A 72089-nucleotide genomic window follows, 5' to 3' on the forward strand; every position below is an offset into this window, starting at 1 on the left:
TAGGTGTACAGTGCGGGTCGTCTACGGGCCATTGAGATAGCCAAAAAAACATACCAAACCAATGATAAAGATTGATTATTAATTAATAGTTGGCAAGCAAAAATTAACTTTACCATCTAACTACTAATTAACTTGCAAAATTTGAGTAATATACATAAATGCTAGTAGTTTTAAGCTATTTATAATCATCCGAATTTAGAGTTACAAACGAATCGAATTGAGACAAATAATGTTAAAATTTTAAGGTTCGAATTCGGCTTGATATTAGTATATTCGAGTTCGAGCTCGATTCGAAGCTTGATTTTCAAATATTTTGCCTCGAGTTCGATTCGAAATATTCGAACCTATTCGTAACTATTGTTCGGATATTATGGTTCAAAAATCTCAAAATATTCGAAAAAGTTAGAAATGTATATATATTTATTATATAATTATATTATATTATATTAATTAAATATTAAAGCTTGCGAACTGTCGAATAAAATAATTTTAGCTCAAACTCGGCTCGAAAAAAAGTTCGAAATGTTCGAATTCGACTCGATTTCGATAAGTTCGAATACGAATCAAATATTTATCGAACCAATCGACTAGAAAAGCTCACGAACATATTTGGTTCGCTTCAACCCCTTTATCCGATGGAATAAAATTGAGGAAAGTGGTGTATGTGTAATGATTTGTTCGAAACATGCACTCGAGCTAGTAGATTTCTCGCTCGAGCGCGCCTTCATAATGCGCCCTCCGGAACTCCGATTTGCGCTCGAGCAAGATCAATTCTCGCTCGAGCGCGCCATGAAAAGCAAGATTCTGGAAATGTATCTCATGCTTGAGCGAGTAAATCTCGCTCGAGCGCCTGGAATTTTCTGCTCCGTGCAACGATTTTGAAAAATTCATATCTCGAGTTCTAGTCGTCGGATCGAACTGAAATTTGGAAAACAGCTTCAAAACATCTTGAACTTCATTTTGAATGGTGAAGATCGGATTTGAATCTCCTTAATACTAAAAATGAATTTTTGACCTAGGCTGCTCCGTAATTCATTCTTGCAGCTCTTTTCTTGCTCCAAATTCTTCATTTCTTCAATATTTCCTTCAAATAAAACCCGGAGAGTGAAATGCACATGCATGCAATAAAAAACATAAAAATACACATAGAACAATACGAATGCATGCAACATAGACATAAAAATAACATGAAATAATGCACACAAAATTCACTTATCAGAGGTGCAGTAAGCTGGGTTTCAAAACTGCAAACAGTTGTGGCATTTTTTACAACGGAGGCAGAATACATGACAGCTACTCAAGTTTGCAAGGAGGCAATATGAATTAAAAGGTTATTGCAGGAGCTTGGGCTCAAACAAGAGAAAATTCTTTTGTTTTGTAATTCAGAAGACGCGGTTTGCACGCGGTTTGCTCATCTATAAATAGATAGATTCTGAATCAGTTTCAAGCATCCCATCTTCTGAGTTCCCTTCCAATTTAATTACATTCAATACATTTGAGTGTATTTCTATATATATTTGTGAGATAGGTTTTATCATGTATTAAAAGAGTGACTGTCTCTTTGAAAACACATAGAGAGGTTGTAATTCTTCAAATATTATAGTGAAATCTTTTCATCTTGCCCATGGTTTTTACCCAAATAATTTTTGGGGTTTTTTCACGTAATCTTGGTGTCTATTTTATTCTTCAATTTTCATAGTTTTCTATCTCATGATGATGCACCTGAGATTAACACTAATTAGTGATAATTCTCTTGAAAATAATGTGATTTGTAGTTGCCAATATGCAAACTTGTTCATGAGCGCTAGAGGATCGAAGTTACAAGGTAATTATTCAAACTAAATTTTTTACGCCAAAATTAATTAACATACCAACTATTGTACACGGAAAAACTAATTTATGTTCGTATAATGTGTACCCAACAAGTACCAATGTAAATTAAAAAAACTTTCCACACAGAGAGTTTGTACATGCTTTCTTTGAAAATTTATACATTTGAAGGAAAGGGGAAAAAATCAATTCAACTTTAAAAGAAATCACCAAGTACCAATAACAATGTTGTTGTAATTTCTTTACCAGAAAATGGAAGACGTGTGAGAAAAGAAAAATCAATATCTTCAGCTATGTTAAAAAACTCAGACTAATGGCCTTTTCTCCTCATCTTCATGGCCTTTGTTTTCGAGTGGCTTCTGCATGACTCTGGCATCAGACGGTGCTGCTCGACTGGGAAGTTTACTGTCTGGAAGGAGCTTCAGGACGATTCCCATGGCGATCAAGAGCAATCCAGAGCCATGTTGTTCAGTAAGCGGTTTCGTAAAAATTACAAATGACAACAGCAAAGTTACTGCCTTTCTTGCTGTTGTTACCTGTATCGAAATGCACCAGCTGTTAGAAAATGTATCTGGTTTCCTGAGGTCGTGTAATCGAAGAATTTTCGAGGGTAGGAGCTAAGTTACCATAGCTGTAGTGGCAGCACCGAAAATGGCAATGAGGGACAACACAGAGACTTGACCAACAAAAGTCGCCATTGATTCGAAGACTAGCACGCCGTAAACGTAAGGATGCTGCAACACAAAAGCAAAGATGCAATGCAAGCAAAATAATGAATTGAATTGCTCCAAATTAACACTTTCTTTTCTACTAGATAATTGTTACTGGACGGCAAGCTATAGCTCTGTGAACAATGAAAGTGCATGTCGAAATCTTTTACAACATACAGAAGCTCAAGTACTTCAATTCGATTGTTAGAATATCTCGACAGCTACACAAGACATTGGTGCCATACAATGTAGAGGAAGTTATCAAAAGTGGGATGAGGAATATTTTGCCTGAGGAAAAAGGATGACTAACATTTACCTCGTAACAAGAGTTCCATGCCTTGAACAACTCCCCTGTCAATATCATTGGCGGCAACAGGAAAGGCAAACCGACCACCGTCGAACAAAATAGCATTTCCATCTACTTAACAAACTTCTTAAAGTTAGCCAGTAAGGCAATCATTGGTTCATGCTCATGCATCTAACAAAAAGAAAGGAGATAGACTATAAACACCTGAGTAGTTTCGGGATTCACGGTGAAAATTGCTTCTTGAAGGTTACCAAGAAACGCATCCATGACTAGAGCACCCGTGATCATCACAACACCGACGACACTAAAGTTTGGAGAAGTGTTGGCATCTGCTAAGGTGAAAAGAATTAAGCCAACAACAAGAAGTGTTGCGGAAATATATTCATGAACAGGGTATTTTCGTCTCAAGCCGGGGATAAATGTACCCATCACCATCACTGGCAGCACCTGTTCTCCGACAAACAAAATAAACACGAGAATTCAATAAATTCACAATACATGCGAATTTGAGTTAAAAGAAAGCAGCAAACGTGAAATATTAAACGATAACCAACTCTCCATTACACCGATATACAAATCGGAGTGGAAAGAAATGCTGAACATTAGATATTTGACAAATTGGTGTGAAAAGAATCGACTGAACGTGACCTATTTAACGATCACCAACGCTCCATGATATCAATAAACAGGTGGGAACTCGAAGAAACCACCAAACACAATACATTCAACAAACACTAACTTTCAATTACACTAATTATATACAGATTGAAACTTGAAAGGAATGGCCAAATGAGAAACATGTAAAAGAACAACCAGTTCTGTATGACACCAATATACAAATTCGAACTTGAAAGAAATGGTCAAAGAAAGAGTGTTCGACGACCTCAGCCTCTCCACAGCACCAACATATATCTTCTCCTTCATAGTTAATATACTTTGCAATGCGTTTGGAAGCAGAAGTTTTTATGAAAAAGCACTTTCATTCATTTGGTTATGCCTTTTTTAACAATTAAGAACTTCAAAAAAGCTAAATGCTTTTAGGCTTCTGCTTCAATTTTTCTTTTAAAAAAAACTACCACAAAATCCATATATTAGTTAATTCTTCTTAATTATTCACTATCTTGTATACCTTTGTAGACTTAAACATGATTTGTGCGGGATAATTAAGATAAGCCAAAGAACCCTTCGTTAGTCCATGAGAGCCCATAAGAACAGCCGATAACTTGACATATGTTTTCCATGGATTCACCATTTGCTTGGTGGTGAATCCCTGCAAATATATCAGCACCAGATATACCAAACCTTGCACGAAGGTAAAATACCATCCGTAGCTGCAAAACATCGCAATTTCATAATAAAAAATTCATCCCCTAACACGGTTCTCGATCAAATATGTGCAAATTGAATGAGTTGAAGCAAGTACGAATCTATTTACCTGAATTGTAAGCGATTGTACACATACTCCTGCAGTAAAAAAAACAGTAAAAACTTCATTTATTCTACCTTCGCAATACATAAATACTGGGCTATAAAAAAGAAAAGGGTTAGCCACCTCCTAGACCTAGAGTAGAAACTGAAATTTTCATGTGCACCCCATTAAAGATATCAGCTTTTGATCACGCCCTCAATATTTAAGTACTCCCATGAAAGCCAAGAAAAATGTTGATTGATTTTTGCTTTTTCTTTTTGGTGAAGTCGGTAAAATCAATAACCAACCTTGGTAAAATGACACTTCCATTACGAGTTACAAAATTAAATTCTGAACGAACTTCTTTACAAAAACTCCCAAAACTCATTTTCTTAGTACTTATATACACAAGACAAAAACTGAATTAACCCAGACCCAATCAGACTACTCAAAATTAATCAGTTTTTTGAAAAGGAGAAAAGGGCTTTAAAATTTTTGCCCGATAAATTTTAAAATTTTCTTTTGATTCAAAACAAGAGAAAAATACCTCGCAAACGCCATTGACAAGATAACCAAAGAAGAAACCAGAGGAACAGATCAAGAACTGCTGCCAAGTGGGTCTATCTGTTAAAGATATCCCAAAGAGAGACCTTGCTTGATCTTCCTTCTTCATATCTGTCTTTTCTCCCTATAAATCAATCAAAAACATGAAAATTGCACTAAAAATCCCAAATCATCTTTGGTTTTTCTAATACCAGTGGGCTCTCTTTTAACTCTAGAGGAAGCAATAAAGGTTGGATTTTTTTTAGCAAAAAGGCCTTCTTCTGAATGGAAATGAACAAGAAAGGCATCAGAATTGAGCAAACTTCACTGCCACTCTTTTCCTTTTTTGTCAATTACATGTAAATTTGTTGGAAATTTGGTATTGTCTGCAGCAAGTCGAAGGATTTGAGCAAGAGAAACTAATGAGACATCAAAATAAATTTTTTTTTTTATTTTTTTGAAGCGAATGAGACATCAAATTTGATTGTAATGTTAACATCCCATTATTAGAATAGAGTATTAAAGTCAACAGATTCTTGAAATAATCCTAAATAATTTAGCCAGTCGGTCCAAAATGAGAAACAATTAATTTATGGTTGGTTTTTGTACCTTTAACGAACACGGTTTGCAATTGTAATACGGATATTGAACAAAAGATTCTTTGTTGATTCACCTTTTATATATTGCTTAATCAATTATTAATTCAAGATTTCAAAAAAAAAAATCAATTTATTAATTCAATGCGAGCTTATTCTTTATTATTATTGTTTCTTATTTCAAATTTATTATTTTTATAAGAATAAATAAGTGGATGTTTGTTTACAAAACTACAAAAAAATAAAAATGGTTTTTAGGGCTAATTGCATTCACATCCCCTGTGAAAAGTTTAAAAGGCATAAAACACCCTGTGTAAAATTAATAGCATGTTAGACCCTATGTTTTAAAAAAATTAGCATAAAAACCCTATGAGAGGATATAAATGTGTCTGAGTTTGTGTAACATAAGGGTGAAATGTGCTACATTTTTAAAAACTGAGGGATGCATTAGCTTATTAATATTTTTTATGGGGTTTTATGTCTTTTAGACTTTTCACAAGGAGTGTGGATGTAATTAGCCCATGGTTTTTACGATAATAGAAAGAAGCATTTCTTTTGAAGACCGTGCTAAAAAAAAATAAAAGTAATTATTAAACTTATTTTGTATGTATGCTATTTATTTCAATGTAAATAATAAAAATCTATGTATTTATTGATTAAAAATAAAAAAAAATATTAGATTTGTAAAATTCAACAGAAACAGGTGTTCTTATTACCGATCATATAATTATATATATCAAAGATAATATTTGATGAGTATGAGCACATTTCAATATATTTAAATAAAGTAAGTGGACTCAATTTGTAATATTTACATTTTAAAATGATCAAACCCTAATTTTTAGGCACTTGGAGGGCCAATTGATAATTCTTAAACCCTGGAAGGGTTGATTTGCATTTTTAGACCCTAAAAGGGCTAATTCGCAATTAAGCACATTTTTTGCCTATAAATATCCGTGGATTTCTTCATTTCAAGGTAATTGACTCATTCCAAAAGCTCTCAACTTTTGTTATCGCGGAGCAGGTCGCTGACTTAAGCGTCGAAGGGTTATCGCCGGGTGATCACCCGGCGCCTCTAACGTTTGTTCGTGAAGCAGGTGACAACTCAGAGGAAATCAAATATAGGAGATCATCGGACTTCTTCAGGTGATATAGCGAAGCAGAAAATCGCTTGAGTTCATACCTCATAATTTTGAGAATCATTCGATTTACACTTATTAAGGGAGACAATTATTTGTCCGCATCAATATTAAAAATGAAAAAAAAATAGATTTGTAAAATTCAACAGAAACAGGCTGTTCTTATTACCAATCATATAATTATACATATCAAAGATAATATAAATATTGGATTAATGATATGTCGTGAGAGTTTGTGTGTTGCCTGCAAATCTGAACTCAATTTAAGTGAGCACACAATGGTCAACGACTCAACGGCAACCATCCACTCGATTGTTTAAATTATTAAAAATAAAACTTATATATTTGACATTAAACGAAAAGAAAAACTTATATAAATTAAGACGAATAAAGTAGATAATAATAATTGAGAAATGTTTGGGAATGAGTCGGTTGGAGTTTATCTTATTTTAATAGCTTCTTAATGATGAACCCCTTATTTTAATTATATAATATATTTAGCTTTCACATCTTTCTCATATTAAATAAATTATCATTTTTATTACCAAATGTTTGATAACTTGTATATAAATAAATTATGATGTTTTATTTATGACTTTCTTCATTTTATTTACAAATCACTATTAAAAAACTTCATAAAAATTATATACATTAAATTCAATTTTTTTCCTATTTTACCGTTTTTTTAATAGGGATAAATAAAAAAAAGGCAACTTCATGAAAATAATAATAATAGCTACAACAAATTGGTCGGGCTACAAAAACTTGGTCAATCTGCTTTAAATACGACTAGAAATAGTATGGTGACTGATTTCCTAGTTGCTCTAAAATATATATCTCTACACACAAATACAAATACTAATAATATCATACAAAAATAGTCTTTCCTATATATTCATATATTTCACAGCAAAAAAATATATATGTGTGATATGTCCCACATCGAAAAACAAAATCAAATGGAGTAGCTCCATAACTCCACTTCAGCATCGCTTTCCATGTCATCCCAACTATAGCAGCTCCTATCCAAGTTCTCCGGCGACATCAAAACCCCCTCACACATGCCTCCTACAGCATCATTCGTCTCAAATATATCCATATTGCTCCCATAACTATTTCTTGATTCCGCCGCATCGATCACCGCGTGCTCGACGATCGGAGTCGAGCCCTCGTCCCCCGGCCTCGGCCTGAACGCCTCCGCCGCATCCATCGCGGCCTTCCGGATGTCTTTCGCGTCCTTGGACGAGGGAACACGCAGGAGCGAAACCGAGTCCGCGAAATTGAGACAGGCAGCGTGGCCCCTCAGCGCCAATGCGGCCACGTCGTGAGCTCGCGCCGCCATCTCCGCGGTGGGATACGTCCCCAGCCAGATCCTCTTCTGCTTGCTCGGCTCCCGCAGCTCGCAAGCCCATTTCGAGTTCCGTTGCCTCACCCCGCGGTACACGGGGTGTCGCGTCTCCTTGAACTTCTTCCTCCCCGCGCGCTTCTTGGGCCGGCTCGACGCCAATATGACTTCCTCGTCGGAGTGCACCGTCCCTCGCTTCAAGTTCATAGAGATGCTTCGTGATATTATAAGAGGAGTGCTCGATGTATTGTAATGTTGACTGGGGTCAGAAGTTGAACTTGATATATCCATAGGATGGTTTTGACTTTTTGTATGTAGAGTCGGTGTAAAGTTTAAATTTGTTGTATATATATATTATTTATAGATATTGTGAAGTAATTTTTTTTTTTTTGAGAAATTGGAGTCTGTCAAATGGCAAATTGAGTTTCAAAAGAACATAAATATTTTGATTTATATTATTATTGGCACACGTGGCTACGATACGCACACGAACACGGAATGGAATACGTACCATATTTTGGACGCAACTGGGCTCAGTTCACATTCTGTGGATCGACTCTTAATTAGCAAGTTAAATACTGCTTTGCTAAGCGAGGGGCCCAAATCAACCTTCAACTTCAACCCACCCCCCTTTCATATTATTATTATTTTTTTCTTTTTATCTTCTTTATTTATTATGTCGTCCATCATACATATATTTGACGCACATTAAAAATTTATGCGACTCATGAGTTTATTTCATGAGATGAATATTGACCCGACTTGATCAATCACTAAAAAATATTATTTTTTATTTTATTATAAATAGAAACAAATAAAATCGATTAATCTCACAAAAAACCTATTTTGTATATGACAATATACGTCGTGATTAAGGGTGACAAGTTGATATGAACATATGATATGAATATTGGTGGATCACGATCTTTGTGTATAATATTTCTACTAACGATATATATATAGTCCATCAATAACCAAAATTTTAATTTCGAAACGAGGTTTCAGATTCTAAATCGTAACGGTTAACAGTCTCACAATTAATTAAAAAAGATATTATCCGGCTTGTATCATAAATTAATCTAGAAAAAATGAAATTTGATTTGATATTTAGGTGCATATATCCTCTACAAGAATATGATTTCAATTGAATAATATTTTATTGATTGCATGGTACTATAATGATATATTTTGACTAACTGGTTGAAACTTACGTATGCTTGACGTACGTGAAGTTATAATATTATGCTAGCTAGTAAAATTGAATATGGATTGTTTTTAAAAAAATAATAAATAAAGAATATCGATGAATATGAAGGATGATTGAGGTGAATATAATTAAATAAATGAATACAAGGATGATTTTGATTCTATGACTAAAACGACTCTTACGGCTTAATAACGTTATAATGACGTAACATTAATTAGCATGGCGTGAGTTACCATTTCTCACAGCGTAATCATTAAGAGTGGGTTTTTTTCTTTTACTTGCTTTCATATCCCAATTATTTTGGTTTTGTATTGCAAAGTTTAGTAGTATTTTTTTTCTCTTTATTTTACTAATATAATTGTATTAATAGAGTCTTGAACAACGTATATATATGTATATATATATATATATATTTTAATATATTTTAATGAACTAACATAAAATTTAAAAAATTGTATATATTTTAGTTTTTCTAATGATTTGTTTAATCTGTATAAAAAATCAAACACGCATATATCATGTTTATTTGTGACGAGTAAAAAATACGTGAATATGTGTTTATGTTGTGACACGTATGCTACTTGTGGGCTGTAAAAAATTGATAAATAAGTGGTTTTGTTTGTTTAAAAAATTTAAATTGAAATAGTAGGAGATGAGATGTGATTATGTGAAATATGAAGTTGGATGATCAAAGATATTTTTGGAAATTTGGAAAAATTCACCAATATATCAAAATTTAATTAGGAATTTAACTTTAATTAACTGAAACACGTGTGTACATATCAATTATTATTTTTTGGTTTTTATAAAAAAAAAAAAAAAAAAAAGACAATGGGCTAATAATCGGAGCATGTGTTTCTCAATAAATAATAAGCAGAAATATTGAAAAATAGAAATAGGTCGGTCTGCTGCTTCCATTTGTGCGATTTTAAAATGATTTCTTCTTCGCCTTCTTTTTGGGTGGGTTTTATTTTTTTTTATTATCATTAAGTTTTACAATTAGTTTGTTATTTTAAATATTTTATAACTTTTTTCGAATGTATAATTAATAAATCATATTTTTTAGATGTGTAATAGATAATTATATGTGCATATATGTGATTTTCTTTATTTTGTTTGATTATGATTTTGTAAATTTAGGACCTTTGGAATAAAAATGAAAAATGTATTTTCATATTATTATTATTATTATTATTATTATTATTATCAATATAACTATTAGTTTGTTAATAAGAATAATTTAATTAATTTTAATAAATTAATGATATTATTTTTTAAAAAGACATAATTAATTAAAAATATATAATTTAAGAAATAAAAAAAAATTAAAAGAAGTAGCCGGGCCCGCCGGGTTTTGAAATTAGGAAAAATCCCCCATCCAGTGGATCGAGCTAGTTTGGGCTTCGGCCCAATCTTAATAGGTCCGCTCCGCTTCCTCTTCCCCCGCGCACCTCAACTTCGGTTACTATTCCTTCCCAAGTCTCACCACCTCGACACCGAAAGAGAAAGATTCGCGCTTTTTAGGCGTTGATTGATTGATATGGAGAAAATTCCGGCGGCATGTGCTATGGAGTGGAGCATTCAGCTTGACAAAAACCTCCGTTCCAAAGAACCTGGTACTTGACTTTCGAAAATTTGAAAATGTTCAGCTTCTTTTTCTGTGTATGTTGAATCTTTATGAATGGTTCAGGTAAAACTGTTGAAGCGTTAAAAGAAATCGGCTCTCATCTTAAGTGGTGGAATGAAGAATCGAGACCAAAGGTGGTTGCAGAGTATAGATTGTTTGGTTTAATTCCCGGTGAGGAGAAGCTTTTCCTGAATTCCATTTTTCTGCGTTTGGCAGACGCGTTTAGGTTAGGAAACAAGCAGACGAAAAACGAGGTTGTGAAACTTTTCTTGAGAATTAGGAGGAGGAGGAGGAAAAGAGATGGTGGCGAGGATGGCATTTTGAGCAAGGATAGATTGGAGAATTACTTGGAGTTGTTAAGGAGATTAAAAGAAGTTTTTGATCATGGGGATGCTGAGGAAAGAGTTTCGGCCTTGCTGATGTTTGGTTGCTGGGCTAATATTGCGAAAGATTGTGCGGATATAAGGTACATCGTGCTGTCCAGTTTGGTGTCCAGTGATGTTCTTGAGGTAAAGGATTTAAGTTTAAGCCCAGCAATTTGGAGTTTCAGTATGGTGTGGGATATGGTATTTTTATAAGTTCAATTGATTATGCTAATGATTGTACTAAGATTTGTTGTGGAGTCTATAGTTCAACCTAAGTAGCTTGATACTCAGTATAGTCTTCTGTGGGGCTGTGCTATGCGGTTTGATATGGATGTGTATTTTTTGCTGGATGATAGTATGTTGGCTTTGGTTTTCCAATTTCTTAAATTAAGTGCATTCAAAAGTTTAAGAACTCTTATGCTGTGTGAACTCTGAATAGTGTATATTGATGCGAAGATTCACATAAAGTGTTATAGGGTGGAGGAATTGAAATAGAGGAAAGTGAACATCGCATAGACAAACTTGATTCTCTCTCAGTTTTCTTAAAATGGACCACATTCAGTTCATGTTTGAGCTTCTTTGTAAATAAGAGTTGTATGTGATATAGCATCCTTTGAGGGATATACATTCTTTGCAGGTACAACTTTTGCTCTTAAACCCCTTTGGTCAACTCGTAACTATGCATAGCCATGTGTTGGTCTGTTTGGCTGGACAAAATACTTGAGCTATGTTTGGATTCATTATCTGAAAATGTTTGACATGACTGGAATTAGACCAAGCATTCATCAATGTTTTTAAATCTATACAGCGTCCCAAAGTATATTTTCCTGTAATTTTTACATCTTCCAAGGTAATAAATATTTTTAGTTCAATTTTTATTCACTTACTTAAAAATACTCTATTGTTATACTATGTTATAATTGAATACACTATATTGTAAAGTTTTAAATGTTATACTTATACATATCATTAAAAATTCTATATACAATACTTATTAGATAATCTCTTTCTTTCTTGACATGTGTTGTAAATAATATTTACTTTATAAAACAAAACCTTACGTATATTACATTGTCCAAAACAATTTCCGAAAGCTGTGAGAAACATCTCCAGATGAAACCAAACATTCCAGAGATGTTCTTATTCTCTATTTGTAATTGGTGTCCATTGTGTGGGATGCCGTGTCATGGTTAGTGCATTGGTGCTGTGTATGTTTGCTACAAATGCATGCCAGTTTGTATGCTATTAGAGGGTTGTTTGCAGTGATGTGACTGCAGAGGTTTTTCATAGGTTTAAGCTACCATTTGGAAAGTCGTAGTCTTTCATCATAATATTTGCATTACCTAGCTGTACGTGTTCTTGTCATGATAAGCTGCTTATTTTCACGCGCTTTGGTTGGATGTTCACACTAACAGTGCACACCAAATATTGATCTTTTATAGCATGTTCTTTGTTATGATTATGCACAAATTGTTCTTATATTTGCAGGTAAAGGCCTCTCTGTTTGCTGCAGGATGCTTGTGTGAATTGTCAGATGACTTTGGGAATGTTTTCTTGGAGATACTAACCACAATGCTTATATCACCAAAAATATCAAGGGATGTAAAGTTAGCAGGAGCACAAAAATTTGGCAACGTGTGCTGCTCATTTTCACTTGCAGATAAGGCATATAAGGTTTAAAATCTTGCCCACCTATCTTTACACTTACAGACAGGTTCAGTTGTTCATTATTTTCCTATTTCATGATGTATCTCTTTCTCTCAAGGAATTTAAGCTTATTAAACCCATAAAACCATGCTTTCAGGGGAAAATTCTGAAATCAAGAAGACATGCCACCGAATTCAATGCAAGGGGTTTTAAAATTTTCTTTCTCCCCGTGACCAAATTTTTAAAATAAGATGTCTTGTGCCATGTATAGAACATGTGTTAATTGAACTGCGAGTATAATTTGCATGCTGTTGAGGTATAATTTGACATTTCAGGACATGTTGCTCTCTATAACCGCTCATTATAAGTTTGTGATGATTTGATATGTTAGTACATGTTGCTCTTTTTAACTACTCATTACAGTTAGGTTTCAAGCTTCTAATGGATTCTTCCGAAGATGACTTCTCTACCATTATGTTGATTTCACTATCCAGAATTGCTTTTAGGTGGAAGGTTTTAATTCCCAGCCAGGTACAAGTTTACTTTTCTATTTTATGTATTATTGCTGTTAGATGGAAGCTTTGAGTTCCAGTTCAGATACCAATTTGCTTTTTTTCTTTTTAATGTATCAAAACCATGGCTTCGTTGCTCATGTAACTTCAAAATGTTAAAGGGTTCAATTAGGACATTTTTATCCTCCCTATACCCAAGGAATGAAACTTTAAAGCTGAAGTGAAAGTAAGAGGAAAGCAAGGACTCCATAAGGTTGTGCTGTAAGAAAATGATGCAAAGAGATTGATTGTTGTGTGCAACTCTAGGTAATTGTGCTGATAGGTTTTTCTGGATTATTACAGATACTGGATCTCAATACTTTCTCCAAGGATTTTGTTAGGGGCTTAAGTAGACTGGTTTAAATAATTAAGTGGATAATAGTTTTATGGGCTCAAATGTGTTGGGCCTAAATTTACTTGGAGAAGGGGAAAAATGTAAGCGGGATAAAAGTAATAAAACAACACCAGAATTGGTTAGCGGGGATTTTAACCCTTAAACTTTCAACAATTCAAGATTGTTTAATTTACTGCTTGATGGTCTCAGTTAAGTTATGATGGTTGTGAAAAATGAAACTGTAATATGTTAAATCTAACAAAATTGCAACCCAGTGGATATGTTATAGAGGTCTTGCATTGGTTGGTTATTATGGCCTGTCGTTCAGATATGACTTGTTTGATTTTTTTTTTCCTACTTGCTTTGTTCGTCATTTTATACATGGCAAATTACCACTTGCAGGTAGAATTGCTTACAATGTTTCTGAGTGAAGATAAATCTTTGCATTTACGAGCAACGTCATTAAGATGCCATCTCTTCATCTTAGCCAGAGGAGTTTGGAATTTTCCCTCAAGTGCAGACACGGTCCAAAAGTTATTTGAGATTCTGAACAAATCTGAGTTTCCAGTCATACAGCAGCTTGACGCCTCTAAAGTCTTACATAAGGTTTTTCCTATTCTTGTCATAATGAATCATCATAAATTTTTTTTTCTGAGTTTAATGTGTTATGATGCTATGCAGGTTTTTCTACTTTATTCATCCACAATTCCATGGATGGAGATTCCTGAGCTTTTTGTGAAGCTATTGGTGGTTGTTGAGAATATGGTAAAATCGTCCATTGCGCCAATCAGAGTGTTAGCTGTTAGGATTCTGTCCCATCTGTCTGAAAAGGTTTTGGGACGAGCTGATGTAGTGTCGGGCAGAAGTGCTATCAGCCTGGCTTGCAAGGTGATCTCATTTGCTTTAGATCGAATCCTTTTCCTGCTAACACCAAAGGTCGAAGTCGAGCAGCATGAGTTTTCTTCAGAGCTTGAGATTAAAAGCTTTTTTAACCTTTTATTTATCCTGGTTGAAAAGCATTCTTTTCTTTGTTGCATGGTACTGAAAGAAATACACTTATTCATAGGTAAACTAACAAGTAAGCTTGACAATAACATGGATGCTGAGGAAACTGCCTTCACAACTCATGAGCCAATCAAATCAAAACTCATGCTTTATGTATCAAAAATTTTAGTTGCTTGCTTGAAAAATATTGGAGAAATTGATACTGAAATCTACCAAGTTTTGGAGACGTTGAAGCTTCAAGCAGGAAAACTGAGCCAGTGTAGTTATTTTGGTATAGATACCAGCATGACCTACTTTCTCTTGTTGCACTTGCATGCCAACTACATTCATATGATAGGAAAATTTATATCTTCTAGTAAAACCTCGAGTCCGTTATATGTTGATGCAGTTCTTCAGCCTGATATATCCACTATTAATTGGGTGGAGAAGATATTGGGAGGTTACAGTTATTGGTCTGCTTATAAAGTTGGAAAAGTTGCTGCATGTCTGGGGGCATGGTCCACCGCTGCTTTTGTATTTGAACAACTCATGAAAGTGGTTAAGTCTGCTTCCTATTTCTGCTGGTTGAAATCCTTGGCTCAGTTTTCAACCTCTGAAAAGCAGATGCAATCATTTTTTTCACTCGACCAAAGTACCTCTAGTTATCCTTCCGAAATCAATTTTGCTGAAGGACAAGGCATTGGCTGGAAGGTCAAACACAATTACATGGATATTCTTCTTGGAACTCACAATTTGCTTCTATCATCAGAGGAACTACTAGCAACTTCTGATATGGGTCAGCTTTTCAGTTTCCAAATATGGCTTTTAACCATAAGAGCAAAGTTCCTTCGAACTGTTGTTGATATGATGAAGCTATTGGACACAATTTCTTGTATTAAAGACGACCCTCCACCCAGAGAGCAACTGGAAAGATGTATTCTGTTTCCATGCGATTCTACATCTCGCACACTTGGTTCATCAATTTACACGTTGACTGAGGTCTCCAACCAGATGAAGAAATTAGCTCGAGAGTTGGATTTATTGATTCTCTCTTCCATAGGCATGAATAGGCAAAGTATAATGATTATCGCAGCACTTGCACTGAGTTGTTCCCTCTTGGCCTTTATTGCTGGTTTTGCCTTCCTAATTCCGAATTTGCATTCTTCAGAAAAATTTCATATTCATAAACATGAAAACTCAGAGGATCAATTCCATGCTTCACTTGTACAAGATTTAGCTGGGCGATTGAGGCAAAAGGATGCTCATATAAGAAGAGATCTTCTTTATCTTTTGAAATCCTTCCAGAACTACAAAGGCCATTCTTATTTAAGGTTTCAAACTCAAATTTCAGTTGTTGGTTATGAGTCTAGAGTCTTGCACAAACTTTGTGAGGATTCGGTAACAAGGATTGTTTCCTTGCAAAAAGAGGCGAGCTGCGTGCAAGATGGTGATGGAGTAGTACAGGTTATTACCGATGGATGTCAGCTGTTGTCGAATGTTATCTCAAAATTGTTTTTGATCCCATTCCGGACTCCGAATCACTTTTTTCAAGTCAGGTACGTTGAAGAAGAATTACTAAGGAATTTCAAACCACAAGAGGCTAGTTGTATCTTGTCTTCTTTAATATTAGCATATACCCAAATAACACAGTAGTCCTAATATCATAATGTTTGCAAGAGATCAATTTTCTTTGTCAAATACAAAGTCTCTTTCACTGCATGAGCAAAGTTAGTGTTAACTGGCATAGAAGCTGCACCTCTCGAACTTCAATTCTCAAATTTTTGTGTTAAGAGTTTAGCTTAGGCAGTGTTGATATTTGTCTAATTCTTTTTAATTGTTGTAAACACGATTCAGGCCCGCTGCTTCCTTTGAGCTCTTTGTCGTGGATGCGGATGGTAAAAGTCTAGACAATATATCTGTTTTGTCAGGGTTCCATCTCTCCTTGAGTTTGTGTTTTCAATTGAGAAACTTCCCTTCTGGCCTGCGAGGTCCACTCACCAAAGTTTATTGCATTCTTAATTGTAAACTACATAGTCAGAATACTGAGATGGGAGATTGTAAAGGGAAAGCTCACTTCAGTGAGCAAGATCAAGAAATCGATGATATGATAGGGTTGAACGAAAAGCTGTATAGATATGTCATTGGCCCTATGGAGAGTAGCAGAGACCAAGATGATGATCGTTGCATGGTAACTGAATGCGTGTCCTTTGAACTTAACAAACAAGGGCAAGGATTCGCCTCTTGTTTGCTCGATGTTTCTGCTTTCCCTGTTGGCTCTCATAAAATCAAATGGCTGAGTGGTTTTATAGATGGTGGAGGTTCTTATTGGTGTCTACTTCCACTAAAATCTGGAATGTGTTTCACGGTTGAAGAAGCCACCGGCGTCTGATAAACTTGTCCATTCATAGAGAATTCGACGGTGATTCGTACTTGTGGATAATGAATGACTTGCAAGATGAGGTTCAAGTCTTGGGAGTGCCTCGTGACCTCGTCTAATCGGCACTGGATCTGAGGATATCAACAGACAAATAGCAAATGCTTTTAAGCCTTCGTTGCTTACTTTCTGATTTTACTAGTATTTATTGCCGACTTGTTGGACTCTTTTGCATATAGGCCGGTCGGTCATTGGTTGTTTCAAGTCAGCTGTAAATGATTTCATAGGCCGTGTATTTAATTTTTATCTTAGAATATATATTTTTGCTAATCTACATCATGATTGGATTCATAGTGCCAGCATTTGACTTTCGGGGGAAAAGAAATACCATCCATTAATTTCTTTCGGGGGAAAAGAAATACCATCCATTAATTTTATGATGCGTGTCGACTATTCTACTCATCTCTAGAATTGTTGTTTGGCAAATTTAAGAAATCTTTTATTTAATATATTTTGTCGAGCCTAGCAAACAGAATATCAACCAATAAGCTGATTTCAATGGACGGGCCAAGTCTTCTGGTTAAAAGTTAATAAAGAAAATTTCCCACCAAAGTGAACTCTACGCGTAATAATTGATATTCTTATGAAAATGAAACAATTGAGTGAAATGGCTATGGAATCTGTAATTAAGGTAACTCTCAAGAAATCAAGAACTGCACTCTCATTTGAGTCCGTTGGTTGCTCATTTGATATACACAGTCTCGAATTTGATGGGGTCTCCATTTTATACATATACCTGGATCTAGGGACTAGGGGATCACTAAAAGGAAACTCGGGTTCGAGTTCGATAACTTCGATCAAGAAAATTTATCATAACTGCTTACATTGCAAGCTAATCCAGCTCGGCTTTGGTGGCTTGTATAGATATATATATATATACTTGAGATATAATGCGACATAATCTCGACAAATACCCGAACCACAAGCGATATGTATGTGACAATTGACAATATGAATGGTTCTCATTCCTAATTTCCTCGGGATTTTACTAAATCACAGAGTAATGTGAAAGCTCACAACTAAGGAATCTTACTTGTATCAGTTTATTATTTATGCCATTTAATCAAGAGGCCTGCTTAGCAATTACGGCCACAAGATTTGACTCTACGCAAGAAAAGGTTGAATGGTATCCAATCATTAAATTCTTCATTTACATGACACAAAATGGTATATCAAAACATATACACGTTCTATATTTCAACTCTGGTAAAAATTTTGTGTGCATCTTTGGCAGAAGTATACATTAATCAAAACCACAAACAACTAGTCTATCAACATTATATATATAGTGTACATTGAATATTTTCACAAACAAATAAAAAAATACTAATAGAGAAACTGGATTAATACACACACTAAGGAAGCAAAAACTTGTAGTCTATATATGAATTACCCTTTTCAAGAAACTCGTCAATTATGCAGAGGGTTAGGCCCTCCGGGGGTCTTCCGGAGCGAATCTCTATAATTTGAATCGTCTCCTCCTTTTCTTGATCCTTTCTTTGCAGGGAAATTATACGAAGAAAACCGAGACTCGGATTCAGATGATGTGTTTTGCTTCGTAGTTTTACGAGAGGCGTGGCGAATATCCCGACAACTCGAGAGATGGCTTGAGGAGATGAGCATCACCATAATGAGCAGAATGATAATTTGAAGAGAATGAAATCTCATGATAATTAATTTTAGCTGAAATTGTGAAAGAAGCTGATGAATCAGGTGATGAAGTTGGATGAAGGAATTGTAGTTACTTTTTTTTGACAAAAATGTTTAGATTATGTAAGGTGATATATAATATAGGCATATAAAACATGCAACACCACATGCATTTTGGATCTCTGGTCAAAAATTATGTTTGAATATTTTATTTGGTGTATGTATGTTAAATATCATGTTTTATATATGAGAAAACAATTACAAAATAACATGCAATTTAATTATATAAGAATAAAACATCTCAAGAATATTTGGAAAACTTAATTTAATTGTGAAAATATACATAGTTTTAGACAGTCGGCCATTTAACAAATCATTTCACAACTTATGTCTCAATAATTATCATTGAAAATGTAAATACATAAGTTGACTTTTTTCAGACATGTATATATAATGCGCAAACATTGTTTAATTGGATGCATGACTTGTACCGGTTTGACTTTGTATCCACTTAAGACATATTGCGGATATTGCCTACTTTCACATTTTATGTCATATATTTAAAATTGTCTCAACCTATAATATATTTCAGTTATGTGAAAGATACATTTTGTAAGGTGAAATAAATATACCATGGATTTGATATAATCGTCGAAGAATTTTGATATATTGAATATTGATTGTGAGAACGAGCTGAAGTATTCGTCTCTTGTTTATCCAATACATGTACATCATCTCAATCAATGATCATAGATGGCCACAATTTTTAAATAGCAGTGTTTTACTTAATGTGAATGGCAGAAATTATTTTCGTGTGTAATAAGTATCAAATTTGAATAGGCTTTGTGATGAATATTGTGGATTTGACTGGTGGAAATGAAAATTATTTATTAAGCATATCTTTTAACCCCGTTCAAAGATAAATTAGATTTGTTAATTATTACAAATTAAAAGTTGATAGTGGAATGTGCCGACAGAACAGGAGTAACAAGCAAGTCTTGCACATGATATAGGGGGTCTTGGCGATAAAATAATATACTGATTATTGCTAATTATATATTTAATTACCTTGAGAAGATTGGATACAATAAATAAATAAATATCATGGACTTTTAGGTGTCTTAATTATTTATTTGAATTTGAATGTTCCAACCATTGATTATTAATTATTACTCGGACGGAAGGTGGTGGAATTGGTGTCACGTCTTTGGTATTTGGTATAATAGCGACGTGTCCTTTTAACTGTGGATTTCTTAATGCAAATATTTTAACTGAAAAATATATTTAAATTTTTTTTTGAAAACGAAAAATATATTTAAATAGATAATATAAATTGCTACATTTTTCTCAATGATTTCGTATCATATTTAGGTGATAAAATTTTTGCAATTTAAAAATGATGTGTTAAAATTGGAAGTGGCCACTCACACACTATATATAAATAATATAATATATATAAAAAAATATACGTGCGTTGAACGTAACAATAATTTTATTTGATTGAGACCGAAGTTATTAAATTTCGTCGAATGTTTAGCTTTATTAAAATCAAGTGTTATACTTTTTACGGGCAAGTTCAACTTCAGTCACCATGATTCAATATCTAATTAGCTACTGAAGTGGTCATATGAACTATTTAACTTTATTTTTTGTTATATTTGTCGATTTCTGATCGATGGTTTTTTGTAGTGATATTATATGTTTATGCATTGAGTTTGATTTATTTTTTAGCTAACAATTTTAAAATAATAACATATGTTATATATTTATTGAAAAACGTAAAATATATATTTGTTACAAACTGTAAGATCAAGAGATTTGTGTTTTACTAAAAGCTATAGTTAGTGGTAATTGTGTAATGCAAATCTTTTATATTGTATCGCAGTTCAAACAAACACATGTTTTAATTGTTTAACCCAAGAAGACAATTATTGCACCCTAATAATCACCTTATCAAAAATTGTGCTTTCAATCAATATGAATCGAAACTACGAGCTTGACTCTGATATTAATTGTATGGCCGATCACGTCTCGCTTTACCAAAATTTATAGTTGATGGTAACAATACGACTCAAAATTTTAAACAATACAAAATCTCAAGTGTCATGTTTTGATTAATGCTCTCAGAAACTATTATTGCACCCAGCATAAACAATTAATGTTAAATGATAATTTTACTTATATTGATTTTTAAGAAAAAACATTAATTTTTTTTTCCTGAGAAATGATTTTTTGATTCATTAACTTGTCCAAATTTGAGTTTTAGTTCATTGAGTTGTCAAATTAATTTGGTTATGGTGCACTAATATTTAATTTTCAATTATTGTCAGTATTTTTTTTATTATAAATCAGTATTTTCCAGTTTCACGTCCTCAATTAGACCAAAAGTAGCCGAATTAAAATTTAGCGTATCACAAATAAACTTTGTAAACTTAGTGGACCAAATCATAATATTAAATAAGTTAGTGAACAAAAAAAACTATTTTTCTTTATTTAAAAGATTTTATTTAGAGATGGATTTTGATCTTCTATTGATAAAGTAAATATAAATCACATATTATTTTTTCTCTGATAAATCATGTTAATCATTAGACAATTGTTGTAACTTAACTTGCTACATTAATTTCTTTCAGATAAATGATGTTTTGATTTATTAACTTGTCCAAATTTGAGTTTTAGTCCATTGAGTTGTAAAATTTGGTTTTGGTGCACTAACAATTAGTTTTTGACTATTTCTTTTAAATTTTCATATTTTTTTACCGATTCATCCCTCTTAAATTCATATTATTAACTACTTGTATAATTATTTTATTTTATTAGTATTAATTGATTCTATTAGACAAATATTATATTGTAATACAAATATGAACATAAAACTTAGTTATAAAATTGATTATATTAGCCAAGTATTATACTATAATACAAATATCAATATGAAACTTAGTTATAATCATACTCTCTATGTCTCACTTATTTAAACTACATTTATTTTTTATTTGTCTCAATTATATAGTTTAGTTCTCATATTAAATATCATATGTCCTACTCTTTTAACAATTTATCCATGTTAAATTTATATTATTAACTACTTGTATAATTATTTTATTTTATTAAAGTTCAATTAAATAAGGGCAAATAAGAAATTCTTTTACAAAATTTATTTTTACAAACACTTTCTTAATATATATGTGAAAATACACACAAGCCTAAATAAATGAGACAAAATGAATATATTTTTTACCTTGGACAAGAAAATATTTATGTTGTGTATTAATTCTTTTAAATTTTCATATTATTTTACCGATTTATCCCTATTAAATTCATATTATTAACTACTTGTATAATTATTTTATTTTATTATTATTAATTGATTCTATTAGACAATATTATACTGTAATACAAATATGAACATAAAACTTAATTACAATCATACTCTCTATGTCTCACTTATTTAAATTATATTTATTTTTTATATGTCTCAATTATATAGTCTAGTTTTCACATTAAATATCATATATCCTACTATTTTAACAATTTATCCCTATTAAATTCATATTATTAACTATTTGTATAATTATTTTATTTTATTAAACTTTCATTAAATAAGGGCAAAATAAGAAATTTCTTTACAAAATTTACTTTTTCAAATACTTTCTTAATATATATGTGAAAATACACACAATCCTAAACACGTGGGACGAAATGAGTATATTTTTACTTTGGACAAGAAAATATTAATGTTGTTTATTACATACATTAGTAGTCCTTACAATTTTCAAAAATATTAGACAAAAATATTAATTATTAAGTGAATAATGATAATAACTAAAGTGTCATTTTTATTTCATATTAAATATCATATGTCATATTCTTTTACCAATTTATCTCTATTAAATTCATATTATTAACTACTTGTATAATTATTTTATTTTATTAAAACTTCATTAAATAAGGGTAAAATGAGAAATTTCTTTATAAAATTTATTTTTTCAAACAGTTTCCTAAAATTTTCATAAATATTACAAAAAAATATTAATTATTAAATTAAAAATGATAATAACTAAAGTGTCACTTGTATAAATATATATATATATATATATACAAATAAATAAAGAGTATAATATAATAGACAAATAAATAAATTAAGACATATTTCAATTAATATAATAATTTTTTAGTTTAAGAAATGAATTAAAATTAACAATTAATCTACTTTGAATAACAAATCAATGGAAACAAAATTAAGATAAATTTCAATTAATAAATTTTTTAATTTAAAACATGAATTAAATATTAACATTTAATATACCTTAAATAAATGGACAAAAATTAATTACTCTTGATTAATCTAGAAAATAAAATAAAAACCTAAAAAAACATTGGAAATGACAAAAACATTTAATTAATAGTATTTAAGATAAAAAAGGGTAAATTAGAAAATTCATAATTGGAACTCATATATTTATAAGAGTAATAGATAGATAATAGATAATAACTTTTTTTAATTTAAGACATGAATTAAATATTAACAATTAATATACCTTGAATATATAAATGAACAAAAATTAATTACTCTTGACTAATCTAGAAAATAAAATAAAAAACCTAAAAAAACATTGAAAATGACAAAAATATTTAATTAATAGTATTTAAGATAAAGAAGGGTAAATTAGAAAATTCACAATTGGAACTCATATATTTATAAGAGTAATAGATAATAGATAGATAGATATATTTTTGATCCCCTCCATCCAAGGGTGCAGGGATTTTGTGAGCGACCACTAAAACCGTGTTTTAGTGGTTAAAATCCGATATCGGGTTTTAGTGGTCGCCCACAAAATTCCTGCATCCTTGGATGCAGGGGATCAGAACGTGTATATAATATATATGTAATATATATATATATATATATATATATATATATATATATATATATATATATATAACTTATAACTAGATATCGAATTTAAAGTAGTTGAATGAGTACTTGTTTTATTTTCTACGGTGTAAGTGAGACTAGATTGAATAAAAAATAGACCCCCCTCAATTTCAAGATCATTAGAATCAAGAAAATAAATTTTCAATCGCTTTAGTCAAGAAATAAATGATTTTATATGTAATTAGTTTGAAATGAAGGTACGTTTTCACCCAAGTATTCTGAATAAATTGTCATGCCACAAGAAATTAATTGTAATGATTTTAATATACAATCTCATCTAATATTGTATTATATAATTGTGTCCCATCTACGATTACATCGACTGTTTTATGACCCACATGCCCAAATAACTAATAACATTATTATGGAATTTTATTTTAGAGAGATATTAAATTATTATTAATATTGAAGTTGACAGTGTATAAACATTTATTTATTCGTGTCCATCTTGTAAACGCGTTTGCTACATCTTTAGTTTGCAGGTTCCAAGATGCTGAAGACCAACGCGTCCACACCATCCATTAGAGCTAGGTGAAATTGTGGTCGGATCTTGAGATATGTCGCGCGTGCGCGTGTGCGCGCTCGATTGATTAATATAAATAGCAAGAAGGATTGTCACTCAATCATTTACACATAGGATTCATAAACAAAAAATACAACCAATTTAGTACCGTCAAGAATCCTAAAGTATCAAATAACTTTCATGACTATTTAATGCTAGATAGTAATGTACTTTTGAGATAGGGAGGATGTTTTCTTGATGAAGTTTCAGTTTAATAATCTGGTATCGTTCCTATAAGTACTCTCAGATTTAGTTCCAATTGCATTCAATCCAGGAACCAACCACAAATTTATACCAAGCACAAAGGTAAAAGAGGCCTGTGGGGCATAAATTTTCTATAAATCCAATCACTGGAAGTATACAGAAGTTCAATGCAGAACTGATACCAATTATTACACATATTAAGCCTGCAAAAACTACGCCATGCCAAATATGAAAAATGCAGAGATAAGTTCCAAAGCTGATTCTCAGGCAGTATTTCCCTACTGATAAAAAATGTACATACATAATTCATCGTATGTGTGGTTAAAGATGAAACAAGGTACTACTTTCGTATCCGAATCCCAGAATTACCTTTCAATCCCATCTTAAGAGCAGTTTTCCGGAAAAGTGTAGGTGGCTTTTGTAAACCGATTGATGCTGAGAATTGGTTGGCCAACTCGACAAGCGTTGTCTTGTCTCTGCCAATTGTGTTTATGGAATTGTAATACCCGAGCCAGGCATGATATGCTGCTTCTTTGACACTAGCATCAATCTTTTCGATTGAATTCTCAATCTACATTCGGAGTATCAGAAAATATCAAGAAAGACTGCCATAGCCAACTATTTGCATGGAATCACTCCCGCAAATCAAACAACTTTTGTGTTTCTATTTTTAAATCTATCTCAAAATTTTGCCTTCACTTGACTTCAACCTCCTTGACGATATTACCAATTTATTGCTTCTTTGTTTTCCGTAAAAAAAATAAAATAAAATTTATGGCTGTGCGTAAATACTATCATCAGGCCACCTACCATGAGCTCGTTATTTTAGGAAAAATAGCTTTAACATGACAACCGAACCAACGGTCGCAAGCTAAATCCCCCGACACACAAAACTTCAAATATCTTATTACCTTTTTCTACATTAGCATTCAACGCCTAATGCTCGACAAACATACATAAGTGCTTCTTAGATATTTATTCCAAACATGTATTCACCGATGTTAGGTCCACAAGTCAGGGTGAATTATGCTATTGAGCCACCTCCTATGAGATAAATAGAAGAGATTGTATACCTTTACTTTCATATCAGGATCTAAAGTAGGCAAATCGAGTTTCTCAATAGGAAGATCCTTCAACTCATCCAGGAAATATTGTTCCCAAGGTGAAAGCAACAGAAACCCTTCTCCTTCTTTGCCTTGCCGTCCTGTTCTTCCAAGCCGATGAATATATTGCCCTCGATCAGGGGGTATCCCCACCTGTTATTGTTGATTTTTTTATCAGAAACGATATTCGCTTATGATAACAAAATTTACATCTAGAGGTATGCAACAATGCAGCAATACTGGACTTTTGATTTGAACTCGTATGGGTAAACATCAAAGACCTATGAACCATTGGATTCTCTACGGTCTTTGCCAAGTTGTGCCTGATCACATCACCAAATGCCTTGATAAAAATTTTGTGGTGGTAGATATTTTCTAGAACAGGTGATATAAAGATGTTAAGGTGTAAACATTTAATCTGGTAATAAAATCCTTGCGCAAACAAGTGACATCAAAGAGTTTGGTCATTTGGTACCGTAAATATGGACGGAACATACAAGAAATATGGTTTTTAGAATTGGATGTGTAAGGATTAACTAAAGTGTTAAAAAAATGCAATAGACAATCACTTCACCTGAATAACCAATGTCACATCAGGATAATGCATCCCTCGAGCTGATACATCAGATGTAATCAGAATCAATCCTTTTGATACCTTGAATTCGTCAGAGATCCGAGTACGATAGAGCGAAGGCTTTTTTGAATGAATCTCTCGAACATTCAATTTCAACTCACGCAAAAGGGAAAACAAGAATGATGTCACTGCTGCTGTAGCACAAAAAACAATTACCTGAGAAGAAGTAAAGCAGTTATCTGTAAGAATCAAATAATTATGAATTCCAAATACTGAAGTATCACAAGACCTATCTCAAACCTACCTTGTAGTCTAGCACTTGACTTGTATGGTGCTTCAAAAGATGGTGTACCATATGAAAATGCTGGTCATGGGGTGCAACAAGATAAAATTGTTTAACCTGCTCAAAGAGTTAGCACTAAGATCATATTGATGACTCACTTCAATAAAGCTTGATAAAATGAAGCTATCATCCTCAGTTCTTTAAAACTGGAGACAAGGTCAAATGACTTTGGATCAATTAACTCCAAATTCCATGCAATGGGGATAATCTCATCAGTTTAACCCAGAAGAAAACAAGGCACAATCAAATCGAATAATATACCTTGTCATGAATTTCCAGACACCCAATACCCACTGTATCAATATAGGAAGATTCCCTTTTCAAAACAAGTTGGGATATTCGACGGACCTGAAATTTGACAATTTCGAAATTAAGAACTCCTAAGAGTTTTATAGTTTACCCTTGCTCTTATACAATCAAAGGACTAGTTAATTTTAAGCAAAAAGGCTGAACCTCCTTTGGCATCATAGCTGAAAAGAGTAAAGTCTGCCTTTTGCGAGGCAAACAATCAACAATATTCTCCACATCCTTCCGAAAACCAAGGTCTAGCAGGCGATCAGCTTCATCAAGTATGAGCATCTGCAGTCCCATCAATCTCACAGAGATGCCCGATTTGTTTTCAATGTGATCTAACAATCTACCAGGAGTGGCAACAATTATCTGCAAACATCACATCCTTGTAAAAAGTGCTCACAATAGAACCTTACTGAAATAATCAACTTCAGTAAAATCATATATACACCTGACACAAATTTGATTCTAAGCGTTTTTGGTCAACTTTAAACCTTGTCCCTCCAACTAGTGTTTGAACACCAACACCATCATGGTGCCTCAGGAGTACATTTGCTTCCGCACAGATTTGACTCGCAATTTCTCGAGTGGGGCATAAAACAAGAACATATATTGGAGGGACTCGCTGAATTTTGTTACCACTTGATGCCTTCAGAACTGTTTCAATAGCAGGAAGCTGTTTATTTTTAGCAACGCAATAAGGCAAAGAGAACCAAGAACAATTTACAAATAAAGCTGTAAATAAGAAGGCTTGGGACCCACCAAAAAGGCAATACTCTTTCCTGTACCAGCCCTAGCCTTGACTAAAGCATCCTTCCCTGCTCCAAAGAACGGTCACAGATAATTAAAAAAAAAAACAAATGGTAATGATATTTATCCCAACCAAGAAAAACATAGCAAGCTGTACTAAATTATTTCACAGCATCTGAGATTCGAGGGATGAAGAAAAATAATAACAAAAAGTGTCCTAACACACAAATAACAGATATTGTACTTCCTTCAAATCAAGGGCAGGTTTAATGGAAACAGAAAAAAATATAATAGATCAGTTTTCATGATTCAAACTGGCATAATTAGTGAAAACAAAATCCTACACGTAATCTTCTGACCTTGTAGGATAGTTTTAGACTTCACCCTTACCTAAATGTAGGCTAGTTTCCAAAACCACGACAGTGGCAACAATATCAGAGTGATTAGAAGGTTATTGAGTAAATGAAATATTACTTTGCACAAAAGTATCCATCCTAAGAAATGTGGGTAAACCTACAAGCTGGAGTGTGACAAGACAAGAAAGAAAAAGGAATGTCAGATAGAAAGGGTTTAACATTAAAACAGTCTAAAAATCAAGTGTTAAAACTTAGATTACTAACTGAATCATTTCGGTTTAGTACTTGGGCAATGTGCTCACAGAGTTTGACACAATTATAAGTAAATGTTACACAGGAAATCCGAAATTGCAAACCTTCAAGGACCACAGAAAGTGTGGCGTCTTGAACAGCGGTCATTTGCACATAACCAGCTTCAGTAAGTGCTCGGACGGTTAAAGGAGATACGTTACACTCATCGAACCTGAAGAAGCACCCTTCACCTTAATTATAATCAACACCGAACCATTAAAATGTATCATACTTAATTAAATATATCCATGCATACCTTTTAGAACTAAGAACGGATTCCTCTTCAATTTCTTCTCTCCCATCCCCCAGCATACTCCTAGATCTGAACTCCTTTCGGATGACTTCAACTTGCTGAGACAAGTCATCCTCATCCTCTACAAAATTCAATGGCACTCTCTTTTTTATTTTCATATCGTATTTCCCCAGTGCCGCACGGCTACCCACTATCCTTTCAGTTTGTCCCCCAATTCCGGGTTCATCTTCATCCTCGGAATCATCACTATCATCCCCCGATGAATCCATCACACCACCTCGAAATTTTGGCCATTTTGGGCTCCTCCTGCCACCCGAAGCTGCTTTAATACCTGAGCTATCTTTACGATTTGAATCACTAGTTCTTGAAAAAGTCGACCTTTCTCTTATCTCACTTGCAGAACCTACAGAATAACAACGCCTAAAATTCAAGAAATCACCTACATCCTTTGACATCCCACTTCTTGAAATTATTGTCGAACCAAAATCACCACATATTTGGCTAGAACACTGTTTGCCAAAATCAGCCATTAAATCACTTCTCCGCTCCCTATAAGTACAAAAATATCTCGGTTTTGTTAAATTACCAGTCATTGCACTCGAATATACACTCTCACCATTCTTCTCAGCCACATTAAAATTAAAAGTCGATTTCCTTGAATCAATCATCTCACCAGTAATTCGGCTTTTGGAAGCCTTAGTCACTGGAACTGGAATCTCTGACGGGCCGTCAGCTTCATTCCACAAATCCTCAGCTCCTTCCTTCATGAATCGATCAGCAAGGGCCCGAATGTGATCTTTTGCAGATAACGGTCCATAACTAGGCTGGCTCCTATCAACTTGTTGAGGGCCAATTGATGGGTTTTCAACAGAGACTAGTTTTGACCGGATTTCTGACCGAATTCGAGCTTGGTAAACTTGCTTCTCTTGATCGAGCAGGCGTCTCTCTTTCTCACGGGCTTTTTTCTCATGCAAGCGTTTCCATTGCCACTTGTTAAGCCCGCCGGGGAAGGTACGTGGGCCGCCACCCATGGAACGGAGGAAAGTGAGGCTCCGAGGGAAAGATTTGAAACGTTGATGGAGGGAAATGGAGCGAAAATTCATGGCGGAAGAAGAGCTGAGGAAAAAGGTTTTAGGGTTTAAGAAATGTGGAATTTAAGGCTTCAAAGATTCAAGCTTTTTATCCTTTCTAATTTCCATGATTAATGTAATAATTGACAATCTAGAGTGCGTTTGGATTAAGAAGTAAGAAAAGAAAAAATGTTCCAATGTGTTTTGGGTAAATTTGCAGTGCTTTTAGAAGCACTTGTTTAAACCAAATGATTTTTTATAAATCAACTAAAAAAAATGTTTTCAATCTATTTATTCAAGCACAAAATTATTGCAGTTTTTATTTAAAAAAATATTTTTAAAAATCAACTTAAAAAAACACTTTTAAAAGCAAAATGCTTCTGTAACCAAACTTCCCTTTATACACATGCAATGCAACTTTTGCTAAGGTTGAAGAAGCATTTTACCTAAATTTATGAGATATTTTTTTAACCTCGGTCAATAAAAAAATGACATATTTAAGGGTTGAGATTTATTTATATATATATATATATAGTCCTAGTGTTTTTTCAATGGACCCTATAAATAATGATAAATACTCACCCTTAAATATATCTTGGGACTGTATCTGTAAAAATAATGTGAAATTATCTTCAAATACACCAGAAGAGGTCATTTTCTTAAAAATAAAGATAAAAAAATTGATCGAATCTATTTTACAAAATTTCCAGTTTAAAATTACTGTGATTGTTATATCTCCTGGCCTAGTAAGAAAGATTAGACCTCAAGATCTAAATGATTTAAATTAAACTATTTATTAATTATTCATAATTCTTTAATAAAAAACATAAAAATACAAGAATTAGAGATCTATTTATAAATTTAGTGATACTATTATAGTCAAATTTGTGTGGTTTAATTCTATTGCTGGATTAACAATTTACACCAATTAATTAAATATTTATAAAATTAACTTTCATATATATTATAAATTTAGATTATCATATTATTTGTTTACCAAATTATACTATTTATTAAAAATTTATAATCATAAAAAACCAAATAAAAAAAAGTGAGTGCAGCACAAAAGGCGACAAGCTATGAGAAAATGGGTTCTTGCCGAACTTTAAAGCCAACAGACTAAAAAAGACACAAGGATCCTTCGTATATACATACATATATATATATATATATCTGTTGGAAAAAATAAACATATTGATACAATTGCATGGAGGCTGCATGTGGGGGGTGACAATATTCATATCAATGTCCTAGACTACTTGAGCTTGCGTTCATTATTTATTACAACATGATTTCATGAAAGAGTCGAGTTTCCTCTGCTTCAAAGGGGGGATGTCACTTCTTGGTTGTTTAACTGAAACTTCCAAGGAATTCTCATGGCCATCAAGCATCTATGGAGTCAACAGCAAAGTATCAGCTAGTAATTCATGCAAAAACATAAAGTAACAGCTGCCGTATTTAACTCGGTTCCGCAGTGAAATTTGGAATGTCATCATGTTTTACCGAATTTAACATTATTTATAGGTAACAAATGAAGAGCAACCGCAGCAGAATAATGAAAAGAACATATATTAATGACTCTAGGAAGAATAAGTACCTGGCCAAGATTTTCCAACTTGCTCTGAATCACATCCCTGAAAAGAAACAGTGGAGGTACTCAGTGATATGCTTAAACAATCTGCTGGAACAATAATAAAGAGAGATACACCATAGTTTGTATATCGCACAGATTGGAAAGATATACAGTACCATATTATATCATCCACCGTGTCGTTTGCCAGCAAATAATATATATTGACTGATGAGACCTGAAAAGAAAGCAGGAGCTTTTAATCTATATTGAAGTATTGTTATATGTCCAAAAAAAATTCCTGAATATATTAGAGCAGGAATGTTCAAGATTCCTCTGAGATATGTGAAAAGTTGGTAATAATCTGACAGAATCACTCCCAAAATTATTCTCAAACCTCATTTGAACTTTTGAAAAATTTCAAATTTTCAATGATATTTACAGCAGAAACATAAAAGGCTGTATTCAAAAAAAAAAAGAAAAAAGAAAAAGAAATATTAAAGTCTTGTGCGTGACCGATGCTACATAGCTAAATCATGTTTTCAACTAATTATTTCCATCCAATGTCTAAAGATGGGTGCAGCAGATTCGGTTTTAGTTTCACACAATGAAAAATCAATTTTTTCCTAAGTCACCTGCCCGATCCTATGAGCACGATCTTCAGCCTGAATCACATCCCCTGGAGTCCAAGATAACTCTGCAAATATTACCATGCTTGCTGCGGTCAAAGTTAAGCCAATACCTCCAGCTTTGATGGACAACTAGACAAACAAACACAAATGGAAAACAACATATTTGTGAGGTAAAATAAAAAAAAATACATAACATAGAAGAACAGCACATCAAATAAAAAGGAGGTTGATACCACTGCTGCTCTGACAGTATCTTTTTCCTGAAATTCAGTCACCAGAACTTGTCTTGATGATGCTGGCGTACTTCCATCGATCTTTATGCAACCAACTTTTTTCTTCTGAAAATAAAACAATGAATATGCGCTCATCAAAACACCCACAAAATTAAGAAGCGGGGGCAGGCTTACCAAAAGAAATTTGTGTATTGAGTTGATCATAGGTTGATGATGTGCAAATATTAGAAATTTGCAACTAGCCTGCACAATGTTCAGGAAAACGATTAGAATGCAGATTGACTAGCAAAAACGCTAGATAGCCACCACATCAGAAACTGAAAAAGCAAATAGTAAGTGGCCAAAAGGAGCACCGGCACAGGTATTTAGGGACAAAAAAATGTAGAACTAGGGTGGTTATTAAACCATTTCAATTAGCTAAGACCACAAAAATGGAAATTATTGAAATTTGATTATCCCTTCTCACATTTGATCCCAGACAGAAGAACTGTGAGGATAGAGATACAAAATAATACCCACAGGCAGAATTACTCTGACGTAACACACATAAAAGCACTCAATCACAATCCAAAACAAGAACAATATTTTTATACACATGCCACTCCCTAAGATAAACAAGCCCAGCATTAACTGAAATCCCAAGTGGGACACATTGCTTGCTACAGAAGAATGAAATAAGGTATGCATGAAATCAGTTTTGGAATGGAATGAAGACAGAAAAGAATGATGCTTTTGATTCCATTTTTATGATTGACACCATAAATACTGAAAAATGAATGGAACGACCATTTTTAACTTGATTCCAATAATAATAACAACAACAACAACATATACTTATTATTATTATTATTATTATTATTTATAATTCATTATTATTTTCTTTGTTATTTTTATTATTTTATTTTATTTTAATCATTTTCATATTTTTATTTTTATCGGTAATATTATCTTTTTTTTAGCAAAGTAATATTATCTATTACTATTAGTATTTATCTAATATTATAATTACTGTGATCATTAATTTTGTTCTTTACTTATTTGATTATTTACTTGCTTTTAACTACTTATTTATTTATTAAAGAACATTAATTTTTTTTTACTTGTTATGTTATGTTATGTTATGTTATGTTATTTTATTATTATTATTATGATTAATTTGTTACGTTACTATGATTGTTAATATTAATATTAACTACTACTACTATTATTACTATTATTATTATAATTATTATTATTATTTAATTTTACTTATATTATTATTATTTATTTAATAAGATTATTACTAAGATTATTGTTTTTATTATTTATTTATCAATTTATTTTTATTATGTATTTATTTACCTAATAATAAAATGTCTAATTTTATTATTATTTCTATAATTATTAATATTAACACAATATATTTATGTTTAAGATTATTTCATGAAAGATAAACATAATTTAGGTTAATCTTACCAAAAACAAATAAAATGGAGAGGTAGCAATAACTAATACCAAGGTAGATGGAAGGAAAGGCTACTCCCACAAACATGGGAATAGGCATTCCGATAGGAATGAGCATTCCCATTCCTAAAATATACCAAGCATGGAATTACATTCCTAAATCCTAATCCATTCCCATATACCAAGTATGGCCTAAGTTGTTTACATCTCATCCTTTCTCAATATAAATTCCCCCACATTCTGGTTACACATACTCTGATAAATCCACAGTTTGTGGCAAGATGGAAAATACATGGAAGTTCATTGAAATTGTACCTCAATTATGGTCCCAATGTAGTCCAGTACTGCCGGAATCTTGGCTTCAGCAGATTCAGTATAGATCTGGAGCACACATAGATGAAATTAATAAAAAAATGAGAACGGAATGAATTTTCAACGTAAGCATTACTACGAATCAGAATTAATCGATGGTGTAAGTTGGACGCTCGTTGGCAATAACTATTTAGCAAAAAAGTTCATTCCTATTGCAGTTGAACTTTTTTAAAATCAAAGATGTAACTTGGACATTCATGTCAACAAACATACAGGAAAAGTTCATCCCTGTCAAACTATTTTGATCTATTATTCCTCTCGAACCCTCTCGAACTAGCAACCAAGTACTGACAAAAAAAAATCTCTAAAAATATTTAAAAACCATGGCATAGAATTGTTACCATGTCTACAACAATATCCCAATTCCTAGGATGTTATAAGGGGACATTTTATTTAGTCTCGATTTCATATCTATTTAATTATGGGTGTATCAGTTTATGCGTAAATTGTAATTATGCTTTGTTTCTTTTTCAACTAAAATTGGTGACGATCTACATTGTGATTTTGTTATTAACACATTATTCCATTAATATTTGGTCATCAGCTTCGTGCAGATTGGGAGTGCAAATATAAGGGCCATAAGATTATGTCATTATGCAAGCATAAAGAATCAGCAAGTACACACCGATCATGTATGAACTTACACACCCCTACCTTGTTGATAAGATTTTTCTCCTTCAACTTGAGTAGCTCAGCTTCCTCTTTGCACTGGGATGACTTGACTTGGCTTTTTATGACTTTCAACTGGAGAATAAAAGGCATATACATAGTTAGACGTTAGGCATGTCACACACCATGACCATCTAAAAAGGTAACATGGTGGGAAACCTTTCTTAACAGAGACATCAGGATAGAAGATAGTCAGAATATACAGACATTGCATCAAAATAAGAGAATAATTTTGTGTTTATCCATAAGAAATTCGTGTAACCTCAGAAAATAGCGCATTGATTTGCCTCATTTCCTTCTCCTCCAAATCCAAAAAGACCTGAAAAGAAATAATAGATAGTGTATATATATAGCTATCGATCTGAGGCTCGGAGAGCTCGTAAATGATCAGAAGACAAATAAAATTTTGAATGTAATGTATCTCGATGCTAGCTTATTACTTACTTTACTATTATAATAAGTAAAAATGAAAAGTTTCCAGATAACTCTCAGATGGTAGTAGTTAATATACTTTTTTGTGTAGCATCCAAATTAGATTAGGTTGCCCTTCGATCAATAGACTTGAAATTATGGTTTTTGAATCCATGATTTTAAATTCCTTGACTTGTTTGGATGGACAAAATCTAATTGACTTTCAAGTCCACTCTATGTCAAGTTAAAGCAATTTCAATAGTATTTATGGTGGATTTAAAATACACCTAAGATGGAAACATATTTAATCCATCACCTTAATTGATATAATCAGTATGAATTGCGATGAAATATGGAAAAGAAAGAAAAATTCAGCCAATTTGCGGGAGAAGATGAATTGATATGAAATTAGCGTAAAATCACACATAAAATATCCAAATTCAGGTCAGAAAATTTCTCTGGGAATTCAGATGGCGAGTAACAGCCAGGATGAATTTTCCGCCAGTGATAAGATGAAGGATCAATTTTGTTATCCGTAAAGTAAAACGCAGAGGATCAAATTGGTTTTAATCAGAAAAATTTTGTGGGATGCGTAGGAATTTGAGGAAGGCAAAGAAGGAAGAAGAAATGGAATGTAAACGAAAGGAAAAGGTAGGCAAAAATAGCGTCATACCCTCAAAGACGCCAATATATAACTGCAAACTGACATAATGAAAACGTAGTAGTGGACTGCATAAACAGAGCTTAATATGCACCTGTTGCCTGCGCTTCACAGGGAGCTCAGCAAGAACATCTTTCTTGAGTCTACGAATCATCACTGTCGCTTTCATCAAATTGTGCAGCTCTTCATGATTACTTGCACCTTGATAGATTCCAAAAACGCCCTGAAAACACAAGAATACTAAATTTCTTGTTCTTTCAGACTGGAGATATAAAAATAGACATTTTACTAGCACTGACTTACACCCTTGCAATATCGGTCACCATATTCGTGAACATTCTTATATACATCAGGATACAAGGCTTCCAACTAAAATCCAAACGTCAAAATAAGAAGTCCCAGTTATTTCAAATCATGAGCATGGAACTCAAATATGATACTGATGTTCATAAAAAATACCTGTTTGAATAGCTCAATTGGCCGCGACAGAGCAGGAGTTCCACTGAGCAAAATTGTGTATTGAGCTCTCTATATATCGTCACTCATCAGCATATCAATAGAGGGAATTGAGAAAGAAGGGAGAGGGGGAGGAGGAGAGGGAGCTCCATTTTTCACCACAAAGATGGTAAACTCAAAATTCCCATGGATCACACTAGATTTAATAAGTATAACAGTGAAAAAGGAATCTATGAGAAAATATACCTTCTTTTCTAGTTTTTTTTTTCCATAATTTGCATATTTTCTTTTGCTTTTGACAACAAAATTTAGACCAACTAATATATTTATGTGTCGACAACATCTTGCCAAAACACTCAACTGCAAAATATAGACTTTCATGAAACAATAGACTTTCTTGCTTGATGTTATTCATACATCTGATCTCGGAACGAAAATATTTATTCAAACATAGACTGAACCTGCAAAATAGGAAGGGAGGCACACGTTCGCTTTGCTTGGGCATTCTTTAAGAAATGTGATTCATCGGCAATCACAACCTTAATAAACATACCAAAGTTGAAAATACCTCATTAGATACAGTATCCCCATAAGTATAACTTCTTAAAAGTTCGATTGAGTTGTATCAGATGGTTGCATTCGCATCATTAATGGGGCAACACAAAAAAGTACAAATAGATGCATGCATGTACTGGTGGTGGATGATCCCTAAGCAAAGCATGACTGGCAACGTGAATGAGTAGGTTGACATAGTGAGATTTACTTGCATATGGGAAAAGGCTAAATTCAGATTCTGGGGTATTTACTTATATCCAAAAGTGCATTTTAAGTTCTTATTTTACAACGCATACAACGTGCAATAATCAGAAGCATGGGGCGATTATATATAAGGGTGCAAACAGATAGAGATGGTGAAAATAGCTTGAGACCTTGCTTACAAAGTGTTTGAGATGAACTTGAATTCAAATTGTTACCTGAAATTTTGAAGCCAAAAGGATGTCCTGTAGCTTAGGTACAGTATCATATGATATGATGTTAAAGACACCATCAAGATTGACTGACACTCTACTATTCGACTGCACAATTTTATATCCACCTCTATTTGAACCGCTCCACTGAGACAGCACAACCTGCCAATGACTCTTCATTAGGTAATATTTGTTATTGCAAAATCCCAAGAAACTCTTTCATATACAAAGGAAAATATCCTGCCTCGTGGCTACATATGCTTTCAAAATTTTGCTCCATAAAATTGAAAATGCATAAGTAACGTTTACGAGCGCATGTTCTAAGTTAACCACACAATTATTCATCAGAGCCATCGGATAATATAAATGGAGCGTAAAGTCAATCTATAACAAAGAAATGGAAGTTAAAAACCGATTTTTTGTGGACACTGGTTTATAATAGAATAATAATTATCTAGCTTTACTTTGATCCATATCTAAAACCATAACTCTAGTTCATTCTTAAGCCGTTCTGCATGGTATACTTGATATTCTTAAAAGACTAACATATTGATTCTCCTAAATCCACTAAGAGCATTCTACACATTCATTATATTCTCAGATTAATTGTGGTGAGGCATTGCATGAACATACTAATTTATATCAGGGAATGCATGCAAGGATGATTAAAAAAAAATAATACTCTGGGGACAAACATAGCAACATTGAACCACCACCCCAAAAAACATAAGTGGCGCGATTGAACAACTAACCCAAGAAGAAGAAGGTCGGATCAAAAGTAGGGCATCAAAGTGGAAATAAACCCGACTTCGTCATTCATGTGACTCATCTTTTAGTGTTACTTATTTCAGATTCTGTTTGGTTATTGTATAGCTTATCAAACCTGTGTTTTTGGACTCTTTCTTTACTACAACTGTTGAATTTCCTGATTTCTGGCTATTTTCTAGCTGTAAATGATCAGCTATAATTAGTGTCTTTCTTAATTTAGCCAATCAATATTGATTTGATTAGCCTAGGAATCAGCTGATTAAAATTAATTTGATTATCTAAGGAATTAGATATTCTTTACTGAGATTAAGGGAAAGACTCTCAGCCCTCTTGCATAAATATGACCTCTTGTATCAAAAGAAGTTCTTTTTTTTTTTTTTTGAAACTCAAAAGAAGTTAACAAGTTAAAGACTAATCAATTCTTCTTTCCAACTTCTAAAAATTTATATTTCCTGTTTTTTGTTTTTCCTCAGAGAAAAAGACGATTGAAAGATTTACATGAAAGATTATGTAATACATCTGGGAATTGGCAGTTAGAATAAACTGAAGCAGCACAAATAAAGGTTTATCTTCACAAAGATAAATAGAATGATCATACGTAAAATTATCAAGGAAAACATACAAGTATATCTGATGAGGCGACATTCAGCCATTGCTGAATCATCTGCAACAAAGGAGCCAATGAAAAAGTGAAACACATAACAGGTTTAAGAAAAGACATGGTGAATCTCACTCACAGAAGCCCACTGAAGCCGTAAGGAAGATGGAGTCAAAACAAGAACAGGCCACGCCTCACGAATGCAAGAGGTGAAAGCAATAGCCTGCAGATGTGTCAAATATCTGATTTTACTTGTAATGTAGGTGTCACATAACTTTTGGAATCTGAAAAGCATAATCTGCATGTTTAAGTCATACATTAATAGATTCACTTTAAATCTCCCAAACTAATGGTTTCTGCTTAGTGGTTTAAATAATTTCTACAGATTAGTTTCCTGGTTTCTTTTTTGAAATAATTACTTTCCTTCTTGCTAGGGGTTGGTTTTTTTTTTTTCAATTTCTTTTTTCTCTCAAACTTAACGAGATTTCAGATTTCCATTATTCGTCATATTTACTTCTTTAATCAAGGCTCAAGGGGTAGTATATTCTCTAATTATGCTATCGTTTCCTATCAATAAAATAAGCATGAATCAAATTTCTGCCAAACTTTTATGGTATCAAAGCCGATCGGCAGATCCTTAATCTACCAACAAATCGGTCAAAACGGCCATGACCAAAACTAGAAGACCATGAACCACAAAGGCTGATTATTCAGAAGGTACCACAGGGTTTTAAAATAGGGACCACCAAGTCAAACATTAGGGAGTGGCAACATTCTTAAAATCATTCCTTCCGGTCACGTCTCACAAGCTAAATGGGAAAAACTACCTGGAATGGCATATTCTACGAAGCTGGTAGCAGGGACAAGTTTGACGTTTTATTGATGCATTAATGCAAACAGCATAAATCATAATATTTCTACATTTAGCCTTTCCCAAAATCACTCAAATTTAATCTACTATTTTGCTTTTGTTCCATTGGCAGCCATGACATGTAAATGATCATTTACTAATTGATCTTTGACCGTGTTTAGGATCACATTCTATTAGTTTTGTGCTTTCTAAGGATTAGTTTCTTACCTTAGTATTAGTACATTCATCTTGAAATTAGGAAACTTCAAATTGATGCTCAAGCTATGTTGTATGGACACGGGTACGGGTATCGTATCGGATACGACACGGATACGGCGACATGGAAAATTTTTAAAATATAAGACACGATACGGCTAGGATACGACGATGATTAAAACCTATAAAAAATATTTTATATATATATAAATTTAGTATTAAAATTTAAAATCCTAGAATAGAAACCATATTTCATCGATGATGAAAGAACGGGACCAGGAAAGAAACGGGAACGAGAAAGATTGAAGAAGGAATGAATGATGCAGGGCTTTTTTAGGCCCAATTCATTTTATTTATTTATTTATTTTTTAGTACCATTTTATTTATTTATTAATTAGTCTTCAGAAATTTATTATTTTCAATGTAACCCTGGAAACTTTTAATTTTTTGCAATTCAGCCCAAAACGTGTCCAGAAACATGTCCGAGCCGTGTCCAGAAATGTGTCTGAGCCATGTCCGAACCGTGTCCGACTGATCAAACTTTAAAAAAGTCAACGACACGATTTTTGCCGTGTCCGACACGCGTATTTGCGTGTCGTGTCCGTCCATGTCCGTCGTGTTCGTGTTCGTGTCCGACACTTCAAAAAAAAAAAATTGCCGTGTCCATGCTACATAGCGCTCAAGAGATAGTGGTATTCCCCACATAGTCTAATATGTCCTATCAATAAAATAAGAATTGATTCGGATTTCTTCCAAACTTCATGTTTAAATGTAGGAAGCCACATATAGTCACAACAATGGGAATGCGGGGGAGAAATCAACATATGGTTTCTTCCAAATTAATGCAGATTTCTTCCAAACTTCATGTTTAGCTCTGTATATGAATCAAAATTTCATATTGCAGCTAGAATGAGAATTAAAACATAAGAAAAATATGTACAAGTTATTTTAGTACGAGAAACGCCTAGTGCCTAATTCCGAACCCTGAAACGATTCATAAAAACCTAAAATTCAATAGACAAGTTTCTCAGCATCAACATATCTTTACAGGACAAGTAGCAGCAGAAAACAAGGAGTGATCGGCAAAGTCAAACATAAAAAAAAAATCCAGGAGGAGATTCACCATTTGATATGGCTTCCACTTAAATATAATTAGGAAGAATGTTTGAAAGTGACAATAGGGCGTCCCAATACCGTTGGAAAGTCCAATCACTTATCAAGTGAGAAAGGACCATCTTTGAATGGTGGATAGTAAAACCTCACGCGCTGAAGTTAGTATTCATTTGACAAGTAATCTTATAATTAACTTGTATCTCATACGATAACACTCTTGATAAAGAATGTAGTCCGGCTAAAAAGTTACACAAACACGTAAATAGGTAGGTCAAAATATATTATCAACTTACGCCTCAAATTAGTGGTTAGACAAGGAAGCAGCCCTAAGTTAAATGTCTCAATACCTGAAGAGTCTTTCCAAGCCCCATTTCATCAGCAAGCAGGACCCGCCCTCCATGTTGCAGAACAAATCTGAGAAGGCCCAAATTACCAACAATCAAATGACAAAATGAATCATTGACCATTGAGATCTCTTTGACGAATAACATATGATGTGCCATCTTGGGCTCAAACTAAGCATACAAGTATTTAGAGACACAACACTCACATACCTAACACCGTCACGTTGGAAAGGCAGGAGCTTTGCTTCAATATCGCTGGGAATTTTATCGTATCGGTCTGGTAATAACATTGATAAGAGCACATCAAATGTTTGGGTAACATATCCAGTAAACTGGTGCCCCCAACTGAAGTGTCAAACATAAAAGTTTGTGACTTACAAGCCAGGAATTATATATGCGGATCCATCCGTATGTAAAAGAATTTTATGAAGACATTATTATCTCATCATTCATTATAAATCCCAATTCCATGTCTATAGCGTTATAAAAAATCAATTTTAAATCTCTACATCTTCACCATAAGATCCAGCTTAAAATCATGAAATGGACTATTATCCAAGAAGCTTTAAAGTTGTCATCAACCATCAAATATCTGTTTGGAATCCGTTCATAGATTACAAGGAACCCTGGGGAAAGGCATTTATTCAAAAAACCCAATAAGTTACTACTCGAAGTTTTCAGGCATATGTTTTCCCTTTGATAATATCTACAGATATTTTCAGACATATCTGCCATCATGAAACAACTTCTTTTGTTTGATCTAATTAATCACAGATACAAGGGCCTGATTTGAAGCCAGATAGGGGCAGGGGAATTGTCAAATTTACCACGAAGATCTGGAATTCCAGTGGCTGCAGCAATAGCACGCCTTACCAAAGGGTCCAAGTTCTCAAGCTGGAAAATAAATGAAAGAGACAAATATCACACAACAACTTTATGTTCCAATCACAAGATCGCATTTTCCACCATGCATCATCATATTTCAAGAGTTCTTTCTCAAGCTGTTCATCAAGATAGCATAATTTCCAAAGAACGACATCGCCAAATACACCTACAGGAACTTTCATGAGCATGCAAATGCAATAAAAGCAAAGATTCCCAGATTTTCAATAATCACCTCAATCATAGGACTGATATCATGAAGAACCTGTTCTGCAGTTGATAACGATGATAAGGGTAATACCCACAATCTGCAAAGAGACTCCACATTTAACTGCCTCACATAGTTGAAAACGGGAGTAGCTTCTAAAAACTAAATATGAAAGATATTCAAACTCATGCAGGTCTCACTTTACTTGCTTAGACCATTAACATCATTGTACAACTGAGGTGGGAAAGAACACCAGTAAAGAGAGACAAACCTTTCATTTGCATTCCAACTGGCTCTAGGAATATTGCGAAAAGCTCCTACAATGGTCTATTGGAAGATAAAGCGCCATTAAAGCAGAAAGATGAAATTTTATGCTGACTGTATCAAGAAAGTAGACACGCATACCTGGTGAAATTGAAATTTTGCAGCAACATTTCCACTGGAATGTAGGAAAAATTTTACTGTGAGCTTTTGATTTGGTTGGTTTGAAGAATTGTCTTCATTTAGGAGTAAGTGTAACCGATAAAGAATCCAGGTAGATGCACAAGTAAGACTGGGAAATGATAAAAGTAAAAAAAAAAAAAAGAAGTCTAATAGAAGTCAAGCACTGAAGAAAGGCCCTCACCAATCACCTTTCTTGTCACTGATAAAGGAGATTTACTAGCTTGATGTGAAGCACTCATCTGCTTAGAGAATAAGGAAGTAAGAATGGGATTATGGGAGACTAGCCGCTAGTGGCATCTCCATTAATGAACCATTGGAAAAACAGATTAATCAGATGTATCGGGCTGTACGACTTTCAAGAAACATATTTCCAGCTTCCATTCACTTAAGAAAAGAGAAAGAAAGAAGCAATAATTTTTAGTGTCTAAAGTTTGCGGTTTGCACCATATCAATCTTCCGCCTAGTTAGTTAGTCGTTAAACATGGCATGCTCCAAGAAAGAATCATAAAAAAATAACTAACGGGATAAAATGAGAATACTTTCCCATCATCGTCCAGATTCAAGAAACCCTTCACATTTACTAAAACACGGTACACTGCATTAAAACATTTAAATTTCACGTCGTGGACGAGTCATTCGCATAACAACGATGCCACCGGTAAATGGGAAATAATTTTCAAAAAAAAGATACCCGATCGTTGCTCGTGGAGCAAGATGCAGGAGACATAGCTGAGGAACGAGAAGACGGCACTGCTCCAATCGCTGGCCGCGACGAGGCAGAAGCCTGGGCAGTGCTGTTAGTGGAATGGCGGAGGGCCAATTGCTGAAGGGCGTCTCTTTCCAGAAAATCAAGCTCCTCCACGCTCAACTCCCAATCTTCCATTTCCTTTTTCCAATTGAAATCTCAATTTTGGAGAGGAGAATGGCTTCTGTTTGCTATCTGGTTTCAAAAATCCCCGGCCAAGTTGGAAATTAGCAAAACGGGCCAGCGGGTGGTTTGGGGCAGACTTTGCAAAAAAAAAAAAATTTGAAGGGTTGGTCTGCAATTTGTTACGCCATTTGCTGAACGAAGAGCTCGGTCCATTTTGACGGCTCTATTCGTTGTAATTAATTCGTCACCAAAGTTAGGTAGAGTTTACAATAACTAAAAAAATTATTGTAGATTTTTTAAAAAAAATTATTTAAAAAAATTATAATCATTTAAAATAAGTGACAGACAAACACTCCCTTAATTATTAGCATCCATGACCATGATCACTAAAATTGGGATACAATCTAAAAGTTTAGGGATAGAGAATCAACACTTTGAATGTATAACTGAAAAAAAAAAAAACATTGGAATAAGGTGAACTATAACAATATAAAACAGCAAGAAGAGATTATATAAAATATTTATAAGGTAAATTAAACTATAAATATGTGTTTATTTGATATGATACTTCTATCAATCTCATGTTTACTTATTTTATATGGTTTGTATTAACTCATAAAGTTCATCAATATTTACATATAATTATTTATCACAAATAAAAAAGTGTGACAAATAATTATTTATATCTAATTTTCTTAATTTTCAACTGAGAAAAATTACATTAATACGTTTTACTCTCCAAAAAATAATAAATGAAAAACCCATTTTAAAAAAATTATAAAACAGAGTAAAAATTCAAATAATTTAATATATCGGTTAATTATAATTCAGTCCCCAAACCTAAACAAAAATTAATGATCAGTCCCTGTCAGAAAAAAAACTTTGTTTAAACTTCCTGGGCCCACATGTTTTGTTTCGGATAAAATTCGGTACAAAACATGAAAAATATGGTACAAATACATGATATTTGAGTATCAAATGTGTTAGATCTAGTATAAATATATGATTTTCTAAAACTAAAAAATATTGATATTAATAACACATTTATCTTATTTGGAGGAAAATCGGTACAAAACATTGAAAATATGATACTCATATGTGATTTTTGAGTACCCAATGCATTAGATCTGGTACAAATATATGATTTTTGAGTACTCAAACACATGTTGCAAGTTCACATTAATAAAGATATTTGGATTTTATACTCAAAATTGTATTTTTGTACTCGATCTTGAACAATTAGTGTTCAAATATCTTGTATTTGTACCATATTTTCAATGTTTTGTACTTAATTTTATTCGAGTAAAATAATATGGGCCCAGGGAGTGCAAACAAATTTTTTCTGACAAGGGACTGATTCTTAATTTGCTTTTGGATTTAGGGACTGAACACCAATTTACCCTTAATATATATTTAATACATTTCATTCGATTTTATCCTTATACATGAAACTTTTTTTAATGTATTTATTATTTTTTTAAAAATAATTAATATTTATACTTAATAATTTTAATGAATAATAATCTATATTATTTCGTAAAAATCACAATCTCAATTTACAAATACAAACTAAAAATAAGATTATATATGATAGAAAAATGACAAAATTGTAACTCGTCACTTAATTGTAATTTCAATCACAAAATTAAAGATGGCAATGGGCCGGGTGTGAAACCCGCCTCGTCTGGGACGAATTTAAACCCGGTCAAACGAGTTGCGCGACGGGGCGGGTCCAAGTCAACGGGTCCGGAGGCGGGTCCGAAACGGGTCCCGGGTTTGGGTAGACCCGCCCCGCATATATATATAAATTTAAATAGGTATATTATATTTATATATATATATATATAATATAATGTATATTGTGTAATATATTATATTATATTATATACTATATATATATATATATATATATATATAGAAATTTTCAGCTGTCCAACCAATGATGCACAACTCGTCCCCGACCACTAAAACCCGGTACCGTGTTTTAGTTATGCGAAAAATAAAAAAAACAACTAAAACCCGATCGGGGACGAGGTGAGAAAATATTGTTGGGCAGCTGAAAAGTCCTCTATATATATATTTGTTATAAATTTAGAGGAGGATAATGAAAGAGTAGAAAAATATAATAGAGAAAGATAAGTGTAAAGAAAGAAAAATCTCAATCAAATCAATCAACTACAAATCATCTATATATAACACTCCCCCTTAGATGATTGATGAAGAGTCCAATGTTGCCTCGTTAAAACCTTGTCAGTAAAACCAGTGGAAAAAATCTAAACAAAGGAAAAAGAGTACAAAAATTGATACTCCCCCTGATTTCAATCACCGAATATCTTTTAATTGATGCATCCCTATCTTTTGCACCAATTTCTTGAAATGTTGATGTCGGTAATGCCTTTGTGATAAATCAACTACATTGTCACTTGAACGAATTTGTTGGACATCAATATCACTGACCGGATAAATCGGTGTGATATAAATTTACTGGCAAGCGTACCAGGTCAAGTAATAGTAAAGTGGACAGAGAGTCCAAGTATCGATCCCACAGAAACTGCAGTCAATTCTCAATAATTAATTATTTAGCTTAATCTAGACAAAATCATAAAAAAACAATTTGATTTAAATAAAATAAGAATATAAAATAAAAAATGCTTAAGAAATAAGAATTAAAATAACTGACGATAAAAATAATTAAAACGAGACAACAAAGACACGTGTAGGTACCGAACAAATCATGTAACATGTAGTCGATTCAGGACTCAGATTTAATCTTAGATTACGGAAATTCTCCTAACTTGTACAAAGGTCTATTTCTAGAACAATCAAACATATTCAAATATTGACGGATTAATCTTTCGTAATTCTAATCAAATTTGAATGCATTAAATATTTGTGAAAATTCAGTTTACACTCAAACCGCACACTGAAACCGAATTCTATTTCTAGTCGGTTTTACCATGTGTTAATTATTAGAGCGATCAAAATCAATACTTCCTCTGTCTACTTGGAATCGATTAACATGCAAGCAAACCGTTGATTAAACTATTCACAAGACAAATATAAATCTGACAATCAATAAAATAAAATCAACTCTGAAAAATCCCAAACAAACATCCAAGTTTTCTACATGAATTTGTTCGGCACAATCACGCCGTCTTTGTTGAAAACAAACTACTCAATAATTGAAACTAGAATTCAAACAAAAAGAAAAAAGAAAGAAAAACTCTGATGACGATGGAGCAAATCTCCAATCTCCAAGCCTAGCTGCCTCTCGTCTCTTGTCTGCGTTCTCTGCGTGTTGGAACCCTTTAATCTGATGATTAGATTTGTATTTATATGCTCAAGGGACTTCAAAATATAGCATCCAATCCGAGCAAGAGTTTCCAAAAATACAAATTCTGCACGCTCCGCTCGCTCGAGCGAGTAACTTTCTGTCTCGGAAGATTTTTGGCACGTCTCGCTCGAGCGAGTGGATTTTTTTTCTCCGCACGACGATTATGAAAAATTCATATCTTAAGTTCTAGCCGTCGGATCGAGCTGAAATTTGGACAGCAGCTTCAAAATATCTTGAAATTCATTTGAAACAGTGAAGATTGGATTTAGATCTCTCTAAAATTAAAATTGATTTTTTGAACAAAGATGCTACGTAATTCACTCTTCAACAATTTATTTTCCTACAAAATTAACCCGGAGAGTGAAATACACAAGCATGCATTAAAACACATAAAAACACATAAAACAATATGAATGCATACAAAATAGACATAAACCTATCACGAACTAATTCATACAAAATGCACTTATCAATCACCTTTCTGTTAAAGTTCGTGCGTGTAGAAAAACTTTGATGAAATATGTTTCATTCGATCGCCTTTGATATGCTCTCCCTTTAGTTGTGCAATGCAAGCAGCATTATCTTAAAAAATAATCGTCGGGCTATCTTTCGTTGTTGGTAGTCCGCATGATTCTTGAATATGTTGAGTTATAGATCTTAATCATATACATTCTCGACTTGCTTCATGCATTGCAATTATCTCAGAGTGATTTGATGATGTCGCTGTCAAAGTTTGCTTTGTCGACTTCCATGAAATAGCTGGGTCCCCTCGTGTAAACACATAACCCGTTTGGGATTTGGCTTTATGTGGGTCTGAAACCTGCATCTACATATCCTATTAAAGAGAAATTTGATTTTTTCGAATAAAATAATCTCATGTCAGTTGTACCACGAAGGTAACGAAATATATGTTTTACACAATTCCAATGTCTTCGGGTTGGAGAAGAACTATATCTTGCTTGAAGGTTAACATAAAAAGCTATATCTGGTCCGGTACAATTTTCAAGATATGATAATGCAACAATTGCACTCAGATATGGTACTTCCGGACCAATAATATTCTCTCCATCTTCAAGTTGACGAAAAGGATCTTTCTTAGTGTCAAGTGATCTAACGACCATTGGTGATGCTAATGGATGTGCTTTATCCATGTAAAATCGTTTTAATATTTTTTCTACATATGAGGATTGATGAACAAATATTCTTCTTGTAAATGTTCAATTTGCAAGCCAAGACAAAATTTTGTCTTTTCCAAATCCTTTATCTCAAATTCACTTTTTAAATAATTGGCAGTTTTAGTGAGCTTTTCGGGAGTTCCTATGAGATTTAGATCATCCACATATACTGCCACGATTGCAAAACCTTCATCCGTTTTTTTCGTGAAAACGCATGGACAAATAACATCTTTTGTGTAACCTTCTTGGTATATATACTCACTAAGGCGATTGTACCACATGCGCCCGGATTGTTTTAATCCATATAATGACTTTTGCAGTTTTATTGAGAACACGGTCTTGGGGATTGTATCATTTGCTTCTGATGGCTTAAATCATTCAGGGATTTTCATGTATATGTCGTTATTAAGTGAACTATATAAATATGCAGTAACCACATCCATAAGTCGCATGTCCAATTTTTCTGATACAACCAAGCTAATCAAGAATCGAAAAGTGGTGGCATTCATTACATGCGAGTACGTTTCCTCATAGTCAATTCCAAGTCTCTGAGAAAAACCTTGGGCTACAAGTCTGGCTTTATATCTTACAATTTTGCCATTTTCATTTCTTTTTCGTACCAACACCCATTTGTATCCTATAGAGATTATATTTTTAGGTGTTTGAACTACGGGCCCAAACACTCTATGTTTCTCGAAAGAATCTAATTCAGTTTGTATAGCCGCCTTCCATCTTGGCCAATCATTTCTTTGTTGGCAATCTTTAACAGATTGTGGTTCGGGATCATCATTGTCTTGCATAATATCAAGGACTACGTTTAGAGTGAAAACATCATCGATGTTTGTATTACTTCGGCCACCCCATATTTTACGAGATATCAAATAGTTTTTCAAAATCTCGATATTTTCATGTGATTGTGATTCTTCATGAATCATGTTTTCCACATCTGTTTCATTTATTTCTCTTGTTGTATCATGTAAAGTTGCCTCTTCTGGAGCTGTAAGTGCTTCTTTATCTTGTACCTTTATTTTTCTAGGTACCGTATCCTTCGAACCAATTGGTCGACCACGCTTCTGACGTATTTTAGATTCGTTTGCGGGTAAATTATTACATGGTCCTACAGGGACGTCAATCTTCACCGGAGTATTCTCTACTTGTGTATATGATTTGTCACATTTTTTGTATTAACAAAAGCATCGAGTAATTGATTTGCAATTCTTTGCAAATGAATAATTTTTTCAACTTCTTGCTCACATTGATTGTTTCGGGGATCATAATGAGATAATGTTTTCTCATTCCAACAAATTTTTCGTTGTTCCTCAGGATACAACTTTGCTCCCCCTAGAGTTGGAAAATCAGTTTCATCAAAGTGGCAATATGCAAATCTTGCAGTAAATAAATCACCCGTTAAAGGCTCCAAATATCTAATGATAGATGGTTAATCATATCCCACGTAAATTCCAAGTCTACGTTGTGAACCCATTTTGGTCTGTTGTGTAGGTGGGATAGGGACTTGTACCGCACAACCAAATACTCGAAAATGAAAAACTTCGGGTTTTTGACCATATGCAAGTTGCAAAGGTGAGTATTGGTGATAATTAGCTGGTCTCACACGAATCAATGATGTAGCGTGTATTATAGCATGACCCCCAAGCTGCAGATGGTAGTTTTGTTTTCATGAGTAGCGGTCTAGCAATCAATTGCAATCGTTTAATAAATGATTCTGCAAGACCATTCTATGTATGAACATGGGCAACTGAATGCTCAACTGAAATCCCGATCGACAAACAAAATTCATCAAATGCTTGTGATTTTAATTCAGCAGCATTATCAAGACGAATTGTCTTCATTGAGTGATCAGGGAACTGAGCTCGTAATTTAATTATTTGCCCAAGTAATCTAGCAAAAACTATATTTCGAGATGCTAACAAACTAACATGTGACCACCTAGTCGAGACATCAATCAATACTAGGTCCACAAATATCCCCATGAATTCTTTCCAAAAGGTTGAAATTTCAATATCAACTTTTGTTGGGGAATGTCTTATAATTAATTTTCCTTGTGAACAAGCCACACATGAAAAATCATCATGTAAGAGAATCTTCTGGTTCTTTAAGGGATGTCCAGGAGAATTATTTATTATTCTTCGCATCATTGAACTCCCAGGATGACCAAGTCGGTCGTACCATAATACAAAACCTTTCTTGTCAACAAACTTCTTGTTTGTGATTGTATTTGCTTCAATTGATTTTATTATTGTGTAATACATTTCAGAGGAAAGTACACGTAATATTTCTTTTATCTGCTTCTGGCCAGATATAATGAATGTAATGCAAAAATATTCAACATTGTTTGCATTCAATGTTTCAATATGATATCCATTTCGGCGGATATCTTTAAAGCTAAGAAAATTTCTACTTGATTTGCTTGCATAGAGTGCATTTTCAATATACAGGCTTGTCACATTTGGTAAAATAATTTTTGTCTTCCCATGACCTTCAATAATTTTTGATGCACCCGAGATTGTTATAACATTATTTTCAGCTAATGTTAAATGTTAATTCAAAAAAATATTTTTGCTTTGAAGGATGTTGTGTGTTGTACCACTATTATCTAGAAATTATCGTAATATTCCTTCATTAATCTAAAAATAAATGTATAATTTAGATAAGTTATAGCTCAAAAAAATTACATCCAAGACATATATAATTAACACAACAAAATATATAACTTATATTATTATTTTCATGAAGGATATGAACATCTAAAAGATTAAATAATGAGCTACCAAAATAAATAAGTTAAGCTTATCTAAGGTATAGATCACGATTTGAGCAAAAAAAATATAAATAAACATGGTATCTTGTAGACTATGGAAATGTATATAAACTTTTCATGTTGTCATAGTTACTAATCAATCAAATATTTGTGTTTAACTAAAAAATATATATTAGCAACTAGTTAAATAAACAAAATTAAGAATAATAAACAAACATGTCAAAATTCTGCAGGAATATTGATATATATTCAATATTGTTTGTTAATATTGATATATATTAGATCTTATATCATTATCGTTGGCAAATCTAATATCAAAATTCTTCTAGAATTTTGAAAAATCTCGGAATATTTGATTCTTAATAAATATTGACAAACTCTATATATTGGATCAATATTCCATCACGAAATATTGATAGATCTACAAAAATATGGAGATCTTAAATCTTGAATCAATATTCTTCAAGAATATAAACAATCTTTGATTTAAACATGAAATCATAAGTTTGCCTAATTTGTTAAAATCAAATCAATATTCTTCTCGAATATTGATGAATATTAATATATCATGTCATCAAGTCAATATTCTTCAGGAATATTGTCAGATCTTAAATCATATATCAATATTGACAATTTTTTTTTATCTCGTATCAATATTTTTTGGAAATATTGATAAATTAAATGATGATATTGTATCCGTAGATCCAGAGCCGTACCTGTGATCAACCGGGCCTGAGGCGATATATAAAAAATGGGCCCTCTTGTTGCGGCGAATAACCCTAAAATTTAATTCGCAAATGACATATACACTAAACAATATATAAATATATCATAAACAATATATTACGTTAATGAAAAGTCAAAAAATATTCGAATAACTACATAATTAATACTACCCGTCAACTGTTTAGAGATGAAAATATTTATCAAATCTGTATAATCCAATTGTCGGACCATTTTTTCTCAATTGACAGCATAGCTAGCCCATTCAATTTGTCTTGTGACATTGTTGATCGAAGATAATTCTTGATTGACTTCAACTTCGAGAAGATTTTTTTTGCAGATGCAACTGTTGCTGATATGGTTAACAAAATCTTATAGAAAATATTATTTGGGAATAAACTATGCAGTTTCGCCAAAACCTGAATTATATCAATTTTTCTTTTTTATTTGTTAAATAACATCTCACGACCATCAGCTCTGAACAAAACTCATCATCAATGTCTGAACTATCATTGTGACTCAAAATTGTTGAAGCTCGCTCTCTACAAGATTTCATCAAGTTATTTAAGGTAGTGTTTGCAACCTCTAAAAATAAGTGATTATGAAGATTTTTTTTCATAAATTTGTGAACAGAATCTCCATAATCACTTATTTTTAGAGGTTGCAAACACTACCTAAAAGATTCACTCTTTAATTATCTAAATATATTGTAATTAATTAAAAGATCAAAAAAGCAGGAAAAAAAAATCCAAAGCAGAAAACAAAAGCTCTTACTGCTAATATATTGTAATTCACCAAACAAAAAAATTGAAAAACTGCCAATTACTTTTAATTATTTTAATGAAATTTTCTAATTAAGCCAACAACCAAATATATATATATATCATTTAAAAATTTTGGGCCCCTTATTGAGCCGAGCCCTGAGGCCATGACCTCGTGGGCCTCACAATAGGTCCTGCTCTGCGTAGATCTATAAAATATCAATATAAAAACATGGTGTGTTATATCAAGAACATCAACATAAAATTAAATATTGTGCTTCCTCAGGAGCATGAATGATTAACTAGAAGTATGAACATAAAAATAAAATCTATGCGATTTCGAGAAGCATCAATATAAGATCGAAATATTGTGCTTCTTCGAGAGCATTCATGCAAAGATGATAATAAAAAAAATTTCTACCTTAAAGAGCACTCGTGCTGATAAAGTGTTATAAATTTAGTGAAGAAAAAAGATGAGGATAATGAAAGAGTAGAAAAATATAATAGATAAAGATAAGTGTAAAGAAAGAAAAATCTCAATCAAATCAATCAATCGGTCCTACAAAAGGGACGGGTCCGGGTCCGGGTCCGGGCCCGGGTCCGGGCCCGGGTCCAATTTTTCCTTGGCGGGGCGGGTCCCGGGTTTGGCGAACCCGTCCCGTTGTCATCTCTGCACAACATTGATCGATCAAAATAAACATATTATTATTTATCTATCATTATTTTTTATCCTATAAAATTGTTAGTTTAATAGTCACAATATTATTTATTTACATTTAATCGCACTTCACTAAGTAAACACAAGTTAACGATATAAAACAACATGTGATGGGATTGTTTGAATCTACATATAATCACATCACATAAAGTACTTTTACATAAATTTTATAAAATGTTTGAAAATTTTTTAAATAACAAGAATGTTTGGATTATTATAATATGCTTTACTTTTCATCAGCGCTTACATTTCTTAAAACATCAAAAAAATAATTCTAAGTTGTTTATAAAAAATATATATGTGCTTAAAGAACAATTTTTTCATACTATTTTTAAAAAATATTTTACAAAAAATGTATTCAAATACATATTTTTATTTTATTTTATTTTTTTTGAAAGAGAGATTCCACTATTAATTAATCATATCCACATGTACAACGTTTTTCCCTTCCACTAGTTAAATTAAATCAGAAGTTGATGCTTCATCAAAAAACATAGCTGCCCGGTACCCAAATTTAACAGTATATTCACCGTGTTTTTCCAAGCGCCACCATTTTATCAGGCCTATCCACTCGTGATTCTTTGAACTTCTAATTGGCCGACCTCCCAAAGAATATCTCGGATCTTGTCCCAATTGCATACCCCATAACTTTGTCATCAATTCACAAACTTTGATATCAGAAATATTTGTATTTGGTACTGTTATTGGCCGGCCTGAAAGTTCCATGTCATAGAAGCCATGGATCCTTAAAGACTTTTAGGGAGTGTTTGCAATCACTAAAAAAAAGTGATTGTTAGCTTTTGGCTTAAAAAAATTATTTTTGTGTGTTTCTTAAACCTAGATTATGTGTTAGCTTATGCTTAACTTAATTAAAATCCAAAAGCTAGTCATGTGATGATTATGATTCTCCAAAAGTGATTCTAATAAGAAGGTCATTGTTAAAATTATTCTAATCACTTATTTATCAAATACTACCAAACTTTGATTTTTAGATTTTCACATTTGTTTTCAAACACTACCAACTTTTGATTTTTCTCAACTTTTTTATAATCTATAAATTAATCACTTCTACAAAATCACAATCTATTGCAAACACTCCCTTAACATACTTGTCATCAATTCACACATAAACATTCGCAACACTTTTAAAATAATTGTCTAAAGTCTAAACCAAGAGTAATTATCCTCTCAAAGGAAATTGAAACTACAACTAACAACATTTTCAATGGTGCATGAGACGATGTTGGTGTGATGAAGTTGATAACTTCGTTGCATGCTGATGTCAGCGATGATAACTTCATCTCATGGTTTTGTGAGGGTGAGATGATGCTGAAATAATAATTTTTTACTTCATTTAATATATATATTTTTATTTAAACATAAACTAATTTTGTATAATTAAAAGAAATTAAAACTGCACATAATTAAAGTTTTAATATTACAGAAAAAATACACGAAATTAAGAAATTTAATTAAAACCTTTTTTTGCAAGATTTTGAAAATGTTGACGCATGTTGTTCCTTGAATGAATTTTTCATCTCATTGGAAACTCATGTGGTTATATATTTTTTTCAACCAATCCCAAAAAAAACTAACGTTGATTTGGCCATTCCCAAGTGTCAGATTGGTAGAAGCGTTGTACCATGCCTTTGCAAAACGTTCGTCTTCGTCTTTCAACCATTTTTTTCCCTCGTGATGGAAGTCACCCCCATTTGCAGCAACAACTTTTTTCACTTTATTTTTGATTTTGAATATGTGGTTTCAAAAGAAGGACGAAGGACTTCATTTGGATTTTGGACAAATTGAGTTTGATTGAACATGTGGCACAACATTTGCTGGTCGATGTATTTAGTTTGGGAAAGACCAATCCATTGAGAATAGAATGATCAGATAATTTTTTTTTTCTTTCAAAAAATCAGATGATTTTTTAAAAAAACTTTAAGAATCAGATGCTCTTGGTAATTGATTTATAATGATCAAATTACCTCATTCACTCCTTAATTATTTTATTAAATAAATGTTTTATTATTAATTTTTAAAATTTTAATTTTTTAAACTATTTTTAATAAGGGAAAATTGCAAATTTAGTCCTATATGTTTGTCATTTTGCGATTTTGGTCCTCTATGTTTTCACATTTCAGTTTTAGTCCTGCATGTTTTGATTTTTGGCAATTTTGGTCCTTTTTATTCGAAAATGCTTACGTGGCACTGTACACGTCAGCTCCACATCAGCACTGAATTGGTGCCACGTCAGCGCCACGTCAGAAAAAAGACTAAAATTGCCAAAAAAATATAGATAGCGGACTACAACTGAAATCTGAAAAATATAAAGGACTAAAATCGCAAAGTGACAAACATATAGGACCAAAAAAGCAAATTTCCCTTTTAATAATTTGGTTCAACGACCAGATTAATCTGACCATGGGATCTAATTATATTAAAAAAATTACAAAAATATATATTAAAAAAAGGTTGCTGGCCGACTTCACAGTGCGGAAAGTATTCGTGTGGGGCCCACCTTAGTCTTTCGTGCAACTTTTGTGCACCTTTGAAGGCGAGAAATTAAGGTTGTGTTTGCAACCTCTAAAAATAAGTGATTATGAAAAAAAATTTAAAAAATTTGTTAAAAAAATCTCCATAATCACTTATTTTTTAGAGATTGCAAACACTACGTACCTAAATATAACAGGCGAGGAAGTCCATTTGTACCTGCTCTAATGACTAGGTAATTTTTTGTTTTCTTTTTCTTTTTAAATTATTGGGTATACAAAATATATAAACGTCTTTATCTACCTTGCCCGGTTCGTTACCCAAACTCAAAGCCATTCCTTGTTTGACATATGTCCCATGCACCATTAATTTATCTTATATATTTTCTTTTATCTTATGTTTAATCCTATTTTCAATAATTGACCACAATTTACGCGCTGAACCCTTTGTCTTGCAGCCTACGTTTTCATGGTTCCACCACCAAATGCACAGAGCTAGCTAGTCAATAAATACTACAATTAATTGAGCCTAGCTAAATTAATATACTTGAAAAAATAAATCTCTCCCAGCTAGCTATATATATCTTTGCAAATGGACAAGAAAAGCTGCAGGTATGTACTAATATTTCTCTTTTTCTTCTTTCTTGTAAAAGCATACATATATATACTTAGCTAGGATCAACTCCGAGGATGTTTTGAAATTAATTGATATTCTAAGATCAAGATCACCGTACGTTTTTAATTTGCTCGATCGATATATATATATATATATATATATATATATATATATATATATATATATATAGGTGTGCAGTAGTGACGGGAGCGAACAAGGGGATCGGATTGGAGATATGCAAGCAGTTGGCTAATGATGGGATTCATGTGGTGTTGACCGCAAGGGATGCAACAAGGGGAGTTGAGGCTGTTACAATTCTAAATTCTCATCTAATAATATTTCATCAACTTGATGTGATGAACAAGGACAGCATTGCTTCTTTGGCAACCTTCATCAATAACCACTTTGGGAAACTTGATATACTGGTTGGTAATATATATATTAATTAATTTCCTCTCTCTTTTTTTTTTCTTTCTTTCAAGTTTATATAGATCATACAAAACATTTTTTTTATATATAATATATTTTTTTATTAGAAAAAAAAGTAAACCTCAGAAAAATCATGTGATTCGATGGCCGGGCACCGGCCGGCAATAGAAATTGTATTTTGGAAATTTTTTTAATAATTAGAATTTTAAAACTATTTTTATCCTGCATATATACAAAGACAATGTTCTAAAAAAAATCTCTAGGTTGTAGGTAGGCGGCCAGACGGTTTTTTTTTTTTAAGTCTAAATAATAATTCCATGAGATATTGATATGTTTTTATGAATTTCAGTTTTTTACAAAATTTTAATAAAAATAATAACAACAACAACAAATATATTAATAGATAAAAGTGATCTTCATATATATGTAATATTTACTTGACTTTTTTTTTCTCGCTTCTTCGTTCTTTCTGTTTTTGCTTCTTTCGTCGCGTCTCTCTTTTTAAGTTTTTTATTTTTAAAATTTTTTAATAAAAAATAGTAACCGCTTAGGCTAGGATTTCTCCTAGCCTAGGCGAGAGATTTTAGGCGAACGATGCCTAAAGGCATAGGCTAGCAAGAAAGATGACTTCTCTTTAGCCTATGCGGCGATCAATTAGCCTAGACGAGAGATTTTAGGCGAACGATGACATAGGCTAGCAAAAAAGCAGATGGTGAGCAACGGTTTACCGCTAGGTGGGTGGGGGTCTTGGCATCAGCTTTTAGAACAGTGATCAAAGTTCACTAAAACGAATTTAAGATCAAAGTGATTCAAAATCACGAACGGATTTAAAATAACATACTAACTGTTATTAATAATAATTTTAATATCCGGCCATGTCAAATCAAATATACAAAAATGCATGTGTCGGAGCCAGGATATGTGTGGAATTCGAAATTCCTAGCTAACTAATTAATATGATCGAAAACTATACTGATGCAAGATTCTTTAATTAATTAATATTACCTGCAGGTTAACAATGCAGGGATTGGTGGAGTCACAGTGGACTTGGAATCATATAATCTTCAGAAAGACAAAGTAAATCAATTAATTTCTTCGATATATATATATATATATATATAATTTCCAAATAAATACAAACACAAGTAGAAGAAATTTAATTAATGCATGGGATATTTTGTGTTTGTTGTGTATATATATGTATATAGCAAAACGCCAACAAAGCTGATTTGTTAATTAACCTGACCACACAAACTTATGAGATGGCTGAAGAATGCGTGGAAACAAACTACTACGGCATCAAAAGAGTCACGGAGGCTCTGCTTCCCTCCCTTTTGCTCTCCGATTCGCCTCGAATCGTAAATGTCTCGGCAAGAATTGGGAAAATTGAGGTATATATGCATGGATCATTGCATGTATAAGAAAATTTTGTCCAAAAAACACTAACAAGAAGATTATATATATATATATATATATATATAGTGTCCACATATCATGCCCATTACCATGTCCACCAATGATGTGGCACTATTCTATTGGATGTGATAAAGATGTAGTCCAATAGAATAATGCCACATTATTGGTGGGCATAGTAGTGGGCATGATATGTGAACACTTGAAAGAAACTCTATCTATATATATATATATATATCCGTTTACGTTTTGGTCGAATTCTCGCAGTCGATCCCGAGTGAGACCATCAAACAAGAGCTGAGCAACATAGACTTGCTGACGAGGGAGAAACTAGACGAACTATTGGCAAGATTTCTTAAAGATTTCGAGAGAGGAGCGTTGGAATCAGAGGGATGGCCATTGAATCTCTCTGCTTACAGAGTGTCGAAAGCCGCGGCGAATGCTTACACGAGGATCCTAGCGAAAGAGAATGCAGCTGGTTTATGTGTTAACTGCGTGTGCCCTGGATTTGTGAAGACCGATATGAATTCCAATATGGGAACTTTGACAGTTGAAGAAGGAGCTAAAGGTGCAGTCATGCTGGCTTTGCTACCAAAAGATGAGACTATTTCGGGCATGTTCTATCAAGGAACTCAACTTTCCAACTTCTAAATATATTTGTAAAAGTGACGTGCGATGCACGTGGGAACACTTTTTATTGATAATAAACGTTGTTAAATAAATGAGTTGAGATGAGAAGAGATAAACATGCAGTTAATTAGTTAATAATCTTCATGATATTTTAGTAAATATTGATGATATTTACAACATGCATTATAAAATGAGTGCGATGAATTTTTGTTTAAAGATTTTTTATACTACGAGTTTAATTGAATTTATAGGTGTTGTTGCAAATGATGGTTGTAACAAATACTATAATATTACATAAATTAGACATTGAGAAAATTAAAATATATAATTTGATGTCATGACATATTTAATAAATAAAATTTAAGAAAAAATATAATAAGTAATACAAAGTTTTATTTTCGAACATATTTGCAACATTTTCGAAGAATGTAACTCTAGCAGTTTCAGTGTCATCATTTATGATCATATTGTTTCTATATTTACATTAATAGTTTAAGATAAAATATTTCAATAACTCATGCGAGCTTATAAATATAATGTTTAAATGTTGTTTTACATTGACACAATATTAATAGAATTTATCCAGTTATTATAACTCGGGTTTCATTGTTTTGTTGATTGATCTTGAAAAATTACTACATGTTTCGTGTCATGGATTTGTCTTTTTACGTCTTGAAGCAATATAATTTGTTATATATATTTTTAATAAGTAATATACGTTAAACAAAATTAAATCCTGATTTTGTAATTTTCTACCTCATGTTCAATACATGTTAAAATTAACTTAAAAAAATTACTTTCAAACTTGTATTTGTAAGTTATAGAAATCCATAACTGATTTATTCATCTTCATATCTTGTAAAAAATGTTCATTCGTTAATTTTAAGATCATCCCATAAATAATTGTTATATTTTTTGCCCTTTATGATGAGAAAAAATAGTTAACATTTTCATTTTAATGTTTACAAATATGTTATGAATGTGTTAGTGTGTTCTTTATTTATTTTTTGGATTAAAATTTAACTCAATTTGAATTGATTTATTTCAAACCGGAGTGTAATTTAATTCAAATATATATTTCAATAACGGTTAGAAATCTGATATTTTTAATACATATAACTATGAACTCATGATTTAATTATTTAGCTCAATCAGTAGGTCCTAACAAAAATTTTGAGAATGTTTTTGTTTTGAGCTGAACTTTTTTTATTATTAGTTATAGGAGAAGTAGTGAGTAATGATAATGAATAAATTTTGTAAAAATTTATTTATAAAAAAATAAAAAAATTTACCTTCAGAACATGTACTTTTAAGTTACAGAAATCTATAACCGGTTTATTCATCTTCAACTCTTGTAAATATACTCCTTCATTAATTGCAAGACCATCGTGGGAACATCTTTTGTTGTTGATAAACGTTGAGATGAGAATATATTAACATGCAGTTAATAAATGATTTCCATGGTAATAATATATATTTTTTTTAAAAAAACCTATTACATATTTTAGTGATGTAATCAATATAATCTTCGACATTGCAACTAATAAAAATATTTGTAACATTTTCGAACAATTTAACACTTGCAGTTTCAATGTTTGTATTATTTACGGTCATGATTATTTCACATCCACATAAACAGTTTAGAATAAGATATTATCAATAATTCATGTAAGTTTATAAATATAAGTGTTATATTTATTGTAGTTTTACATTAACACAATATTGATATTGAAATTTATCTAATTATTACAGCTCGATTGAGTTTTCTAATTTTTTTATTAATCATGAGAAATTATGACATGCTTCATGCCATGAATTTGTTTTATTTTATATCTCATGTATGTATGATTTATTCTTTATTTGTTAATAATTGAGATATGTTAATCAATTATATTAAATATAATTTTGTAATTTTCTATGTCATATGTTGATCACTATTGATTTATGGAAAAAAATGGTATATATAATGCATTATAATCCTTAATTTAAATTATTGCGTCAAATATTTTTTTTATTTTATATTTGGGATTTTTATCTCTTTAACGATTTTTCATATTATGTGTTTTTTATTCTTCATGAAAGAATCATTATTATTCACCTTTAATAACAATTCTTGTGATACTATCTTCATCAACAATTTGCATATTTCTATCGTTATTATTTAATCAAACGGTCTCTTTTTATGCTAAAAAATATTTTACTTACGAATAATAACAATAATTTCATCATTCTAATTTGCATTCTGGTATGTTATCGTCTTTCATTACTTGTATGTCAGTATCGTTAACAATCAATGTATTTGTTGAACATCTTCTTTTCTTTTTGATTTCCCATTTTTTGAAATCTACAGATATCTTTTTGCTTACAATGCTCTCATTGCTGATTTTTTTTTTTGAATTTTGAATGTCTTTAATTACAAACGTTAACATTTCATATTTTATCTCAACCGTTTTGTTGCAAATTTTTCTTTATTTATTCATCTGATTGATAATTTGCATCAATGAAATTTTTACAAGATATTTAATGTGAGATGTGTCATCCATAAATTTTTTAGACTTTTTTTTATTTATTAATTATTAACTAACCCGTAGTAGATCGATTAACATAGATATATTTGCAGACTTCAATAATATTTAAATAATATTAATCTTATAGTTTTGCTAAAAACAATTGAAAATATTCATCTACAATTCTTGCAAAAGTATTCCTTCATAAATTGTAACATCATCTCATAAAATAATTGTAATAGTTTTTAGATTTTTTGAGGAGGAAAAATAGTTAATTTTTTAAATTTCAACTTTTACGTATATTCTTGGGTTGTGAAACACAAGCAATCTTGATTTTGATGATAACAAAACTTGTTATTGTGTTTCTAACATATTTAATCAAGTGTTGTAGTTAGTAGATCAAAGTTAGAAAGTTTGAGCTGGAACTCAAAGTTATTCAAGCTGGCGTAGTTCAGTAAATCGATCATATCTCACAGCTCGGTGATCCAAATGACTTGAGGCCAAAACGGTTGGAAATCTTTTCAAATATCTACAAGTCATATCTCAGGCCAGATGAGTTAATTCGGACGTTATCAAGGCGAAAAGTTGGTCGCAACATCGAGCTGGATGCAAATCAAATCAAAGCTACAACAACCAGATCAAACAGACCAGTCCTGGTATTTTGTCCATAACTTACAGCTCGCTTATTTAAACGGGATGATTTAGTATGCGTTACGAAGCTAAGACAATGATCTACAAATCATCTTTAAGAAGCCCAATCTGAATCGGAGCTTAAAAAGCAGATAAAGCATGATGAAGTTTCAAGATCTACTCAGAAATTCTGCAGAACAGAATTTCTGACACAGCTTAGTATTTCAAGTATATCTCTCACATACGAACTCAAAATCGAGCGATTCTAGATTCTGTGGAAATCCAAGAGAAAGGGCTACAACTTTTATGTTCATCACCTTGCCCAGAAATCAGTGAATCAGGAGCTATAATCAAATGAACAGATCAGATGAAACATGGCCAAACCAGATCGAAGTTGCTCTATACCAGATCAATTGAACCAAACTAGATCAAAGCTCGACCAGATCAAAGTCGGACCAGACCAGATCAAAGCTTGACCAGACCAGATGAGTTTGACCAGATCGAATCGGTCAAACCACCCCAATGAACAGTAAATTCAGCTCAAACTTAGAAAAGTGCCAGTTACTCAAATATGACCGTTACAACTTCAGAAAGTGTCCAAAAACATCCCAAACGGTCATATTATTGAATCTAACGTTCAAATCATTTTTGGAGCTTATAAATACAATACTTTGAAGATTAAACACAAGCTTGGGCATGAGATTCAAAGCGTGGGCAGCCTACATGAAGAAAACAAGCTAGAATGAGAGCAAGCCCAAGGTGTGAGGAACTAGAAGAAGAGATGAGCTTTTTCAACGTTAAATCCTCTACACCAAACCCACTTTATAGAACACTCTTTCATGTTCAATATCTTTGTATATGAGTTGAAGAGAGCTCACTCACACACATACGAGAGACATGCTTTGCAAGATTAGTTGAGTGAGAGTCTTAGCACAAAGACGTTAAAGATTGTGTTTGTAGTCTTGACATAAAGACGTAAAACATTATGTGGATTGTGAGGTTGAGGCCTACGATCGAGAGTGGCTAGGAGTTCTTGTTTAGGCATTGGATAAGTCCTAAATTGGATTGAGTTTGTACAAATGGGTTTGTATAAATCAAAGTCTTCTAGTGGATCCTTCCGATGTGGAAGAAGGGGTGACGTAGAAGATTGAGCTCCGAACATCCATAAACAAATTCGTATCTATTTATTGCATTTACTTTCTTATTGCCACTGTTTTTAAGATGCATTGTTGAAGCATTTTATGTGTTCTTCATAGACCAAAATATTACACACAGTGTTTGATAAAATGCTTCAACCAAACTGTTTTTATTATTTGAACTTGCATTATTTCAAATGACTTTCAAAATGTTTATTTGGTTTCTACGAAGGATTATTTCGTGTGTATTCCGCTTGGTTTGAAAACCAAACTCGATATAATTCATCGGTGCTCGGTTTATTTTCGAACATTTCAAGAACGAGTTATTGTAGCTCTATAATATTTTTAAGTGTGTATTCACCCCCCCCTCTTCCCCCACACGTATTTCGATCCTAACATATATGATATTTGTGTGTTGGTTTGTTCTTTATTTATTATTTTTGATTCAAACTTGACTCCACATGAATTGATTTATTTCAACACCGACGTGTAATTTAATTATATATATATATTAATAACGTTTAAAAATATGATATTTTGTTATATTTATAAATTCATGATATAATTATTTATTTTAATAAGTCCTTACACAAATTAAAATACATAATATTTTTTTTTTGAAAAAATATGTTATTTCATCTACAAACAAATAAAAACTAAATTATTTTGATGTTTCAATCTTTTAAAAAATTGGATAAGTATTTAATTTAATTGAAATTTTAATTGTGGAAAAATATGTTTACTTTATCTACAAGAAAATAAATACTAAAATATTTTGGTATTTCAATATTTTTGAAAACTGAAACCATATCTAGTATGCAAACATTGTCAATTTTGACCTTATCATAATAATTAATTTTACAAAAGTATTTATCTACAAGAAAATAAAAAACAAAGTATTTTGGTATTTTAATATTTTGAAAACTGAATCCTTATCTAACATGCACACACTTTGTCAATTTTGATCTTATCATAATAATCGATTTTACATATAATATAAATATTGATTTACGTTTATGCCCTAACTAAAATATTTTTCTTACTTTTATAACCCTATATATTTTTATATGGTTTTACTTATAGTGTAAATAAAAGGACAATATTGTTATTTCACAATGATAAAACTTTGAAATTTTATTCACACTTTTAGATATGTAAGTAATAAGTAATGTAAGAGATAGATAATATATATATATATATATATATATATAGAATTTTGATCACATGGGCAACTACGTAAACAACAGTTGACGTGGCAATCAATCATTGGATGTACAAGGTGTCACGTCAGCTGTTGCTCACATAGTTGTCAATGATGGTTGTTCATGTGATCAAAACTCACACACACACACACACACACACACACACACATATATATATATATATATATATATATATATATGTATGTATATTCTTGTGACTTAATTAATTTAGCCCTCCAAATTTCAATATATGTATATATATATATGATGGGATTTGATCTGTAAGAATTTTACGGTAGCTCATTTTGGGTGTTTATGGTTTGCACGTAGAAAATTGTAGTTATGCATTGTTTGATTATCATGATTTGCAGATTTGTATACTCGGAAAATTAAGTTGGGTGGTTTTTTGTTTTGTCTCTTTGCGATGGTCTTTCATATGATTCGCCTTCGGTTTTTATCTTTTCGTTTTGTGAAAATTTTTAGCATTTTTCATTGAAAGTATTGAAGAATATATAGGGTAATATATATATATATATATATATATATATATATATACCTTGTAATATGTTAGTGTCGCATTGGTTGATGCTATATCAGAAAGAGACTAAAATTGACAAAAAGGAAAATATATACAACAACCAAATTGCAAATACGCAATATGTACATGACAAAATACAATTATTTATGGTAGATTCATGAATTTTATCTAGTAGGGACAAAAAGTCAAAGAATAAAAAATGTTCTGACGACTTATAAGTTGAAGAATCAAAAGTTAAAGAATACATACAAATATAAAATCATCCATAACAAAAATAAAATTATAATATTTTTAATTTCTTTTAATCTAAATTACAATGTTTCTTAAAAAATTTCTGAAAATAATGAATAATAACTATATTCAGCAAGATATACAAAATATACATCTCATTTAATTTAAGTAATTAAACTAGCATTCAGATATTCATCTTTTGTTTTATTAATTGCCAAAAAATTTAGTTGGAATACCGATAAAGAGCCATAGAGATGAATTAAAATAATAAGAAAAAAAGATAATTTTTCATTACTCTTTTTGTAACGTGGAAACCCTCATTAACTGTTGCCTTTCTGCGCGTATTGAGTAAATCGTCGAATTAACCCAATAGCCTACAAACTACGTTACTCAGGTAAACCACACTAAGTTAGTAGTACTCTTTGAACATGAGTTGTTGGTTAATGGTAGAGGAGTTTGAACGGTATTTTTTTTACTAATAATTTACTTGTACACTTAATTTTAAAAACTAATTATATATATATATATATATATATATATTAACAACCGTCGCACGTGATTTTCACGTCAATTTAATTATTTTAAAAAAATATAAAAAAATATTCACAATAAAAAAATATGGGAGTTTTGATATAAATTAGAAAAATAATGTAGATAATTAATAAATAGTAAAATTTGAAAAGTAAATAAAGATAAAATGAGATAAAGATGTTAGAGAAAAGTGATGATAATTTATTCATTTAAGATCTAAAATAAAGATAAAAGGAGATAAAGATGTCAGATAAAAGTGATGATAATTTATTCATTTAATATCTCAAATAAAAGAGACATGTGTTAAGTTTTGGGATAAAATGAGAAGAATTTTTTATGTGATTTGACACTCAAAAAATATTAGTACAAGGGGTGAAATTATTATCTAATAAAAGCTGATAATATATATGTATATATATATATATATAAACATAAAATGGTTCCTATTGAAAGATATCCAACGCATATATATAATAAATATAGTGCGAAATTTAAATGTTGGAATTTTAATATAGTGGGTTATATAGCACCACTAATATATACATATATTTATATATTGCTGGAATTTAAATTGCGGAATTTAAAAGTTGGAATTTAAACGTCTCAGATAATATTGTGGTTCCTTCAGTTTTTGATACATATATTCAAAGATTATATGCATAGCATACTTTTGCAAAGAATACCACGAATATTAACGGACTCGATTAGGCGGTAGAACCGGCTATATAATATTTATATATATAAGTGTATATATATATATATATATATATTTATATTTATAGATATAATATATATATATATATATATATAGTATTTAGGAGGTAGAACCGTCCATGTAATATATTTATATAGGTATATAAATAGATAATATAAACAACACAAGAATATAAATTAAAACTTCATTACAAACCTTGAAATTTGTACAACACTTGGAATCTTCAAATATTACAACTTTCTTCAAGATCCTTGAAGAACTTGATGCATAATATAGACAAGTTTTAAAGGTATTTAGTGTGGTTGAAGGGATCAAAAAGGTATTTAGATAGAACTTGGATGAAGAAAGAAAGAGAAGAAGAAAGAAAATAAGAAGAAAGGAAAATGTTTTGAAAAGAGGTTTGAGAGGAATTTAAAAGTGTAGAATGGGAAGTTGTGAAGTTTTTGGAAGTGTTTCAAGTTTTTTTGAAGTGGTTTATAATGGGGTGAGGAGTGCCATTTTATAGGTAAAGTAAGGAGGTGTAATAATATAATATAATATATTATATATATTTTTTTCTTTTTTTTATATAAATTATAACTTTAATAAAATTACAAGAAAATACAAAATGTACAATACATAATGCAAGTATTTATGCTCTGCCTTTTTCAACGATCGAACATTTCTAGTATAAATTCTTCTAAATCGGAATCCACATCTTCTGATTCATCACTGTTATAGGGATTGGCTTCATAACAGACATCTTCTTTATCTTGTACGTGTGGTATCAAGATCTTGAATTTTTTTGGCCCAAATATGGGGAAATTGCATCAGCTACCCTCGTGATATCCCAAGTTAGCTTAAACCCCCCTGTGAAAAAAGTATTACCAAACACCTCCCTGTGTTTTCTTATTCCCAGCTCACGCACCCCAATCATTATTTTAGTAAAAAAAAAATTGTGTTGTCTAAAATACCCTTCATAAATAACAAGCTCAATTATTTCATTTTCATTATGTTAGAATCTGTCGGCTGCAAAAGTTTTTGCCCTAAGCTTCTCGAAACTTAGCATCGGAGCTGGTAGAGTAAATTCCGGGTCGCATGTTAACTGAATTCTCTTAGCGACCTGTGCTAGGTAGGTTTTCGTATATTGTCTCAATAAGTTATTGTTTCTCCTATAAAATTTGTGTTTTAATTTAAAAATTTTCCCTCGATTGAGTTGGGAATGATCTTTTCCGACTGTTTATGGTAGGTCTCCTTTGTAAGCTAATATTTTTTTTCTTTTCTTTACAGTATAGGGATATCATGGATTCGACAGTTAGGATTGAGTTGTGGCATGGTGGGAGATTTGATGAGCAGAATAATAACTCATATAGAGGTGGTAAGAACTTTGTGATTCCAAATGTTGATCTTGATAGGTTTTGCGTCGATGACTTGTTTGATATGTTAAAAGCGGCTGGAGGGCAACAAATGAATGTGGATTTTTTCTTTCGATTACCCATAAATGCATGTACTTCTGAAATGGTGAAGATTATTGGTGATGCAGAGATTCGTATGATGTGTAATTGTTTTAAGAATCATGTTTCTATAACATTGTGGTCACAAGAGAATAATTATGCCCCACTGAAAGATGCAATGATTGGTGTTGGATGTAATCCAAGTGATTATGCTGAGTCTGGACCACGGGTAAAAAATGAAAGTGATAACAATGAAGGGGGGAGAAGTGAGTCATTTGGGAGTGACCCAGTAGATGATGATGACATTGGACTTGATGATTTTTCCATTGGAGATGATGAAGATTCATTAGATGGTAGCTTTCATGAATCTGATGATGATGTTGGTTCAGAGTCTTCTGTAGAGATTGAAGTAGGAGATGATAGAAGAAGACAATCGGATCCACATAGTAAAGAGGCCACAGAGTGTTGGTATAGTGAAACTGAATTAGATGATGAACTTATTAGTTTGGCAAGTTCTGATGATGATTATTGTCCAAAACATCCCATTTTTTTTGAGAGAATGAACATGAAAAGTTTTGAACTGGTAGTGGGTATGAAATTCAAAGATGTGCATGAATTTAGAAGTGTTCTTGTTGATTGGACTGTGAGATCAGGAGTGGAGTTATTATTTAGTAAGAATGAGAAAAAAAGGGTTACTGCAGTGTGCAAAGAAGGATGTGAATGGAGATTACATGGTAGTTTAGTGATAGGAGGACCAACATTTCAAATAAAAACTCTTACTGGGAAACATACATGTGTTAGGGCCAGTAGCAATAAGTTGGCAACCTATAAGTATTTGGCTAGAAGGATTGAAATGATTGTGTGCGAAAATCCTACAATTCCAGTAGATAAACTGAAAAGAATTATCCGAAAAAAATGTAATGTAGAGGTCACCAAATATAAAGCATACAGGGCCAAGAAAGCTGCTCTAGAAAAACTTAAAGGAAAGTTCAAGGATCAATATCTAAAACTTTGGGATTACTGTGAGACTGTTAGAAAATATAATCCAGGTAGCAAAATTTTAGTGAAAAGGGATCATTCATTTACTGTGCCTACATTTCAGAGAATGTATTTTGGTCTTCAAGCATTAAAGTCTGGGTTTTTAGCTGGTTGCCGGCCTATTATAGGTCTTGATGGATGTTTTTTGAAAACAAACTATGGTGGACAACTTCTAGTAGCTATTGGCAGAGATGGAAATGATAATATTTTCCCAATCTCAATGGCAGTGGTGCAAATGGAGAATTTTGATAATTGGAGATGGTTCATTAGTGAGTTGTTGGAGAACATTGGATTTGGAAGATGGACATTCATGAGTGACAGACAAAAGGGTTTGTTAGAAGCTCTTAATGAGCTTGCACCAGAGTGTGAACATAGATTTTGTGTACGCCATTTGTACCAGAATTTTTCAAGAAAGCATCCTGGTGTAGAATTGAAAGGAATGTTGTGGGCAGCGGCAAGCACATCAAATAAAAATGAGTTCTCAATGTGGATGAAAAGAATAGAAGCAGCTGACAGAAAGACTTCTCCGGATTATGAGACAGCAATTGAATGGTTGAACAAAATCCCACCTGCTCATTGGGCCAGGTCTCATTTCCTTATTTCTTCATTTTCTGATGTCATTGTTAATAACATGACTGAATCTTTTAATAGTTATATTTTGGAGGCAAGAGATATGCCCATAATCTCTATGTTTGAATGGATTAGAACAAAATTAATGTCAAGAATTCAGGTGAAGAGGAAGGGAATAGAGAACTACGTAAGTGATATCTGTCCTAACATTGTGAAAAGATTAAATGAGAATGAGCAAAAAGGCAGAAATTGTGCTGTTGTCTTTTGTGGAATGATGGAGTACCAGATTCAAACTCCAAATGGACAAAATATTGTTGATTTAGCCAAAAAAGAATGCAGTTGTGGAAGGTTTCAACTATGTGGCTATCCATGTGCACATGCCTGTGCAGCAATCAGAGAACATCGGATGCAGATTTCTGAATTTGTTCACCAATACTACAAAAAAGAGGCATATTTAAGAACATATTCTTACATGATTCATGCAGTACCAGGAGAAGATGATTACTGTAATACAGAATATGAGCCTCTCGGGCCACCTGAGGTAAAGAAAAGAGCTGGAAGGCCTAAGAAAAAAAGGAAAAAAGGAATAGATGAGGTACAAAAGACTTCTACAAGACAAGGTTTGACACACACATGCTCTAATTGCTTGAAAACAGGTCATAATAAAGCTAGTTGTACAAATCAACCGCATGAAAGGTTTAGGTGTAATCAGGTATGAGATTGTGTCTGTGTTTGTTGACACTTGAGTAATGAATAAGTTGCTGATTTTGTCTTCATTTTTCAGGGCTCATCAAGAATTCAAAGCAGGGGAAGAAATAAAAATGCATCCAAGCATCCCAAAACAGTTTTTACTCAGGTATTTATATTGTAAATTATGGATTTACAAATCTCATAACTCTTATTTTCCAAAATATTTATAGGGCACAACTTCTACTGGAAGTCAGATAGGAGCAACTTCAACCCCAGTGTCAAGACATCAATCACTGTCTTCAGATCCCTTTCAGTCATGATCCAATTTAGTCTCACAACCACCTCCATCATCTCAACAAGAACAGGAACAGTCCTCTAGCATAGCACAACCATCGAATCATACTAGTGCTAGTGCTAGTGCTAGTGCAAAGAAAAATGAAAATTCAAGTGCAACCGCAAGTGCAAGAACACTGGGAAATGAAAGAGCAATTGCAACAGCAAGTGCAATGGGAAGTGCTAATGTGAGTGCAATGGCAAATGCATCATGTGGAGAGAACTTGCAAAATACAGCTGCAAAGAAACTAACTGTATCAAAAGTCTTGGAAAAGATAAGAAAGAGAGCAAAAGAAAGGGGTGGACATTTCATTTTCAGAAAGGATTGAATCTGGGAACATTGGATGCAATTCATTTTGTCGTTGCTGTAACACTTTCCTGTCAAAACTTTCAAGTTAATGTATTGTGTTATTTTGTGATAATGAACCAAACAAAGTGTATTGTGTTATTTTGTGATAATGAACCAGTGCACCTTTTATTGCATTCCAGATTGTTATTTTATTTTGTGGTAATGATAATGAACCACTGAACCTATTATTGCATTCATAATGATAATGAACCACTGCACATTTTATTTCATTCCAGATTATTATGTTATTTTGTGAGAATGAACCAGTGCACCTTCAATGGAAAAAGCACTAAACTAACTAAAGCACACAATACTAAGTTGCATTCCAAATTGAGAATACTAAAAAAAGATACAAATTACTTACTAAAACAGAAATAACATACAAATACTTAGGTTCCAGATTACATCAGATTCAAATCTTCCATAATAAAAAATACATAACTTTTGAAATATCCCAAATCCCAGCAACCTAACACAAGGTACAATAACCGCAAATTACAAACAAGCTACCACAAGGAACCTTAATAGTAAATAAGTAGCATCCATTACACAAATTCATCAATGCTTGCATTTGCATTCGGTACTGGATCCGACTTTTAAAATCTTGAATTGAAGTATCACTTCATCATTTCCATTATCGGGTGATCTATCGGTTGCTAGCCCTGGCCCTGGCGTCGAGGTCGATGTATTCCCACTTCCCGTCTCAGAATTCACCTTGGTTGTTGGCCTTGGCGTTGAGGCCGATGCATTCCCACTGTCCATCTCAGACTTCACTTCGGAGGAAGCTTCAACACCAGCACTTCGAACACTTTCAGGCAAACACCAGCGAAAATAGCCACATTTTTTAAAAGAACAACAATAATACAGGCGTCCCTTGGATGGTTTGGTTTCGGTTTGAACAACTCTTATCTCTGCCCTAACATTGCACTTACAAGGTGGAGTTCGGGGATATCTTACATCAACATCTGGATTCATGGTTTTTGGATTCAATCTAGGGTTTTTCAAAGGGAGAATTCGAGAGCTGCAGAATGAAGAAGAAGAAGTCTTCTAATTGTATATTAAACGAGGGGGCATTTTAGACAAAATACACATAAAAAATCATGAAAACTCGCAAGCATCTGCGCGTGGTGTACAAAACATATTGGCGAGGGTGCGTGAGCTGGGAATAAGAAAACACAGGGAGGTGTTTGGTAATACTTTTTTCACAGGGGGGTTTAAGCTAACTTGGGATATCACGAGGGTAGCTGATGCAATTTCCCCCCCAAATATTTGGGTTAAGTATGTTTTCGAGATTAGTCTATAATCTGACCAGTTGACTAAATAATTATATGAACGTGCTGCAATTTTTTCGTAAAATTCATGGCATTCTATATGATTGTATCGCAGATTATCTATTGGGAATCGGTATTTTCATCTGACAGCACTATCCATAAATATCATGTGTCTTGCTGGTTTTATCACGAACCCTTTTACATGTAGGAATTGAAGAAAACACTTTGTAAAGTTGAGTTTTTTTTTTTTTTTTTAAAAGTATGTTGCATTGTGATATTCATTTAAAACCAATTTAGTTCTATCTCCCAATAATTTCAACTGAGAGATATTACTAAATCTGAAAGCATAGACTACTCTGAAGTCTATTAGACGACCAATAGTCATTTTTGAATGATCATAAATAGATAAATCAAGATCGACTTTTAAGAGTCCCATAATCTCGCTTTTCTCACTATCTTCAAAATAATATTTGTTGAGATCTTTTCAAATGGAAAGTCCGGGAATAGGACTTGTGGCTACTGAGGCTATGAAATATTGGATCTCAATTACATCAGAAAAGAAGCTATCAACAAATTTATACTGTATAACAGTTTTTAATTCAGACTCAAAAGAAAAAAGTGGATTTAGGGTATCATGGGTTTTTAATATCAATCTAGTTTTTAGAAGTTTTTCAGGGATAATTTATTTTTCATAATTTCCTTGAGCAAAAAGAAAATTATTTTGTA

The 72089-nt window shown here is 32.4% G+C and overlaps 6 protein-coding genes across 12 annotated transcripts; 2 read left to right on the forward strand and 4 right to left on the reverse strand.

Moving 5' to 3' along the window:
* Window positions 1-1913: 1913 nt before the first annotated feature.
* Window positions 1914-5334, reverse strand: LOC140871538 (UDP-galactose/UDP-glucose transporter 2-like). The gene is made up of 7 exons (XM_073274080.1): window positions 4803-5334; window positions 4283-4311; window positions 3977-4178; window positions 3052-3294; window positions 2857-2958; window positions 2457-2564; window positions 1914-2366 (listed from the first exon to the last, which is right to left on the reverse strand). Exons 1-7 carry the CDS (start codon window positions 4926-4928, stop codon window positions 2136-2138), a joined length of 1041 nt encoding a protein of 346 aa, XP_073130181.1. The 5' UTR covers window positions 4929-5334; the 3' UTR covers window positions 1914-2135.
* A 1917-nt stretch (window positions 5335-7251) lies between these two features.
* LOC140871744 (dehydration-responsive element-binding protein 1E-like) lies at window positions 7252-8281 on the reverse strand. Its single transcript, XM_073274424.1, has one exon. The coding sequence runs from the start codon at window positions 8167-8169 to the stop codon at window positions 7489-7491; it is 681 nt and encodes a 226-aa protein (XP_073130525.1). The 5' UTR covers window positions 8170-8281; the 3' UTR covers window positions 7252-7488.
* Window positions 8282-10553: 2272 nt separating this feature from the next.
* Window positions 10554-17404, forward strand: LOC140871787 (uncharacterized). 5 transcript variants are annotated; one of them, XM_073274484.1, is made up of 8 exons: window positions 10643-10701; window positions 10776-10846; window positions 10929-11221; window positions 12566-12751; window positions 13148-13255; window positions 14012-14215; window positions 14291-16149; window positions 16448-17404. In XM_073274484.1, exons 3-8 carry the CDS (start codon window positions 11132-11134, stop codon window positions 16980-16982), a joined length of 2982 nt encoding a protein of 993 aa, XP_073130585.1. In that variant the 5' UTR covers window positions 10643-10701; window positions 10776-10846; window positions 10929-11131; the 3' UTR covers window positions 16983-17404. The 5 variants fall into 5 exon arrangements, with proteins under 5 accessions (XP_073130584.1, XP_073130585.1, XP_073130586.1 ...); XM_073274485.1 differs by having other exon boundaries at window positions 10685-10701; window positions 10776-10883; window positions 10996-11221; XM_073274486.1 differs by having other exon boundaries at window positions 10685-10701; window positions 10776-10883; window positions 10996-11178.
* A 6885-nt stretch (window positions 17405-24289) lies between these two features.
* On the reverse strand, window positions 24290-29526 carry LOC140871407 (probable DEAD-box ATP-dependent RNA helicase 48). Its single transcript, XM_073273907.1, has 10 exons — window positions 28347-29526; window positions 28156-28262; window positions 27456-27511; window positions 27145-27369; window positions 26856-27062; window positions 26664-26750; window positions 26364-26459; window positions 26060-26275; window positions 25456-25638; window positions 24290-24953 (listed from the first exon to the last, which is right to left on the reverse strand). Exons 1-10 carry the CDS (start codon window positions 29444-29446, stop codon window positions 24723-24725), a joined length of 2508 nt encoding a protein of 835 aa, XP_073130008.1. The 5' UTR covers window positions 29447-29526; the 3' UTR covers window positions 24290-24722.
* A 1027-nt stretch (window positions 29527-30553) lies between these two features.
* On the reverse strand, window positions 30554-43258 carry LOC140872091 (uncharacterized). Of its 3 annotated transcripts, XM_073274831.1 has the most exons (24): window positions 42943-43258; window positions 42433-42490; window positions 42213-42304; window positions 42079-42134; window positions 41835-41907; window positions 41545-41611; window positions 40928-40994; window positions 40721-40787; window positions 38334-38417; window positions 38219-38260; window positions 36835-36990; window positions 36322-36399; window positions 35864-35932; window positions 35708-35773; window positions 35499-35627; window positions 34595-34651; window positions 34318-34407; window positions 33607-33672; window positions 32023-32091; window positions 31849-31953; window positions 31619-31744; window positions 31163-31221; window positions 31011-31047; window positions 30554-30804 (listed from the first exon to the last, which is right to left on the reverse strand). In XM_073274831.1, the coding sequence occupies exons 1-24, from the start codon at window positions 43132-43134 to the stop codon at window positions 30688-30690; spliced, it is 2022 nt and encodes a 673-aa protein (XP_073130932.1). In that variant the 5' UTR covers window positions 43135-43258; the 3' UTR covers window positions 30554-30687. The 3 variants fall into 3 exon arrangements, with proteins under 3 accessions (XP_073130932.1, XP_073130933.1, XP_073130934.1); XM_073274832.1 differs by lacking the exon at window positions 38219-38260; XM_073274833.1 differs by lacking the exon at window positions 36322-36399.
* A 12317-nt stretch (window positions 43259-55575) lies between these two features.
* LOC140871877 ((+)-neomenthol dehydrogenase-like) lies at window positions 55576-58453 on the forward strand. Its single transcript, XM_073274618.1, has 5 exons — window positions 55576-55713; window positions 55908-56142; window positions 57158-57223; window positions 57355-57537; window positions 57827-58453. Exons 1-5 carry the CDS (start codon window positions 55694-55696, stop codon window positions 58208-58210), a joined length of 888 nt encoding a protein of 295 aa, XP_073130719.1. The 5' UTR covers window positions 55576-55693; the 3' UTR covers window positions 58211-58453.
* The last annotated feature ends 13636 nt before the right edge of the window (window positions 58454-72089 follow it).

This window comes from Henckelia pumila, unplaced genomic scaffold (genome assembly GCF_033568475.1).
Source record: "Henckelia pumila isolate YLH828 unplaced genomic scaffold, ASM3356847v2 CTG_461:::fragment_3, whole genome shotgun sequence".
NCBI lineage: Eukaryota > Viridiplantae > Streptophyta > Magnoliopsida > Lamiales > Gesneriaceae > Henckelia > Henckelia pumila.

Coding starts and splice junctions, on each gene's coding strand:
- LOC140871538 (XM_073274080.1), bottom strand. CDS start 4,928: ATGAAGAAGGAAGATCAAGCAAGGTCTCTCTTTGGGATATCTTTAACA. Junction 4,312..4,802: donor TTGTCAATGGCGTTTGCGAG/GTATTTTTCTCT, acceptor TTTTTACTGCAG/GAGTATGTGTACAATCGCTT. Junction 2,959..3,051: donor TGAATCCCGAAACTACTCAG/GTGTTTATAGTC, acceptor TTTGTTAAGTAG/ATGGAAATGCTATTTTGTTC.
- LOC140871744 (XM_073274424.1), bottom strand. CDS start 8,169: ATGGATATATCAAGTTCAACTTCTGACCCCAGTCAACATTACAATACA.
- LOC140871787 (XM_073274483.1), top strand. CDS start 10,626: ATGGAGAAAATTCCGGCGGCATGTGCTATGGAGTGGAGCATTCAGCTT. Junction 10,702..10,775: donor CCTCCGTTCCAAAGAACCTG/GTACTTGACTTT, acceptor TGAATGGTTCAG/GTAAAACTGTTGAAGCGTTA. Junction 16,150..16,447: donor AATCACTTTTTTCAAGTCAG/GTACGTTGAAGA, acceptor AACACGATTCAG/GCCCGCTGCTTCCTTTGAGC.
- LOC140871407 (XM_073273907.1), bottom strand. CDS start 29,446: ATGAATTTTCGCTCCATTTCCCTCCATCAACGTTTCAAATCTTTCCCT. Junction 27,370..27,455: donor GAAAGAGTATTGCCTTTTTG/GTGGGTCCCAAG, acceptor AAAAATAAACAG/CTTCCTGCTATTGAAACAGT. Junction 25,639..26,059: donor ATGTGACATTGGTTATTCAG/GTGAAGTGATTG, acceptor CAACAATAACAG/GTGGGGATACCCCCTGATCG.
- LOC140872091 (XM_073274831.1), bottom strand. CDS start 43,134: ATGGAAGATTGGGAGTTGAGCGTGGAGGAGCTTGATTTTCTGGAAAGA. Junction 40,995..41,544: donor TGGAATTCCAGATCTTCGTG/GTAAATTTGACA, acceptor TGTTATTACCAG/ACCGATACGATAAAATTCCC. Junction 31,954..32,022: donor CAATACACAAATTTCTTTTG/GTAAGCCTGCCC, acceptor TTTTATTTTCAG/AAGAAAAAAGTTGGTTGCAT.
- LOC140871877 (XM_073274618.1), top strand. CDS start 55,694: ATGGACAAGAAAAGCTGCAG. Junction 57,224..57,354: donor ATAATCTTCAGAAAGACAAA/GTAAATCAATTA, acceptor ATATGTATATAG/CAAAACGCCAACAAAGCTGA. Junction 57,538..57,826: donor CAAGAATTGGGAAAATTGAG/GTATATATGCAT, acceptor GAATTCTCGCAG/TCGATCCCGAGTGAGACCAT.